The 69,400-nt window shown below is 50.1% G+C and overlaps 3 protein-coding genes across 15 annotated transcripts; all 3 read left to right on the forward strand.

Moving 5' to 3' along the window:
* Window positions 1–7,218: 7,218 nt before the first annotated feature.
* Window positions 7,219–25,331, forward strand: MLXIPL (MLX interacting protein like). 10 transcript variants are annotated; one of them, XM_050981919.1, is made up of 17 exons: window positions 7,220–7,582; window positions 7,753–7,863; window positions 13,917–14,023; window positions 14,161–14,243; window positions 14,451–14,540; window positions 14,748–14,792; window positions 15,089–15,287; window positions 15,964–16,041; window positions 19,534–19,757; window positions 19,840–20,434; window positions 21,013–21,086; window positions 21,426–21,600; window positions 22,247–22,359; window positions 22,437–22,972; window positions 23,272–23,395; window positions 24,560–24,689; window positions 25,088–25,331. In XM_050981919.1, the coding sequence occupies exons 2-17, from the start codon at window positions 7,847–7,849 to the stop codon at window positions 25,219–25,221; spliced, it is 2,724 nt and encodes a 907-aa protein (XP_050837876.1). In that variant the 5' UTR covers window positions 7,220–7,582; window positions 7,753–7,846; the 3' UTR covers window positions 25,222–25,331. The 10 variants fall into 10 exon arrangements, 9 of the variants coding, with proteins under 9 accessions (XP_018774780.1, XP_050837876.1, XP_050837872.1 ...); XM_050981918.1 differs by having other exon boundaries at window positions 7,222–7,863; window positions 22,437–22,640; window positions 22,845–22,972; XM_050981920.1 differs by having other exon boundaries at window positions 7,223–7,863; window positions 22,521–22,640; window positions 22,845–22,972.
* A 594-nt stretch (window positions 25,332–25,925) lies between these two features.
* On the forward strand, window positions 25,926–31,555 carry TBL2 (transducin beta like 2). Of its 2 annotated transcripts, XM_030233237.2 has the most exons (7): window positions 25,926–26,094; window positions 26,181–26,305; window positions 26,568–26,752; window positions 27,361–27,512; window positions 28,596–28,722; window positions 29,345–29,497; window positions 31,003–31,555. In XM_030233237.2, the coding sequence occupies exons 1-7, from the start codon at window positions 25,965–25,967 to the stop codon at window positions 31,457–31,459; spliced, it is 1,329 nt and encodes a 442-aa protein (XP_030089097.2). In that variant the 5' UTR covers window positions 25,926–25,964; the 3' UTR covers window positions 31,460–31,555. The 2 variants fall into 2 exon arrangements, with proteins under 2 accessions (XP_030089097.2, XP_030089098.1); XM_030233238.2 differs by lacking the exon at window positions 26,181–26,305 and having other exon boundaries at window positions 25,954–26,094.
* Window positions 31,556–32,044: 489 nt separating this feature from the next.
* On the forward strand, window positions 32,045–36,308 carry BCL7B (BAF chromatin remodeling complex subunit BCL7B). Of its 3 annotated transcripts, none has more exons than XM_018919234.2 (6): window positions 32,045–32,210; window positions 32,526–32,601; window positions 33,337–33,433; window positions 34,423–34,608; window positions 34,814–34,893; window positions 35,286–36,308. In XM_018919234.2, the coding sequence occupies exons 1-6, from the start codon at window positions 32,119–32,121 to the stop codon at window positions 35,376–35,378; spliced, it is 624 nt and encodes a 207-aa protein (XP_018774779.2). In that variant the 5' UTR covers window positions 32,045–32,118; the 3' UTR covers window positions 35,379–36,308. The 3 variants fall into 3 exon arrangements, with proteins under 3 accessions (XP_018774779.2, XP_050837848.1, XP_050837849.1); XM_050981891.1 differs by having other exon boundaries at window positions 34,438–34,608; XM_050981892.1 differs by having other exon boundaries at window positions 32,063–32,178.
* The last annotated feature ends 33,092 nt before the right edge of the window (window positions 36,309–69,400 follow it).

A 69,400-nucleotide genomic window follows, 5' to 3' on the forward strand; every position in this document is an offset into this window, starting at 1 on the left:
TTCTCAGATGACGTAACAACTAGGAACCCAGACTTGGTACCATGCACGTCTGTGATGTGGCGGAAACTTGTACGACTCGGGCCACACGAATATGCTTCTGCCTTAGCCATAATGAAGCGGGATGAGAGGGATGAGACTGTGCTGGATATGGCGAAGAAGCTCCGAGCATATGCAGACGCTGTGCATGGCCCAACACATGCCAGGATCGCAGCAGTGGAAACACGTCTGCAGAAGTTAGAGGATAAGATAGAGGAGAATCACAAGAAGCTCAGGGAGGAAATTAAGGAAGACCTTCTCCAAATCTCAGCAGTACAGATCAGACGTCCTAGTGCCCAATACAGACGTTCCCCAGATGGAGAGAGAAGGTACACCCCACGAGCTGAGCTGTGGTTCTTCCTGCGTGATAGTGGAGAGAACATGAGGAGATGGGATGGGAAATCTACTGCTGCTCTGGCACGACGGGTACGTGAATTGAAGGAGGCAGGACTCAGAGAGGGAGTTCCACCAAGAGGGAAGCAGCTCCAGTTGCCCATAGCCGAACTGCCAGATATGATGATGATATGTCTGATCCCCTTGAAGGAACATCCAAGACATATGCCCAGGGAAAGAAGGATGACCAGGCTTAGAGGGGCCCTGCCTCTAGCCAGGTAGAGGCTAGGGAAAACCGTGTTTTTTGGACTGTGTGGATTCGTTGGCCTGGCACATCTGAACCACAAGAATACAAAGCTTTGGTTGACACTGGTGCGCAGTGCACATTAATCCCATCGAGACATGTGGGGACGGAGTCTGTGTCTATTGCCGGTGTGACAGGGGGATCCCAGGATTTCACCTTGGTGGAAGCGGATGTGAGCCTGACGGGAAATGAGTGGAAGAAACACCCCATTGTGACTGGCCCGGAGGCCCCATGTATTTTGGGCATAGATTACCTTCGAAGTGGGTATTTCAAGGACCCAAAAGGACTCAGGTGGGCATTTGGGATAGCAGCTGTAGTGACTGAGGGCATCCAGCAATTGAACACTTTGCCTGGGCTGTCCGAAAACCCATCTGCAGTAGGACTTCTGAAGGGAGAAGAGCAACAGGTGCCAATTGCCACTTCCACAGTGCATCGCCGGCAGTATAGAACCACTCGAGATGCTGTGATCCCCATCCATAAGATGATCCGAGAGCTGGAGAGCCAAGGGGTGGTCAGCAAGACCCACTCACCCTTCAACAGCCCCATTTGGCCTGTGCGTAAATCGGAGGGGAATGGAGATTGACGGTGGACTACCGTGCATTGAACGAAGTGACTCCGCCGCTGAGCGCTGCTGTGCCGGACATATTAGAGCTCCAGTACGAGCTAGAGTCCAAGGCAGCAAAGTGGTATGCCACTATTGACATTGCCAATGCATTTTTCTCCATTCCTCTGGCAGCAGAATGCAGGCCTCAGTTTGCTTTCACCTGGAGGGGAGTGCAGTACACCTGGAACCGACTGCCCCAGGGGTGGAAGCACAGTCCCACCATCTGCCATGGACTGATCCAGACTGCACTGGAAAAGGGTGAGGCTCCAGAACACCTCCAGTATATTGATGACATCATTGTGTGGGGGAACACAGCTGCGGAAGTGTTTGAGAAAGGGAAGAAAATCATCCAAATCCTCCTGGGAGCTGGTTTCGCCATTAAAAAGAGCAAAGTAAAGGGACCAGCTCGTGAGATTCAATTCCTAGGAGTGAAGTGGCAGGATGGACGGCGTCAGATCCCTACAGATGTCATTAACAAGATCACAGCTATGTCCCCACCAACCAATAAGAAGGAAACACAAGCTTTCCTAGGTGCCATAGGCTTTTGGAGAATGCACATTCCTGAGTACAGTCAGATCGTGAGCCCTCTTTACCTGGTCACCCGCAAGAAGAACAATTTCTACTGGGGCCCTGAGCAACAACAAGCTTTTGCCCAGATCAAGCAGGAGATTGCTCATGCAGTAGCCCTTGGTCCGGTCAGGACAGGACCAGATGTGAAGAACATGCTCTACTCTGCAGCCGGGAACCATGGCTTGTCCTGGAGCCTTTGGCAGAAGGTGCCTGGGGAGACTCGGGGTCGGCCACTAGGATTTTGGAGTCGAAGCTACAGAGGCTCTGAAGCCAACTATACTCCAACGGAGAAAGAAATCTTGGCTGCCTATGAAGGAGTCCAAGCTGCCTCAGAGGTGATTGGCACAGAAGCACAACTCCTCCTGGCACCCCGACTGCCGGTGCTGGGGTGGATGTTCAAAGGCAAGGTTCCTTCCACTCATCATGCCACTGACACTACATGGAGCAAGTGGATTGCCCTTATCACTCAGCGCGCCCGTATAGGTAAACTGAATCGCCCTGGGATTTTGGAGGTGATTACAACTTGGCCCGAAGGTGAAAATTTTGGTGTCACAGATGAAGAACCAGACCCAGTGACACGGGCTGAAGAGGCCCCTCCATATAACCAGCTGCCACCAGAGGAAACACGCTACGCTCTTTTCACAGACGGTTCCTGTCGCATTGTAGGGATGAACCGGAAGTGGAAAGCAGCCGTATGGAGCCCCACACGACAGGTCGCTCAAGCTACCGAAGGAGAAGGTGGATCAAGTCAACTTGCTGAACTCAAAGCTGTTCAGCTGGCCCTGGACATTGCTGAGAGAGAGAAATGGCCAAGGCTCTACCTTTACACTGATTCATGGATGGTAGCTAATGCTCTGTGGGGATGGCTGGAGAGGTGGAGAGAGGCCAATTGGCAGCGTAGGGGAAAACCAATTTGGGCTGCTGATGAGTGGAAAGACATCGCTGCTAGGGTAGGGAAGCTACCTGTCAAGGTCCGCCATGTAGATGCCCATGTCCCCAAGAGTAGAGCCAATGAGGAGCATCAACACAATGAGCAAGTAGACCGAGCTGCAAAGATAGGGGTGTCAAAGATAGACCTAGATTGGGAACACAAGGGAGAGTTATTCCTAGCTCGGTGGGCCCATGATGCCTCAGGTCACCAGGGTAGAGATGCCACCTATAAGTGGGCACGAGACCGAGGGGTGGATCTAACCATGGACAGTATTTCTCAGGTTATCCATGACTGTGAGACGTGTGCTGCCATCAAACAGGCCAAGCGAGTGAAGCCCCTGTGGTACGGTGGGCGGTGGTCCAAGTACAAGTATGGGTAGGCCTGGCAGATCGACTACATCACACTGCCCCAGTCACGCCAAGGCAAGCGCTACGTGCTGACCATGGTAGAAGCCACCACGGGATGGTTGGAAACCTACCCTGTGTCTCATGCCACTGCCCGTAACACCATCCTAGGCCTTGAAAAGCAGGTCCTTTGGAGGCATGGTACCCCTGAGAGGATTGAGTCAGACAATGGGACTCATTTCAAGAACAGCCTCATCAACACCTGGGCTAGGGAACATGGTATTGAGTGGGTGTACCATATCCCCTACCATGCACCTGCTGCAGGGAAGGTAGAGAGGTACAATGGGCTACTAAAAACCCAACTGAAAGCCTTGGGTGGGGGATCCTTCAAAAATTGGGAGCAGCACTTAGCAAAGGCTACCTGGTTAGTTAACACTCGAGGTTCCACTAACCGAGCAGGTCCTGCCCAGTCTGAGTCCCTGAATATAATAGATGGAGGTAAAGTCCCAGTGGTACATGTCAAAGGTTTGTTAGGGAGGACAGTGTGGATCAATTCTGCCTCAAGTACGGACAAACCCATCCGTGGGGTTGTTTTTGCTCAGGGACCAGGATGCACATGGTGGGTGATGCAGAGAGATGGAACAACACGATGTGTACCTCAGGGAGACCTGATTGTGGGGTGAGAATGAAATTGTTTGACGATATGGGGATAAGGGGTGGAATGTCCTAGGGTGACTGTTATCCCCATTCGTGTGTATGTAATTTATGCTGGATATTATGTTCTGTGCCTTTAAGACTGGCAGAGTGAGAGTTTTGTTTTGGGCCTCCTATCAGCTACTCGGCGGGACATACAGATAGCACCAGAGCATGTTGCGGCTTCTCTGCTTTTTGCCCTGCTTTTTGCTCTCGCTCTTGCTTCTGCTTCGCTTCTGCTTTGCTTGCTCTTGCTTCTTTCCCCCCTTCTCATTAGTTACCTTAGCTAAACAGTCCAAATTCCTTTCTGGACTGTTCTCCCCCCCCCCCCCCCCCCCCCCCCCGTTGGACCTGCTGACTGCTCCGGACTGGGATTCAGAACACCGAGAGAGAGAGGTTACACCTTGTGGCTGCAGCAGCTGCCTCAGCACCGGAGGGACTGACAACAGCAAACCCCCAGGAGAGACTTTTCTGAATTTGTCATCTTTCTCAGAGCAGTGGAAGAGTGGTGTCATCCGGTATTGTTCATTGTGTGTGCTGGGGGGTGCTGTGCTTGTCAAATAAACAGGTTCTTTCCACCTCTCTCCGAGGAATTCTTCCTGAACCAATTGGGGAAGGGGCCTGTGGGTTTGCTTGTGGAGAAGCCCTTTTTGGGGATTCTCTCCAAATTTGCCCTAAACCAGGACAGTTCCTTACTCTGTCTTGCTGCTGCATGGAGTGTTAAGATCCTGTCAGCACCAGCTGTTCACACAGGGAATGGAAGAGAGGCCATCCAAGGAAAAAATCACCAAGAACCTCATTGCATAGATATCGAATCATGGACTCACAGAATGGTTTGGGATCTTAAAGCTCATCTGGTTCTGTCCCTCTGCCATGGGCAGGGGCGTCTTCCTCTAGACTAGGTTGCTACAAGCTCTGAGTTCCCATCAGTCAGCTTTGCTTTGGACACACAAAGAATTTTAATGGTTCCAGTCCTCCATCAGTTTATCCAATTCCTGATTAGACTTTTAGTTTCACAACATCCTGAGATGAACATGCGAGCCCTTCCTTTGCCTGGTGCCCCCAGAAACACAGAATCACAGAGTATTCAGGGTTCAAAGCGACCTCTGGAGATCATCCACTCCAACCTCCACTCTGAAAAGTGCTGAATAACCACCTCTAACCATTCCCTGTTCCTACTGCATCCATGTCTACACTGTCAGTGCCTGTCACCTCATTCACTTCTTTCCTAACAGTTCTGATCCCTTGTCTTGCAAGGATGCCATTCCCACTTCTGACCACCCATTTTCTTCATCTCTGTGACCTTTTCCGGTGTTTCTCCATCTTTTCTGAGCCAGGCACCAAAGCCACACACACTTGGGAGCTTGCTTTATAGGGGGGCAAGCAATATTTTCCTTGCAATATCTGGAGCCTTTTTTACTTTTTAATTTCTCATGAACCTTCAGCTGATGTTTTCAGGGAACTGCTTACAGTTACCTTTAGCTCTTGACTAGCATTAATCTAGAGTCCCCCAGTGTACTGTGAGGGATGTGCTTCACTTTACCCTCATCAACATTGACTCTCATCTCCAATGGCATCACACATTTTAGGATCCAAACAGCCTTCTACAAAATTCCTCAGCTCTGCAGCCTACCTGTCCCTGTGTAGGACTCCTGCTCTGCTCCCTGGTTGACTAAGGATCTGTCACCCCCTCCCCCAGGCTGGATGCCCTTTGCCTGTGGGATTTCCCTTCTCTGCAGCATGAGATCTGCTGGACCAGGAATGAGGGAGTTGTGATGTTCATGAAAGCCTCACTGATGTACTTCTCTGTTTTCCACAAACAGATGTTATCCCAGAGGACTGAAGTCTGCCTGGGACTGGTGAACAGATGGCAAATGGTTTTGGTGAAAATCCTGGGAAGTCTCTTTTGCACAGCATGAGTGGAATGTGCCCAGAAAGCCTCTGTATCTCTGACATGTTTGTTTCTTTGTGCCTTGCCTAATTCTTAGTTTCCCAGGTCACTCACATGCCCATTGCTACTTTAAAGTATATACAGACAGTACTTTTAAAATTACTTCTCTCTTCAACATCTTGACAGGCAACTTGGGACAGGCTGAGGTGGTTGTAATGGATCACAGAGGGGGAAACAAAGCTGCAGACCCACAGAAATCAGGCTAGAAAATGAAGACATGGTTCTTAAGTAAAGAAATGGTCTGAAAGGGAGGTTTGCACCACCCAGTGTAGAAGCTGTCCAACCCAGCTTTTTGTGCATATTCTTCTTCCAGCTCTGGAAAATACCCTGGATATCTGCCGACCCTTCTTGGACTCACCTGGGTGATGTGGAAAGTATTCAGCTCCATCTGCAAACTGGATTAGGGTTCCAATGTTTGCAGCCATCTAGTCTGAATTTATCCCACCTATTTATACTGTATCTCCATTGGAGGCACCTAAAATCTCTGCCTGAGTGCTTTCCAGGCATGTGTGCTCCTTCCAGACTGTGGGACTGGGAAAGAAGTTGCCAGATACTAGAGAGAAAAGAAGTGTTTTAAATCTGAAATTATATGTGCTGTGTCCTTCTGTGGCTCAGGTCAGTGGGCAGATGCTTGCGATGCAGGTCTGGCTGGGATGGCACATTCCACATCCTGCATTTATCCAAGATCCATTGCATGGAGCAGGGGTTGTCAAGCCCTGCCTGCCCACCGCTCTCAGGAAACCTCAGAGGTGAAGGCAATCCAGGGTGGATTTAGAGTGGATATTAGGAAAAAATTATTTCCTGTGATAGTGCTGAGGTCCAAGCACAAGCTGCCCAGAAAAGCTGTGGCTGCCTCATCCCTGGAAGTACTCTGAGCCAGGTTGGACAGGGCTTTGAGCAACTTGTTCTTGCGGAAGATGTCCTTGGTCTAGTGGAAAGGGAGTGGATTGAGGTGAGTTTTAAGGTCCCTTCCAGCACAAATTATTCTAGGATTTGATGATTCTTTGATTTTAAGGACTATATGACAACAAGGTGTGTAAATCCCACCATACTCAAACTCATATCTGCTCTCTCTCACGTTTGTTGTTTGTATCCCCTCTCCTGCTGGATCACAGCTTGGAGCAGGCTTTCCTGGGGCTGTTTCTCAGCTTGGCACATGGCTCAGTGCCTTGGCTTGCACTGTGCTGAGCTGAGTGCCTGTTGCTATAATTTTACCTGTTTGTGTCCCTTAATCTGTATTTGTTCCCTTGAAAGTGCAAGGAGATCCATTAAAGCAGAGGCACTGGGTAAATACCGCCTGCACTTCACTCCACCGGCACCCGGGATCAGTGATTAACTCCAGGTAAACAGAGCCGACTGCCAGCCAACCCTTGGCCACAGCAAGGGGGGACAGGGGACCCACAGTGCTCCTCCCCAGGTGTGTGAGGGATGTAAAAGCTAGGGTTGTCAGGACACTGCAAGAGCAAGACGGTGGCATGGAGCTGAAGCTCTGGTGCTTGGTGGCCATTGGACATGTCCTGTTCATGGTCTGCCATAGGTGGGATCAGCCACCAGCATTATAAAAAGGGCTGGCAGTGAATCCGCCCTGGGGAACCAACCGCTGAACCCTGGAGCAAGGAACAGATGGTGACGTGGGCTGGCTGGAGGAGGTGCCTAGGAGGAGGCGTGGTGCCAGTATTCTGTAGTGGGGAGTCCAGCATGTGCTCGATGCCAATTCAGTGTCTGTAGGGCTTCAGCTCAACTGGGACACAGATCACAGTGCTGGTTCAGATCCATAAGGGTTCCCCGGTAGGCAGCAGGAATGGCAGGAACTCAGGTGGGACAGCCGGGACCTTTCCTGGAGCCTCTGGTTGGGCCTTGCCCCGTCTCCGACTCTGACTCTGACTCAGAGGACGCAGCTGTGGGTGGCACAGGACCCAGTGCTGCGACACAGAACTACTCCCAGGTCATCCACAGTGGCCACTTCATGGTCTCGTGCCCACACAGCGACTCAGTGCCCCGGCGACGGCACCACCGCGCAGAGCCTGAGCTGACTGATACCCGGAGTATTGACCCGACCCTCACCCGGCTCTTTGAGTGCATGAGCCTGGAGTACAGGTGAGTCCTAGAGCCCTTGTGTGTGTCTTATGGACCCCCAGCTAGCTGAAGGCAGGAGGCTAGCTGAGCCCCGTTCCCCAGCTAGGAATTTGTTTCCATCTGACCTCCTCCTCCTCTACTCCATGGGCTGTGATGTGTCATATCCTCAGAAACTGCCATCCTGGGAAGTTTCAGGGATAAAGAGCTGACGCTGGGTTGTTGGCTGGGGAACCAGGTTAGAAGCTTCTCTGTTCCACGTGTAGCTTGACTCTCCTCCATTTTCCCATGAGATCTGATGTCACTGTGCCCAGCTGTATTTCCTCCATGGCCAGACCTAGCACACTCTTTAGAGCAGCAGTGACCCTGTGGACAGCTAACATTCAGTTCTTTGGCAATCCAGCCCAGAGCAGGAGTCCTGCCTTCCGTCCTTGACTCTGTCCCCATGTCCTGAGGCTATTCCATGACATGCAGTAGCACTTGGGACTGGATGGATGCACGGGTATTGTCCAAGGTCTCCTGAAAGCTTTTCTCCTTCTCTCCTGAAAAATCAGATAGGTGTCTGCATTGTTCCCCTGCCACACAAATTGCCAAAGGCCAGTGACAGCTCTTTGGTGACTACATGACAGACTGCCTCCTATGGCCATGGTCCACATTCTTGGCAGCAACTCCCTTCCTTTGCCAAGCCCCAAGGTTTTGAGTTCTCTCCAGCATGGCATCAGCATGACTTGCTCTGCTGGAGTCAGTGCCAAACTGCTTGTATAGCTCTCCCAAAATGTCCAAATGTGAAAACCTAGATGATGATGTTCTACCATGTGAAAGCAAAACCTCCGCAAAGCAGCCTTGAAGAGGTGTCCATTACCTCATCCAGGATCTCATCTAGTGGCTGAGCTCTCAGGTTTGCCTTGGAGTCCTTGAATGCTTGATGCAATAAGGAATGTGGTCACTGCTAGAACATCCTTGGGGATGCTGGGCACAGAGACAGTGCAACAAGGGTACCAGTTCCCACATAGCTGTGTACCTCTGACCCATCACCATATCCCAGGTTGTGGATGGGATCATCCCAGTGTGCCAGCAGCCAGCACAGCACAGCTCTGCTCCAAGGGGTTGGGAAGGCAGTGCTCTCTGGGAGCACAGGGAGCCTCAGCATGGGGTGACCCAGGTGAGGATCATGCTTCCTGGTTGGGCAGGTCACCCCTGAGTGCCACAAACAGGGGTCATAGAGACACTGATGGGCTTGATGTCTTTTCTTCTCCCAGCCCCATTCTTTCCATACCTGAGCCCTGCAGCTTTGAGGCTGGAGAAACAGACACTCTCACATCAGGGTGCTCAAACTGTAGACTCGTGAGGTGCAAGGCAGCTTTAGTGTGCCCCTGGGCTCTGGAGCTCCCAGGCAAGTGTCCTGGAAATGGACAGGTAAAAGGGCTTTGACAGTTGGGCTACTGTGTGTGACTGAGGGCTGGCCATGGCAGCCAGTTCTCCTTACTACCTGGACTCTCAGTGGGTCATTTCCTTCCGGCACTGAGCAAGGCAGTGCAGATACTGGCTCCTATGTAATGGGACACTCACCTAAGCCTTGTCTAGCCTGGCCTTGGACACTTCCAGGGATGGGACAGCCACAGCTTCTCTAGGCACCCTGTGCTGGGACCTCACCACTCTCAGAGCAAAGAATTTCTTCCCAATATCCCATCTATCCTTGCCCTCTGACACTGTGAAATCATTCCCCCTTGTCCTGACACTCTAGGCCCTTGACCAAAATCCCTCTCCAGCTCTCTCGGATCCTCTTTAAGCACTAGTGGGGGGCTCTAAGGTCTCTCCGGAGACTTCACCAGCCTGGACAACCCCAGCTCACTTTGCCTTTCTTTTGCTAGTACATTTTTGACACACTTGTAGGCAGCAGCTGGGGAAAGGTATCAGGGTGGGAAAATGTAGCTAAGTGTTTTTGGTGTGTTTCTACATTTAGTGTTGTCTAATTTGATACTTCTCTGCATCACCTGCCATTTCACACCTCCCCTCCCAAGCCAGGTTCCCAGAGGCAGCACAGCTTCAGTTGGGGTCACCAGCCCAATATCCTCCAGCCCTCAGGAGAGCACCCACAATTAAGCTCAGACTAACTTCCTAACCAAGGAGAAACTACTGTAAGCTGTCATCTGGGAGGCACCTGTGAAGTTCCTCATATAACCCTCATGCAGGGCAGGGCTAGATCCAAAGCCGGGTCAGGTTGCTCAGGGTCACTTCCATCACTTTGACAGATGGAGCCCTAGGATGTGACCCCACCACTTGTCCAGCCTGCTCAGGGCTGCCCCTCTCCCACAGGGAATTGCTGTCCATGGCTCTAGTTTGGAGTTTACCTGTTCCAATTCTTACGTCTGTTTCCTCTTGGCCTTTCTCAGTGTCTCCTCCTTAGGGCAGCTGATGGCAGTAATTTTCTCTTCACCTTCTTTAGGGTGAACAAACCCATCCCTGACAGTCCTCTTCTGTCACATGTATTAGTCCCCAACGACCTTGATATCCTCCTTCAGGATCATTCCAGTTTGTAAACCTCCTTTTCTGTCCATTGGACACAATGGCCAGACTTGGCCATAGCAGTGTGGAGCAGAGGGGAAAACTATCCTGTCCCCTCGTGAGCTGTGACTGCTGCAGCCACCCATCCTTCGCTGTCTGGGCTCACACCATTTCAAAGGTAACTCACTAAACTTTCCCTAAATATTTTTCAATGGTTATGGCTGGGATTTTTCCCCTCTCCAGCATTCCTCCTCTGCATTTCACAGACATTACAGCAGTCCTGTCTCAGCCTAAGCAATCATTCTGGGGATATGACTTATCTTCTTTCCATGGGCAGGACTGTGCATCACCCCTCACTGGTAAAGAAATGCTCTCTCCACATCAAGGTTTGCTTCCCACAGTAATTTGTTTCTTCAGATCCCCCAAAGAGAGGCAACTCCCCTCTCTGAGGAGTCTTCCTCCCAAGGCTAGGATGAAGGAGTTCCTTTTTACCTGTATTCCAGGACATTTAGAGCAACTTCCTGCTTAATGATCCTTTCCCACTCCTTCTCCTGCAACATCCTTCATTCCTAGAATGTTGTTTCTCCCTACAGCCCACCTGGCTGCATCTCATTACCCAAAAAGCTGAAGGTGAAGCTGAGCTCCTTCAGGAACTGCTGACATTTTGGCCTTAGCATGAAAAGGCTCATCCTCTCCATCACCACAGTGTGGCCTGCACAATGTCATGGCTGGTCTCACACCCCTTCTTGTGACTTTCTGTTGGGAATCACTGACCTGGGGAACATCCTCCTGAAGGAAGGAAAACTGGGGGCAGATTGGGAGATGTGAACTGCAGTCACTCATGGTCTTACCTGACAACATCTCTCTTGTGCTCCAGAGAGGAGATTTGACAAGCAGGGACATCAGGCTGGGAAGTTTCTTGGAGTATACACTCAGCCTCTCTTGTGATTTAAAACAAGGTCTCTTGTGTGCCAATTCCCTACTAATTCATCCTCTTGTCAGCCTGTGTCTCCCCTCGGAGAAGTGGAACTGCTGCTATTGATTCTCTGATTCACAGTGCCTTAAATGCTCACACAGGGCTAGTGAAAACCAGGCAGAGACTCCAGGAATGCACTCACTGGAGTTCATCATTCAACCCTATTTTTTCTTGCAGAAGACCTCCATTCTAGGGGGTCTGATGAGTGGGAAAGGCTCGTGCTTGGACTAAACACACCCACAGTGCACTGTGGCTCTACTGTCATTCGTGGCAGAGAGTTGCACTTCTTTCTTCTGTCATTCCCCAAGGTTTGGAGGTTGATCCTGTTCAAGGATTGTGCAGAGGGGCTGGGCTGGTGTGCTGGTGCAGCCCTGCATCTCTCCAGATCACTCCTCTCTTCATACAGCAGCTCCTCTTGCTGCTGATGAAAAGTACCCATGTTGCCATGAAATCAGTGACTGCAACACCTGAAACTGCTGGATGGGTAAATGAATCACAGACCAAACAGGACACTGCTGGACCCATGCCAGTGTTGGACCCAGGCTGAGCCCTGTTGCCGCCTCACCCTATCCCACAAACACCCTGTAGCCAGTGGCAGGATCTATGTCCCGTTCCTTCTGATAGCGTTGGGCAGCAGGACCTCCAGCCTGTTTGGGGCACCCTATAACCTTCCCATGGTTCAATGAGAAGTTTGCATCCATCTCCCCAGGGGAGATAATTGCAGGGAAGGGTGGGGCCCTTTTCAAGGCATAACAGGGAGCAAAGAGCAGCCTGTTAAGCCCCAAAATTGAAAGGATCATGAAGAGGGAAAAAAAGGCATTCAATGGTAAAGCTGAAAGGCATCTTCTGCCTCCAGGCCCCACAGCAACTCCTAACCATGGCCCACTGGCCTTGCACGAGGCCAAGGTGTGTCCCACAGCCTCAGGCTGCTCTTTTCAGCTGGCTGTGAGTGAGGAACATGGCCTTGACCAGCATGATCTGGCCATGTGCCCAGGAATCCTGTCCCTTCCATTGGCTCCTCCACTTGGCACCGTCTTGCTGTTTGCCATGCATACCTGGGGAAAGTTCAAAATCCTGGTGATAGCAGAGTGGTCAGTGTCAGCCTTAACTCTCTGTAGGCTCTGTAGGAGTTGCAGGTCCTTCTCCAGCCCTCAGACCATGTGTCAGGCTAGGTCTCCCTTGGGAGACCAACTCCATCAATTCCTGCACCAGCTCCTAGACACATCCCTGCAGCAGGCTCTGGAATTGTAGGGGTCCCCAGCCTTCTCCCTCTGCCAGAGACAGATTTCAAGGCAGGTCAAAACAGAACCTACTAAAATCATTATTTGAGAACACTTAGAGGTTTCACCAGCTTTGATGAACAAGTCAGAGACTTCATGCACCACTCTCATTCCCAGCACCTCCCTTGGACACGGCCGTGTGGCACCTGGAGGGGCTGGGACCAGGGGATACAGCACCCTGACACCAACTCAGCTTCCACCTTTCCTTTTCCACTCATGTTCCAAGGAAAAGTGGGAGTCAAAGCAGCACCAAGATATTTAGGGTACAAACTGTCTGCTGGAGAGGGACATGGCTTCCCATGCAGGAATGCCATGCAGCCTGCAGCTAGCTCTCAGAGGGACCCCTGGAGTACCTGGCATTGCCCCAAACCACTCCATGTTGTTGGGAGAGCTGGAGATGTGAAATCTATTCCAAAGTAAGGCAGAGGGACCCTGGCCTCCCCCAGAGAGCTCCTGGGGCAGCAGGACTCTCAGGACCTCCTCGGTTGCTGCACATGAGGGCCTGTGTTCCTTGGCTAGATGGAAACAAGATGAGGAGTAAAACGAGACTTCCTGCACTTCAGGTCCCATCAGAGACACCACCACCACCACCACCACCACCACCACTACAATGAGCTGCAGAACAAACACAGCTGCCTCTGGGAACCAGGAAATGGGAAGCAGGGAGCTCAGCTCAGACTGGGGGTGCAAATTTGCAGGGATCAATGTGGAGAAGAGGCCAGGGCAGCTCTGACTGAGGGGGCAGGGCTGGTATCACTATGTGTCTGTCTTGGAGCACAGGCAAGTGTCCCTTAACATCCTGAACATCTTTCAGTATTGTCCTGCCTTCCCAGACCCTCCACAAGGACTGCCCTTGACTGCCCCAGCTGAAGGCAGCATTTTCAAACCTTGCCTGATGTTAAAGGAAGGGTCAGAATTATCTGCCCAAACACTGTGATGAGACAAGAGGCATTACCGTACATGTCACCACACACCTCAGCAGGAAACTCACCTTCCTGTCCCCCAGGGCCAGGACACAGTTGACTTGGTCAGGGGCAGCAGGATCCCACGTCGAAGCTGGGGTTCAAATATTAAGGAATCAATGCCTCAATGGGCTGTACTTTAAACCAGGGGTTTGAGAAGCCTCCTGTGGGTGTGTGAAGCTCAGGATTTACGTCAGTGCTGCTCCCAGAGTGTGCAGGAGCTTGGAATACTCCAGTGGGTGCTCCCACAGGTGCCTGGCAAGCACTGGCAGCAGAGTCACGTGGCTGTACCCGGTCCTGACCTGCCACCAGGCTGGTGGTGCCCCTCAGCCTTCCCTTTGCTTGGTGTTTCAGTGGGAAGCTAGTATCTCCAAAGTGGAAGAATTTCAAGGGGCTGCGGCTGCTTTGCTGGGATAAAATTCGACTCAACAATGTGATCTGGAGAGCATGGTACATCCAATGTGAGTATGGGTGCCAGACCCCACTACCAGGTGCCAGGCTGTGCCAGTGGGATGGGGCTGGCCCTGGAATGACTGTGTACAGGTGCAGAGATAGGGATGGGGCATGGATACAGCCAGCTGTATTCTCCCCTGTGCAGATGTGGAACGGAGGAAAAACCCTGTGTGCGGCTTCATCACCCCTCTGGAGGGCATGGAGGCTGATGAGCACCGAAAACCAGAGGTAGGGCAGGGTCCCTTGCAGCTCTCTGGGGCAGTACCATGGTCTTTGTGGCACAGTGGGGATCTGGGGACACGTTGAATTTCATAGATTGCATTTCATAGAAACACCTGGAAAAGGTGTTTCTGATATGGCACAGGGAAAGCAGCCCTGGCTGTGGGGTGCTGGGGCCAGAGAGCTCAGCCATAACCCCTTGTCCTGCCCCCCCAGGCTGTCGTGCTGGAGGGCAACTACTGGAAACGCCGCATTGAGGTGGTGATGAGGGAGTACCACAAATGGAGGATCTACTATAAGAAGCGGGTGAGTGTCTCTGCCCGTGTTGCTCCCCATCCTGTGGCAGTGTCAGCAGTGGGATAGAACAGTGTGATGGATGGAACATGGCTCCCTGGAGCCATGGCTGACAGGGCAGGACATGACAGGCTTTTGCCAGCATGGGAGGGGGATGCTGGCTGGCCCCCTGAGCTCTCCCTTGCCTGGGGGATGACCTAGGCTGTCTTTTCCTTCCAGCTCCGAAAATCCGCACGGGAGGGAGGGATCTCCAGTCCAAAGCAGGTGAGTCTGCTGAGAAAGGGTGGGAAGAGGGAGAAAGGGGAGCACAGTTTGGACCCCTGCACTGGGCAGAAAGGCAAAGAAAAGCCTCAGGGCATGATAAGCCCATTGGAATGAGATGCTAAGCATCTGGGATGCTGGATTCACCCTCTGGAAGTAGCAATGTGCCAGGCGTTAAGGTTTGGAAGGAGCAAACACTGCAGGGAGCATGGGAGCTGCCAGGGGAGCAGCCAGGGAGCCAGACATGGACCCCACTCATGAAAGGTGTCCACTCAGCTCCTTTGCTCTACCTCATGTAGGATGAGGATGTCTGGAGGCCAACAGAGAAATGGTGCAACCAGCTGTTCTGCAACGTAGTGCCCATGCTGCTTGGGGATGAGGAGGAGGAGCATGGGAGCAGGCAGCATTTCGATATGGACACCTTCCTCTCGGACATATCTGACACCCTCTTCACCATGACACAGATGCCCAGCACCCACCAGGCGCTCCCTGAAGATGGTAGGTACTGCAGACCATGCTTCAGCAGGATGTGGAGGAGGAATCCAGATGTTGTGTCTTGGCTTAGCCCCTGAGAGCTGCCAGCCATGTCCTTTTGGGCAGGCAGGGTCCCCTGGCATCTGCCCTAATGGGGTAGGGGGAAGGGATGTTCCCGTTCTGCTCAAACAGGAGCCACCAGGGGAGAGGATGCTTGAGAAGTGTTTGGGCAGGGTGGGATCATCCCCTTCTCCTGTTGTTCCCTATGCACCAGCATGCTGAGGGCTGAGCTCCCCAGGGACCACCAGCACCATGAAGGACTTTGCCCCAGCCCCCAGGGCAGGTCCTGCTTCCATGGCCACTCTTTGCTGTCCCTACCTGGCCATGTCCCTCGGGCATCTGCAGCTCCAGACAGGTCCTGTGCCAAGAATCAGCCTTTCACTGGGGTTCCTGGGAACTGGATGAGGCCCTAGAGGTGCTGATGGACAGTGGTGAGATGGGATGGGATGGCCCTGGCTCTCCTCAGGGTAGGCATTTATCTCCCTGCCCAGGGCAGGGTGCAGTGATACAGGGTGACTCTGGGGTGACACAGAGGTGTGAAAGCCAGGTAGGTGTCAGGGCAGTGGTGGGAGCAGCCCTCAAGGTGGATCTCGGGGATGCAGTATCTGGGCTTTGATGTTCCAGCTGTGCCCTCTTCCAGTGTATGTTGGGAATGCTGACATGATACAGCCGGATTTGGCACCCCTGCAGCCTAGCCTGGATGACATGGACATATCAGGTAAGAGGCAGCCTGGATGCGTTACCACATCCCACCCAGCCCTGCACACTGTGACTGCCTAAAATGGGGGGGTCACAGGTTTGGCCTGGCAGTAGTGGGAATTGCTGAGACAGGCAGAAAGCACTGGACATCTAATGGCATGGGAAAAGCAGTATGGATGGGCAGGGGCTGAAGGCAGAGCCTTGTTGTGCCTGCCTGCCTCTGGAAAGAGCCACAGAAGGAGGTGTGGGAGGGGATTTCTACAAAAAGAGGTGATTTCCAGGAGTGCAAAAGGCCTTCATTTTGGCTGCAGATAGAGGAAGGACAATTGTCCTCCAGAGGAAGAGGAAACCTCTAGAGAGTAGGTTCTGCTGAGTTCCCTCCTCACCCCACTGCCTAGCCAGCCTGGGTGGTTGGCTTGGAGCTGCGACACTGCGCAGGGCTGTGCTACATCTCCTGGGGACAAGTCACTGTCCCTGCTAGGCTGCCCAAAGACAAATCTGCCTCTGGTTTCCAGCTGTGGGAACACCACCAAGTGGGCAGTGGCAAACTGCCCCATATTGCCATGCAGGCTCTGAGCTGTGAATGTCCATGCAGCCAGCTGGGACATGTCCTGGTCACAGCAGTGTCCTCAAATGCCAGGGCAAGGCACTGTTGGGGACCACCTTTGCCCTCTAACATGTCAGAGCTGGTAACCTGTTCATATTGTGCAGGGTGGGAGCCTGCTGGCTACCCAGCTATAGCTACTCGCCCTGGGCAGCACCAGCATCTCCGGACCCCTGTGTGAGCAGTCTGGAGCTCCATGGCCTATCTCAACTTCCTCTAGGAGGAGAAAAAAAGGGTACTTGCATCACATGGCTGTGGAGTGTTGCAAGACCAGATGCTGGCAGGGAGCAGGCTGGGCACTCTATGTGCCAGGGCAGGTGGTGGCATGGGTGCCCTTGGGATGGATACTCTTGGGATGGATGAGGTGGGAAGACTCCTGCCAGCACCCTCTCAACTCATTTCAACCAGAGATCCCATCAGAGTGAGGCAGGCTGGGAAGAGGGTCTGTTGCCATGACTGGTGCTTCATCTTCTGTCCCCTGGTGCCCCAAGCAGGCATCTGTTCCTAGAAGGTGTGACAGCTCCAAGTGGGCTAAATTGACACTTGGAAGTGTTCCTCATCTTTAGAAGTCCTGTTTGGTGTCACAGCAGCAGCTCCAGCACCTCTCTTGAGCCCAGCATGGTCTCAAGCTCAGCAGGAGATGGCAGGATCATGGTGGCTCCTTTCTGAATCAATATATCAGTTAGGTTGGCTTTTTTCCTGGGAAAAGACCTTTTGTTTCAGGGTGCTTCTTGGCAATGGGATGGGTCTTACTGTAGACCACAACATTACAAGGAATTACAATCCCTTCCTGCTCTGACCATGTCCAGTGCCTCAGACCAGGGACACTGCTGGGGCTGGGGAGAGTCCCCAGTCTAGCTGTGGCTCCTGGTCCGCCAGGCTTACTGTGTCCAGGGACAGAGCAGCATCCCTTGGGGAGCTTGGAGACCTGTTGATGGGAGTTTTGTCCTGGATGGAGTAGCTCCCTGGGTGATAAGGTGTTAATTCAGAGCACTGTGTGTGCCATGCACCCTGTCGGGAGAGTAGGGAGAAGAGATTAGGGTGCTGGGTGCCAGGCAACCCAATTACGTCCCAAAAGGTCACTTTTTCAGCAGGGCAGGCAGCTTTGGAGCAAGGATCACCCAGCAGCCTCGTGCAGAGCTACACAGGGCAGGCATGTGGGGTAGGCACCATGGGGTCACAGGGCTGTCATTGTGTGGGGTGGTGTGGCAGAGCTCAGTGCCTGTCAGTCAGTGCCTGCAAACCAATCCCCGAATGAGGAAGCATCTCATGTCTGCGGCGGGTGCTGGAGTGTGGTGTGAGGCAGATGGACAAGTCCTGATGGCAGAGGCGAGGGAGCAGTCCAGCCCTGCGCCCTGCTGGCACTGTGCTCCAGGTAGGATTGGTGCTGGGAACTGGGGCTGGGCTGTCTGTCCCATAGGGTGGCAGGGCTCTCCCCAAAGCCTGGGACAAGTGCTGAAGGGTCTTTGGGTTGGAAAGGCCCAATCACATTGGAGAGCATCCCCAGGTTTGAGCAGGATACCAAAGGTGTGGTTTGCTGACCATGCAGGCTCTTCTCCCCGGAGCAGGCTGTGCCCTGGCCATGCTGCACTGCCTCGTGTGTAATACGGTGATACAACAGTGAGGAGGAGCATGGGCAAGAGCTATGGGGTGAGGAAGGGGTGGGAGAAAGGGAGGGCAAGGCTGCCAGGGTCTGCCAGGCACCTTCCATCCCTGTAGCACAGTTAGAGGTACAAGAGGGTCTGACAGGCATGGTGAGAGACACAAGAGGATCTGGCAGGCTGGGCACCACAAATTCCTATAAATACCTGCAGAGCTTCAGCGCCGGTGGCAGGGACATCCTGGTGTGAGCATGGCTGAGGTGGGGGCAATGTGGGGCTGGACTGCATCCCAGGAAGGCCAAGTTCCTGCCTGGCAGCACTGCGGCACACACAAAGTGCTGGCCTTTGGAGGGGCAGGGATGGCCCTGACATGCTGTCAGGGATTCACCATGGCTGTGGCAGGGGTAAGGGGCACTCTGAGAGCTGACTGGAACATCTTAGCAGTGGCTCTGTCCTGTTTCACATCAGTGTTCCCCTCAGATGGCAGCACATGGCGTGCTGGAATCATCACCATGCCTGGTCTCCTGGCATCCCACAGTGCTGGCATGTTTGCTCCTCTGGTGTAGATTTAGCAGAGTCTTAGGCCTTTGTGGGTCCCAGCGAGGGCACCCCAGCTGCTGGAGCCTGGACCACAGATGGTGCTCTGAGCATGGCTGTGTACACCAGAACCAGCAGCAGAGCCTGGAGCTGGCATTGCCGGTGCCAGCCAAGGGCTAGAGGGCACAGCTGAGTGCTTCCCAGAGAAGGTGCAAGTGCTTGTTCCCAGTGGCTGCTCAGGCACTGCACCTGTGCCAGGGGCAGCAAACCTAGTGAACCCTCCTAGTCCATCCTACAGGGAAGCATCCAGCAGTGCCATCCATGTCCCACAGTTATCCTCTCCATGAAAAACCCTCCCTGTGGCGATGCCAGAACACAGGCACTGAGCCAAGGCATTCATGGGGCTGATGTGCCTAGGGAGACAGCTGCCGAAAGTGTGGGGCCCACCCTTTGTGGTGTCTGGGCATGCGGAAGGACCAGGGTTGTGGAAGGAGAGAGGAAGGGAGCGGGAGTCGTGACAGGGTCACGCGGCTCGGCTTCAGGAAGGCCATGGGATGTGGTTAGCCACAGGCTGCACGCACAGCAGCACTGGAGTGGACAGCACAGAACTTGTTTGCCATGGGTGAAAATGTGCGGGAGCTGCCATGGCCCCAAAAAGTGCACAGTGCCAGTAGCAGGGTATGGTTCCACCCTCATGCCCCAGGGCATCCCCCTCCTCTCCAGGCAGGTCCACTTATGCTGGTCACTGTGTCTCTACTTGACTCTGCAGAAATCTTCACCAGCCACCGGCCACCCCCATCTCAGACACTTGACTCTGCAGAAATCTTCACCAGCCACCGGCCACCCCCATCTCAGACACAACCAGGCTACCAGGATCCATCCTGCTTCTCGCCCATGGCTGAGCCCCTCTTCAGCAGTAGGGGGTCCCTGATGGGTGCTCGGGGTCTGCCTGTGAGCCCCGAGGCCCCACTCCTACCTGGCACCCTCCTCCAGGTGAGTGGAATCCCAGCCTGCAGCCTTTGGCTTACTGGTGGTGTACCAGTCACCCACCCTGACCCTGCCATGTCTTCTGCAGCCCAGTGGTGCCTCCCAGCTCAGCCTCCACAGCTCCTTCCTGGGCTCTGAGCTGCCCCTGGCCCCCCTGCCCCCTGAACCCCCCGACGTGGCACCCAGCAGCCTCAGCCCCCAGCTCCGACACAAGCCCACACTGCAGTACGACTTCCCTGGCAAGTGCCTCAGCCTGGAGCCACCAGCACCCCACTATGTCCCCCCCATCCCATCCCCCCGGGCACCACTGCTGAGCCTGGAACCCCCATTCTCCCCCACCTCTGCCCCCCGCTCTAAGTTTCCCTACAGCAGTTCACCTGATCCCTTGCTTGCCACCCACCCTGCCTCCCCTCTCTCAAGCCCTTGCTTTGCCCCCTATGTCCCAGGCCTGGGCTATGCCACAGGCATGGGGCCCCAGGAGTACTCCAGCCCTGCTGTCTCCCAGCTCCTGCCCCCTGCCCTGCTGGGCAACCCCAGGTTTACTCCTGCCAAGGGGCCACCCCAGGGTGAGGGTGGGGGGCCCAAGGTGAAGCCCAGTGGCACCAAGGCAAGGAGGCTGCCAGGACACCCCCTGTCCCACCTGCCTGAGCCCAACCCCTGCCCGAGCCAGCTCCTGACCACAGGTAACAAGGTTGGGGGGCTGTGGAGGGACACAGGAGTGTGGTGGGGGGCATGCTGTTGTGGGGATCAGAGTGGGGACCCCATTTGTCCCTGGGGCTGGGACACTGCACATGGCAGTCCCCATAGTGGGGTAGTTCCAAACCCAGGGGTAAAGCCATGCCTGAGGGATCAGCCCTGGCTTCAGTGGCCTCAGACAGAGATGCGACCCAGGCCCAGGAGTGGGCAACGGGCACTGCTGGGAAGTTCCTAGCAGTTCCCAGTGTCCCTAGTCTGGTGTCTATGGCCCTGTTGGCACAACAGGATGGGGGGGGGTTCACTGGAGTCCTGCCTGTGGGTGTGATGAGACGGTCCCTTGGGCACAGTTATGGCCCTCTGCTTGCTTGAGGAGGGGCTGGGGCTCCCTGCCTGCCCAAAGCTCCTGAGAACTCCCCTGTGAGGAAAACAGACTCCTCCAGAGGTGGATCCCTGTTCTCTGGGGCAATCCAGCAGGGAAGGGAATGCAGCAGTTCTGGTGCAGGGAAGATCACCCCAGCCCTAAGAGCCCCAGACAGCAGTGCCCATCTGCTTTATGCCCCCTCAGCCAAGCAGGACCTGGTGCTGGATACCCCTTGCCCGATAGGTGCAGGACTCATGCCCACGACCCCTTTCTCCGAGGTAAGCACTCAACAACCCCACAGGTTGGGAATTGCCTTCTCCTGGCTGCTGGGGAAAGGGTGGAGATGGGCTCTGGGAATCACATTTTGGTGTGGGTTGGACAGAAATGGAGGGAAAGATGGGACACGTTTCTGGGTGGCTGGGGATGACAGGAGTTGCCCGAGTTCCTTCTCCTGTAAAACAACCAAGGCAGAGGTAAGAGACATCCCATTTGCAGGGCCCCTTTTCTGGGGCACTGTGGCTACCCCTGCAGATGGTGGCAGGGGCTGCACATCCTGGTGCAACTTGGTGTGGGTGGGGTGCTGATCCCCTATCTCCCCTTCCTCTGTCTTCTCCCAGCAGCAGAGCACTGTCCCCAAAGTCCCTGCCACCTTCCTCGCCAGAATGGCTCAGATAAGCCCAGGACTGGCTCCTGGCTCCAGCCCTTCCCAAGTGTTGCTGCACACAGTGGGCACACAGCTGGGCCCCCGGCAAGTCCCCAAGGCAGAGCAGCTGTCCCCCACCTCAGCTTGTGGTGAGTCTGGAGCACCCCAAGGAGCTCCACAGGGCACTGGGGCTCCTGCAGAGAGCTCGGACCAAGCACTATGGGAATTTTAATTTTGGCTACAATCCTGGCTATTTCTATTTATCCTGCTGAGCATGGAGGGTTCCTCCTGTGCCCCTTCACCTGCTTCTTTCTCCAGCAGCAAAAGCAGAAATAGGGAAAGACAAAAATGGAGCAAAATGTCGGACTGTGGTTTTGAAACCCCGGAGCTTGGTTTTGGAGCAAGAAGCATCCGCTTTCACCCACAGTAACCAGCACGGCTGCTGGAAACCAGGCTCTGGTGTTGTTCTCAGTTCAGTTTGGTGCTGCACACCATAGCCTCGCTGCCCTCGCAACTCTTTCCCTGCAATTTCAACCCCAAGAAGTGCTGGGAATTTAAAATCTCAAATCCCAGATGTTTCCATTTCTGAACAGCTGTAAAATGAGAGTGACTTGGAATAATGTGTGCTTGGAGGTTGAAGTGGAGCATGCCCATCAGCTGAGTAGGGTGGCTTGTCCTGGGGTGGGGGCAGCACTGTGGGATGCCCCTCTCTGCCCATCCCAGGTGCTGAGATGTCACCTTGTCATGAGTGCTGTTGCTATCTCTCTCTTCATAGCAGCATCTTCCCTTTATCAGGCAGTGACTGGCCCAAGCCCAGCCAGGCTTCCCCAGGACCTACTGCAAGGCAGGGCACTAGCATCTCCCTGCACCAGCCCACGTCCCGTCCAGGAAGGGCCGGGTCCACCAAGGTATGGCAGGAGCAGCCAACTTCGTATGCACCACCCTTTCCTCCTCCCCCCAAGACACCATCCACCCTCACTTCAAGCTTTGGGCCAGACTCTTCCCCGTGGGGCTGGTGGCCCATGGCTGTCCCCACTGCTGGGAGGTGCCTGATGGTGCTGACCTGCAGCTGGAGAGCCGCCGCATCACACACATCTCCGCTGAGCAGAAGAGACGCTTCAACATCAAGCTTGGCTTCACCACACTGCACAGCTTGGTGAGCACACTGAGTGCTCAGCCCAGCATCAAGGTGAGCACCCAGGACCAGCCCTGTGCATGGAGGGACACGGCACATCACCTAGAGACACTGCATCCCTGCTGTGACCCACAGCACAGAGCTCCTCTCCTGCACCCCAGCTTGTGGTGCAGGAGGCTGGAGCACGCAGCAGGCACACAGTTCAGCTGTGCAAGGGTGGTCTGGGCCCCCTTCCCCTCTCACCCCATGGCCTCCCAGGTCAGCAAGGCTACCACCCTGCAGAAGACAGCCGAGTATATTTGCAAGCTGCAGCAGGAGCGGGCAGCTCTGCAGGATGAGGCACAGCGTCTGCGGGAGCAGATCGAGGAGCTCAATGGCTCCATCAAGTAAGGGGGGTGTGGCCGGGGGAGATGGGGGAGCACTGCCTGCTTTGGGGTAGCCAGGCAGGGCAAGCAGCAGTGTCAGGATAGCAGCAGGACATGGCAGGTCTCCCTGGAGCACCTCCCAGCTCACTGTCCCTCCTCAAACTCTCTCTGTGAGAGGGCTGATGCTCAAGAGGCAGGACAGAGTAGAGCCAGGTCCCACACCTGACCTGGGAGGGGGATATTGGCTGGCAACTCCTGCTGAGCTTCCATAGCTCCCAGCCTCCTAAATATGGCCCCAAAATACTGGTTGTGCCCCACAGCTTGTGCCAGGAGCAGCTGCCGGCCACAGGAGTTCCCATCACACGGCAGCGCTTTGACCACATGCGCAGAATGTTTGAAGAGTATGTTCGCTCCTCCACACTGCAGAACTGGAAGTTCTGGATTGTATCCTTCGGGGCCAGTGCCTGCTGCTCCATCTCACCCTCCACCAGGCACTAGGTGCTCTGGTTTATCTGCTGCTACTGGGTCTTTGGGGTCCCTCAAGCTCGGGAGGCTTTGGGGACCACAAGGAGATGTTTCCCAGCCAAAGTCACATGGTGGGAACATGCTGATATTCTGTGGTTAGGAGGGATATTCTGCTCCAAGGGATCAAAAACAGTTGGATAAAGGGTCCTCAGGGAGAAGGGAAGTGGAGCTAAGCTTATGGAGGCAATTGCTCCTGATGACACGGGAACTGGCTCTGAGAGGTAGCAGCCATGGATTAGGAAAGGTCCAGACACATAGCTGTGGACCTGATGGCTTGGTCTTCATGGTTGCATGCCATACCCTGGAAGCACAGGGATGGAGAGGATCAAGGGTCAAGGAATCTATGGGCAGAGGCTGGATCTGTTCATTTCTGAGCACGGATTAGAAACCCACACTGGCAGAGCCTGTGAGGTGTGTGAAATCTCAAGTGGCAGAGTGATGAAAGGCACTGCTGCCCATGGTCCCATCCGGCACAGGGCATCTGGACAAGGCAAACATGACTTCTGATGCAGGGCTGGGGAGCTCCTTCCTCAGGTCATGGGGTATTGTAAAGCCAACATGGGCTCTAGGACATGCTTGTGGCGGAGTTATCTCTGTAGATTACTGCCTGCACAAAATCTGCAGGCTGGTCCCTGCAGGGTGGAAGCAATAGGGGAGCTTATGGGACACACTAGAGTCCTGCCTTTCCCCTGAGCATTTTGCTAGCTGGTTCCCTGACCTGCTCTGGAGGACATGTCTTGTATCTCAGCAACCTCTTCTAGTAGCCCCAGCTATGACAGGGGTTTTGCATCTCTCCCACTGCCTACCCAAGTGACATTTATGCCATCACCCCAGCAGTTTGGGCTAGTGCCAGGTGTGGTGCTGTGCTGGGAAGGCAGTCAGCAGGTCTGTTCCATGGCCTGTCCTGCTGTCCCAGCAGTTCTGCTCCAGGTCCAGACAAGAAAGGCTGTCCTGCTACCATTAGAGGGTGATGTCCACACCTGATAGGAGTGAGACCATTATCATAGCAAAGCTGGTCCTTAACTCCTCTGATCCCACCAGTTCAATATCAAAGCTGGTCCTTAACTCCTCTTATCCCACCAGTTCAGTATCATCATCCGGCCCCTCTTCGAGTCTTTCAATGGCATGGTGTCCACAGCCAGTGTGGAGAGCCTCACCCAAACATCCCTCGCTTGGCTGGACCAGCACTGCTCCCTCCCAGCGCTTCGCCCAAGTAGGTGGCCCTGTGCCTGGCAGTGGTACTCGGAGCAAGCTGGGTTGGCATAGACTCCTCAGTCCATGAAAGGCATCCTCGAAAGGCAGAGGGGAAAAGGAGTGTCCTGGGGGTTGGCAGGGTTGATCTGTGGGATGTCCTGGGGCTCCTGCTCAGTGATTTCCCGTGCTCTTGTCACACCCACGTCCCAGCTGAGCCGCAAGTGCCCCAACCCCGCGTCCTGGCAGGGCAGGCTCAGCCCTCCCCAAAGCCCCTCAGGGTGGGTTTCCTTCCACCGCGTCTGCTGGGGCTGTGGAAGCGACCAGTCCCACCCTTCCGGGGGCTGGAGCAGGGCCGGGCAGCGCCGTCTCCCCCAGGATGAGTCACGCCTTCCAGCCCCCTGTCCCCTATCCCCGCAGCCGTCTTGAGCTCCCTGCGGCAGCTGAGCATCTCCACCTCCATCCTCAACGACCCGGCCCATGTCCCCGAGCAGGCGGCGCGGGCAGTGGCAGCGCTGGGACGCCCCGGCGGTGCTGGGACGCCCTCCATCTGACTGCTCCAGGGGCTCCGAGGTGTCCCACGGGCGCCGGCGTGGGGAGCCGGTACTGCACGAGGGCTGTCCTGCCCTGTCCCCCTGCAATAAAGGACTTGCTGTGCCACGGACTCCGCGTGGTTCTTCAGTCCCGTCGCCACTTTGGGCACGGCCGGGAAGGGCCAGGACCTGAGGAGGGTGACACCGGAAGGCGTGAAAGCCGGGACTGGGACGGGGGCCAGGGACTGAGAGAATGAGAGAAACCGAGGTTGGGGGCAAATGAAGGAAGAGAGTGGGGGGGGGGGGTGGTCCGGGGCTGGGGGGATGAAGGGAGGTGCGGGCAGGGGCTGGCGGGGACAGGTGACGGGGTTAAGATAAGAGCTGGCGGGGGCTTGGGGGAACAGGGACTGGAGCGGGGCCGGGATTGGGGAGCATAAGGGCAGGGCAGGGACTAGGGTGGGGGGACGTAGGACCTTGGATGAGAGGAGCCCGGGCTCCGTGGAAGGAATGGGCTGGGGTGTTCAGGTGCTGAGGGAATGTGTTAGAATTGGGTCGGGGGGGGGGGTTGCGGGGCTTTGTGAGAAGCAAGGGCTGAGAACAGGGGCTAGGAAGGGGTCGGGTTGTCCATTGCTGAATGGAGGACGGCCGGGGGGGGGGGGGCAGTACTACCGCCAGGGGCCGCTCTGCGCGTATTACCGGGGCCGCGTATGCGCACACGGAAATTCCCTCCTCCTGGTAGCGGCCGCCGACGCGGCGGCGGGAAGATGGAGGCGGCGGCAGCGCTGGGCGGGTCGGTGCTGCCGGGTGCCCTCATCGTCCTCATCCTTGTCCTGCTGCTGGCGGTCGCACTGCACCGCTCTGCTCCGCGGGAGACCCCCACCGCCCCGCAGAACGGTAAGTACCGTGCGGACGGTGGGGCATCGGGCAGCGCGGAGCGGAGCGGAGCTGAATTGTACCCACCGATCCCTCCGCTCCCGCAGAACCCAGGGCGAACGGGCACGCCAGGCCGGAGGAGCCGCGGAAGGCGAAGCCGGCGGCGAGGGCTCGCAGGGAGAAGCCGCACCAACACGGCTTCGCACACCGGCTGCTGGTGGCTGCCCTCAAGGTACCGCGTGTGCACGGGGCCGGTGCCTTCCCAGTGCTGATGCCATTGTGCTCCTCGGTATCAGTGTCCCTCTCGATACTGGTGTCCCGCCGGTGCCCCGTCCCCCCCCGTTGCCGTTGTCTTGCCGGGGTCGGTGCAGGTTCCCTCTCGATGCTGGTGTCCTGCCTGTGCCGGTGTCCCTCTTCCCCGCCCCCCGGCGCTAGTGTCTTACTGCTCTTCCCCATCCTCTCCTGCATCCTCCGTGACCACTCTCTGTCTGCAGGGCCACAGCAGCCCGGTCACGTGCCTGGACTTCAGCAGCAACGGCAAGTACCTGGCATCCTGCTCTGAGGACCGCACGGTGCGGCTGTGGAGCACCCGGGACCTGTCAGGGCGGGAGCACCGCTGCCTGCGTGCCAGCATGGGGCTGGACCACGCCGAGCTCGTCCGCCTCAGCCCCGACTCACGGTACGGCCGGACCTTGTACTGGCACCGGGATGTCCTGCAGAGCCACCAGTCTCACGGCCAAGCTGTGGTGGGATCAGTGATGTTGCTCTGGGATGGGTGGAGTATCTCTCACTGGGTCATCATGATATCACTGATCCATGGCCTTTCCTGAGAGCAGCTGGCACTCAATCACAGAATCACAGTAGTTTGAGTTGGAGGGGACCTCTGGAGATCATGTAGTCCAGCTCCTGGTGGGTTAATGTGGTTTTCAGGGCAAATATCCCTGTGCCCAGCTTGCTGCCCCCATGGAAGGTACCTGTTGAGGTCACTGCCAGCTGACTCTGCAGCTAGAATGTGCTGCTGAGTCTCTCCAGTGGTCAGAGGAGCTCTTCCTGGGTGAGAAATTTGGCAGAAGAATGTCTTTTGGCTTTTTGGTCTCTTTTAGAAAGAGAGGAAGGGACCTTGTTTCCTGGTGTGGATAATAAATTTCTTTTAGTGTTGCAGTTTAGCCAACACAGGGAGAGAACTTGGTGCCCGTCTAAATATTTTTACCTGGCAGCATATCCCTCTTCCCAGGTGCCCCTGAGTGACCTGGGTTGAGCTGGGGCTCAGAGTCTGTCCCTCCACAGGGCTTTTATTGTCTGGCTGGCCAATGCTGAGACTATTCGTGTCTACAAGATGACCAAGAAGGATGATGGCAGCTTCACCTTCACTGCGACTTCTGGGGACTTCCCAAAGAAGCACAAGGCTCCTGTCATTAACATAGGGATTGCAGAGACAGGTATGGAAATGAGCTGCTCAGCTCTCCAGATCAGCTTTGATTTCCTTGTGAAGCTGCTGGATTCAAAGTGTTGGAGTTTTCGGCATTCTCAGGGCTGTGTACAGCACCGGTACTGAACTTTGTAGTCTATTAGGGTTTTTTTACTTAATTTGCTACTGACTGAACCAAAAGGTGTTGTTTTTCACACCAATAATATCCCTATAACCAGCTTCCTGATATGCACAGTTTCTTAATTTACATTTTCAGGGATGCTGTTGCAAAGAGGTCTGGTCTCAATATTGAGAGGATCACTGTTCTCTGGGCTGCCGGTCTCTCTTTAACCAGTCAGAAATCTCTCTAGTGAGTTAATATGGTATATCTTGAACTTCTGGGATCATGTAGAAGTGGGGGTAGGTGGGTGGAAATTACATTTTAGTGGTGAGGGCTTGATGGATTAATGTGTCAGGTATGTGCCAGTAGCAGATGGAAGCAGGTGGTTGTGAGTTCACCTCTGTAATCAGAGAGCGGAGAAAACGTTAACTGAGACTGGAGCTGTGAAAGCGAAAACTTTAACCTGCAACAAGTAGCTGGAAGGTAAACAGGCAACTCCCTGCCTGGGCTGAGGTGGCAAAGGGGAAGTGGGAACAAGCAGGAGTCCAGTATGGGCACAACCAGCAATCATGGACAGTGGTGTTGTGACTGGGATTCAGTTGCCTGCCTGCAATCCACAGCTTGAAAGGTGCTTATTCTCAAGCTGATTTTGGGCATGCAGGTCAGGTGGAGTGTTTGTTCCTGTTTGTGGCACAGCCCAGTGGGGCTGCATGTGGGGGTCCCAGCTCTGCTTGTGAGGCTCAGGGTCCTGAGTACAGGGCACACATGGGCTCAGTGCCTCCTGCCTGCTCAGGAGCCAGCGGGGTACTGAGGCAAAACCAGGAACTGAGTTTTCTGATACTGATCTTTACTCTGTCCTAGGAGACTGATACTCCTTGGATTTTGGTGCTGCTGCTGGTTTTCTCCAGCTGCAGGGAGAGGTTATCCTGGGTCTTCATGGAGTCTGTGGTAGTGGTCTGGGGGCTCTCCTGATCTTTGCCTTTTTTTCCCCAGGGAAGTTTTTCATGACAGCTTCCAGTGACACCACCATCCTGATCTGGAGCCCAAAGGGCGAAGTCCTGGCCAGCATTAACACTAACCAGATGAACAATGCCTATGCCACAGTGTCACCCTGTGGGAGGTGAGTGACAGGCAGGATTCCAGGCTGCTCCTTCGCACAGGGATAGCATCAGTTCAGACCACTGGCTGTTGGTTGCAATTGTAATGCAACTTTCTGGGGGTTCCACAGTTTAAAAAGGTATTTTGGCCTCCCAGGAGGTGGAGCTGATATGGGGTCAGGCACTCTTGTTTTGCCATCCTGCCTTAGCACTGCTGTTCTGGTAACCTGAGAACAGCTTTGGCTTCAGGTAGCAGGGGTGGGACAGAGCAAAGAAAACAGCATTTTGAACTTGTCTGTGACCTCTTAAAGGGTAATTATAAAAATAAAGGTTTTATTTCTGAGAGATCTGTTTTTCGGGAAAATCACTTGCTGCTGTAGGTTGATTTGCCTTGCTCCTGGCATGAGAAGGTTGGGGATAAAAAGCATTTAGCTCTTCTGCTTGGACTGCAGAGTTTCTCATTCCTGAACTGTTCTGGTGCCCTTCCTTAGTGTTCCCTTTACCAGCCAGGTTTCAGGGAAAAGTGGAAATTCAGTTGACCAGACTTGAGTGCAGGAGTCAGGACAGGTTTGCAGAGCTCTGGCTCTGCCTCGCTGAGGTTCTCTGTAAGAGGCAATCTGTGTCTCTCCTTATTCCTTCACATAGGTTTGTGGCATCCTGTGGCTTTACCCCCGATGTGAAGGTGTGGGAGGTGTGTTTTAGCAAGAACGGAAACTTCAGGGAGGTGACCAGGGCTTTTGAGTTGAAAGGCCACACTGCTGGTGTACAATCCTTTTCCTTCTCCAATGACTCAAGGAGGTATGTATGTCTTACCTGCTCTGAGTTATCCTAAGGACATGTAAGCTCATCTCTTCCAGGGTTCACCAGCTGCACCACTGAGCTGCAGGGGGTAAAACACTGTTCTGGGGAGCCAAATTTGGCTTGTGCCACCTTGTATTCCCTGCTCATAGGAATCTCATGTGGTCTAACAAGACCAAGTGCTCATGCTGCACCTGGATCAGTGTGGAGACAGATAGGCATGCCAACTCTCTCTCTCTTGGAGAGGTATCCCTTGAATGGGTTATGATAAGATCTTCTCAAACCCTCTTGGATTGAGAAGTCCTCCTTGGTCATGTGAGTTCCCAGCATGCTTTAGAAGCCCATGTGGATTTGTTGGGACCCCGACTGGTTTTTCCCCTTTTTACCACCCCCACTTTTCCCCCTAAAAACCCCTGCTTCTGCCCTGTTCAGGGGGGAGCTGTTGTCCCTGGCCTCCTTGGCAGATATTCCTTAGCTGGAATAAAGGCTACCTCTGCGGAATAACTACACGGTGCTCCTGTCTCTTTGTCCCTGTGTTGGCCAGGGTACATCTCACAAGGCAGAGCTGAAATCACTAAGAGCTGAAATCACTGCTCAGAGCTGAATTGCCTGCCCCTTGCTGAGGTTACCCTGCGGCTGAAGGACTGCCTGAGACCCCTAGAAAGTTGTCTCTTGCGGGACCTCTCTCTGGGAAGGTTGTGGTGTCCAGGTCGAGCCATCAGACTCCCAACTGGCCGCCCCAACAGAGCAGGGCAACTCCCGGTATCCAAACTGGGGATGAAGAGACTGAGAATAGCCTGGGAGTTCTGGTGAGTGAGAGGTGGACGTGACCCAGCCCAGAACCTCCTCTGGGTTGATCCCACAGTGCATGGGTAACAAGGAGAGTGGAATTCTGTCCCTCTCCCCCACTCAGTTGAAACCCCACTTGCAGAGCTGCCTCCAGCTCCCCAGCACAGGAAGGACTTGGGGCTGCTGGAGTGAGTCTAGTGGAGACACCAACATGATCAGAGGGATGGAGCAGTTTTGGTATGAGGAAAGACTGAGAGAATTGGAATTGCTCAGCCTGGAAAATAGAAGGCTTCAGGTTATGTAATTGTGGCTTTCAAGGACCTGAAGGGAGCTGACAAGAAAGATGGGAAAGAGATTATTTACAGGGGCCTGGAGTGACAAGAGGGAATGGTTTCAGACTGATAGAGAGTGGGTTAGGTGGGATATTAGGAAGAAAGGCTTGGTTGTGAGGGTGGTGAGGCCCTGCCACAGGTTGCCCAGAGAAGATGTGGCTGCCCCGTCCCTGGAAGTGTTCAAGGTTGTGTTGGAAGGGGCTTGGAGCAGCCTGGTCTAGTGGTAGGCTTTTTTGTTTTAGAAAAAGAACACAGACTATATCTGTGTATAGACTCACCCTTTCCAAGAGATCTTTCTCCACAGAGGATTCCTGGTTCATGGGCAGAGCAGGGTAAGAGGTGCCACCCTTTTTCCACCCACTCACTGTGCTCTCTTGGCTCCAGGATGGCGACTGTGTCAAAGGATGGCACATGGAAGTTCTGGGACACAGATGTGGAGTACAAGAAGCAGCAGGACCCATACCTGCTTCTGACAGGGCAGTGTGCAGTGCTGGAGCCATGCCGCATTGCCCTGTCCCCTGACGGCCGCACGGTTGCTGTGGCAGGTGGCACAGACATTGTGATGTACAACACACGGCGTGGTGAGGAGGAGGAGCGTTTTCTTGGTGTGCACAGCCACTGTATCACAGACCTTGCGTTTGACACCACCGGCCACTATGTCGTGTCCTGTGGGGACCGTGCTATCCGTGTCTTCCACAACACTGCTGGGCACCGTGCTATGGTGGAGGAGATGGAGGCCATGCTGAAAAAAACTGTGAACAAAGCCACGCAGGAGAGGCTGGAGCAGCAGATCTCCAGCGCTCGCAAAGCATTGGCTGCCATCTATGGCAAGAAGCACTAAGCTACCTGTACAGCAGGAGGCAACTGTGCTCTGCCTTGGGGGTGGGTTTTTTTTTTTAATAACTGTGAACAGCAGTAATAAAAGAGTGCCCGGGTCCTTCCTTGCGTGCTCTGTGATGGGCGGGACAGGGCTGGGGACAGTGGCGTCTCCCAGTGTCACACTCTTGTGTTGTTTTCCACGCGGACGATCATCAGTATCACATGAAATTGATTGCTAAGCCAATGCCTACGAATTCTCTTGAGCTTAGAAAGGGGAGTTTTGTGGATTTGGGGTAGGTTTTTTGGGTTTTTTTGTTTTCTTTTTTCCAAGAGAGCTGCCAAAGCTCAATATTGATGCTAAACGGTGGGGATTCTGCTGCAGGGAACGGGGCAGTGCTGTAACGGTGCAGCATTCCCCCGGCCCGGAATCTCAGGGTGATCTCACGGTGGTGCGCAGCGAAACCTACCCTAAAGGAAGATGGCGATGCACCGTCGCCTCGCCTGCGCGTCGTTTCCGTGACCACTGTTGGGCGTGTACGCCTGCGCAGGCGCAGCAGCCGGGGCGTGTCGGGCGTGGTGACGCAGGAAGCGCAGCGCGCGGGCGGGCCACGCAGGGCGCGTGCGCGGGGCCGGGTGTGCCGGCGGGTGCGGCGGGGCCGGTGCTGCGGGGTTGCGCGCGCCATGTCGGGGCGCTCGGTGCGGGCCGAGACCCGCAGCCGCGCCAAGGATGACATCAAGAAGGTGATGGCAGCCATCGAGCGCGTCCGCAGATGGTGAGGGCGGGCCCGCGGGGGGGGAGGGCCCTGCCGCCTACGCGCAGCCAATCACCGCACCGTGGGATGCGACTCGGGAGTGCGCGCCCAACCAGCGGGTGCGGGCGGGGGGGCGGCGGCCAATGGGAGCGGGGCGGGGAGAGAAGCGATTGTGATGGGCGGTTGGTCCAGCCAATCATAGTGCGGGGGGCGGGGGGAGTTCTGCGCGGTGCTGAACTGACGCTCCTCTGGGCCAACCGGAGTGTGGCGGGATGGCGGGATTTGTTGCCATGGTGTCCCATGCCCGGTCCGGTCCGTCAGCGTTGTGTCCCGCAGGGAGAAGAAGTGGGTGACGGTGGGCGACACGTCCCTGCGGATATTCAAGTGGGTGCCAGTGGCGGACAGTAAGGAGGTGGGTACCGCGCGTGGAAATGAGCCAGGAACCACCGCCCACAGGCAGCCTAGCTCCCTTAACAAAGCCCTTTAAGCCAAGCTCTGAGCCTCCCTCAGCCCTACCGACCACCGAAGTCCCCGAGCCACCTCCGAGCCCCCCAGTTCTGCCGAAGGCCACCAAACCCCCCTGTGTCCCCTCCAAGTCGACTCCTGAGCCCTCCCCAAGCCAGTACCCGAGTCCTGCTGAGCCCTTCCCGCCCTGCTGAGCACCTTTGAGGCCCCACCGAGACCCTCCTGCCCTGTCGAGATCCCCTGAGCACCCCCAAGACCCTGATCCCTCCCCAAGCCGACTCCCGAACCCCACCCTTCTGAAGCCGTATGAGCCCCTGTCAAGCCTTCTTGGACACCCCCCAGCCCCAAAGAGGCCCTTTAGCTAAGATGAGCCTCCCCTGAACTGTCAAGCCCCCTGACTTCCTTGAGCCAGCCCCCTTCTGCTTCTGCCTGACTCCTCCAAGGATTTGCTTTACTCGGTGTCATTCCTAGATGGATGTCAGCTCCTCCTCTCTTTCCTGATTGCCAGTTCCTTCATAGACACAGTTTTGCCTCTCACTTAGGAATGTGCCCCCAAAGCCAAGGGAAAAGGCCATCTTGAGCACATCCCTCTGGGCTTCTGGAGACAGAAAGGGGAATGGCTCCTCTGGAGCGGCATGTGTTTCTCTGACATTGTGTTTGTGCTTTTCTTTCTCTTCTGAAGAAAGAGAAATCAAAATCGAGTAGCAGCACAGCCCGAGAACCCAATGGCTTCCCAGCTGACACCTCTGCCAACTCCTCCCTCCTTCTGGAGTTCCAAGGTGGGTCTGGGCTGAGGTCCCTTCAACGTGGGGGAAGACTCCAAGGCTGTACAGCAGCTGGGACGTTGCTGGTTCTGTGTGCTGCCAGTGTGGGGAAAAGCAGTGCTTGCCCCTGAGCGCTGGTGTGGAATGGAGAGCTATAAAGTTGAGCTGTGGAGTTGGGCTGATCCACTTCTGGATTGTCCCTGTCCAAACTATTCATTTTTGTTGTTAGAGTCTTAAAGGGCTGTTTCTGGTATCTTCTGTGGGAAGTTTCACAGCCAACTGGAGGAGTGGGGTTTCCTGATCCCCCCTTTCCATGCTCTGCTGGGAAGAGGCCAATAGCCACCTGTAGCCAAGCTTGCTTTTCCAACAGTTACTTCCATGGACCTTAGGGTAAAGGGGAAAAGGCTGTCCCTGGCCTTGCTCTTGCTCTAGGCAGTGCTGAAGCCAGGAGAGGCTTCAGCAGTGCCAGACTCACTACTGAGGTAGTGTACACATCTGCCCAGCCCCGACTCTGTGTGTGGCTAAACAAAATAAGGAATTTCCCAGAGATGTGCTGGGGTTATGTTGCAGGTCTGCACTTTGGCAAGGTGTTTGCCAGGCCTGCTTCCTCACTGGGAGATAGATGCTGAGCATTATTCCTTGTGTTGCTTCACAGAGGAGGAACAAAACCATGGTACACAGAGGAGGATCAAAGCCATGGTACACAGCAGGAGATTCCTGCTCTTGGATGCCCAGGGCCCTCCCGAGCTGCTGATGTGGGATTTGGCAGTGCTCATTCTCATTCCCAGGGCAGGAACATTCCCTCTCCCATGGCCAGTTGTGTATGTGATTCCCACTGTATCCTGGAGGACTCAATCCTGTGCCTGACAGCCCTTAGGTTGATGTGGAACAGTGAATCCACTGTTTAACTCTCTGACCATACTCTGCCTTCTCAGCAAGACCCCAGCTTGCAGTGCTGCCCTGGACTGCTTGTGACCCTGCGTCAAGGTGCTCTTTTTCACCAGGTGCTGTTTCTGCAGATGAGAACAGCAACCAGAGCTCCCTGTCTGATGTATACCAGCTCAAGGTGGACAGCAGTCCCAACTCCAGCCCCAGTCCTCAGCAGAGTGAGTCCATGAGTCCTGCCCACACGTCTGACTTCCGCACAGACGACTCGCAGCCTCCTACCCTGGGGCAGGAGACCCTGGAAGGTGGGTGCTGGGCCGAGAAGGGAGGAGGCAGGTGGGTGGGCTCAAGGAAGGCCCCTCCAGGGCTGTTGGTGGTCTGGTGGGTGGTCTTGGCACTACTGGAAGCAGACAGGGCATTGGGGACTTCTTTTGCTAGGTATTCAGTCCCGGGTCAGCACTGACCTGGGTGCTGGGTCTGCATTTTTGTTGACCTACCTGTTCTCTCCAGAGCCCTCCCTGCCTTCCTCAGAAGTGGCAGATGAGCCTCCCACTCTCACAAAGGAAGAGCCAGTCCCCCTTGAGACTCAGGTAAGGGAAGGGAGATTCAAACCGTCTCTAAATGTCCATGGACCCAGACTGGCCCTTTGACCACTGTTGCTACTTCTTGTAGCAGAAGCATCTTGGTGGATGGACCTGCTGTGCAGTCTCGAAGTGCCCCCTGGGAGCTCCCAAAACCTCCTGGTTTCCTGATCTTTAGTCTTTATCCCCTGGTTCAGATCAAGTGTTGAAGTGTGAGGGAAGGATATGGGGGTGTGGGAAAATGACAGTTCTGGAAGTTTCCAGGGCTGGAGTGCGCTCCCATTCCTGGTGTCCTGGTGCCCTGTGCATAAGTGACAGCCTGGGCTGTCCCCCATGGTGTGACACAGCCTTGTCTAGATGTGTAGCTCGGTGTCACTGCCTGTGACCTCTGGCTCTTGCAGGTAACTGAAGAGGATGAGGACTCTGGTGCGCCACCTCTGAAGAGATTTTGTGCTGACCAGAACTCTGTGTGCCACACAGCCTCGGAGAGCTAACCTGCCTGGCCTGGCACTTTCGCCAACCCCTTGCAGAGCCGCCTGGCCACCCCCAGGACCAGCGCTTCCCTCCAGCCTGCCCCTTCCCCAGTGTCGGGGCTCCCACCACTTGCAGCAAGTGCGCCCTGCCCTGTCCTGCCCTGCCCTACCCGATGGATGGAGCTGCTGCCAGTACCTGCAAATTTGCCTCTATTTATTGACTCCCTCTCTCCCTGCTCCCTGCCCTAGAGCTGGGGCTCTTCGGTGGGTGGGCTGCATGTTTGGGGGGGTTCTCCATGGGGCTCCCTGCTCTCTATGGTCCCCAGGACACTGGCAGATGCTGTTTGCCTGCTTGTGGCTCCCCTGCCTGCCCTTCCCCTGGGTGCTGGGTACAGGAGAGCCACCTTCCACCTGCTCCAGGTGGTGTGTTCACTTGGTTGTGGGAGCAGGTGGTGGTGGGTGCGGGGGGCAGTGAGGGGGTGGCTGGCAGGGACCCACTGGGACGCTGTGCAATAAGCTGCTAGTTTAAGCCATTCATGCTGGGAGAGAGGGGAGCGCTTTCCCCTCCCAGGGGGCAGGTACTGACCGGCCTCGGCTCTGCCTCGAGGCACATCTCCAGCCGAGTGGAATTTCCAGTCCCCCGGGAGCCGGCAGAGCACGGGGAGCCGCTGCCCTGTGCTGGAGGGCCTTGCCCCGGTCTAGGTACCCGCTGTCCCCGAGGTGGGAAAGGATAGCAGGGTGCTAGAGCTCCCGGGAAGCGCTCCCGCCCTGGGGCTTCTGCCGCCCCCCAATACCCGCTGCCCGCCCAGCCCCACTCCCCCCGCTGCCACTGCATGTCCCGCCGAGTCCGTGATCGAGCCTGGTGAAGCTGGAGGCGCGGCCGCGCGTGGAAGTGGAAAGTTATTTTAGCACTGAATAGAATATTTTTAAAATTAAACTGTTTGAAATACAGATGCATAGCACGATGTTGGCCGGGTGGGGAGGGGCCGTGCGGGAAGAGAAGGGAACTTTCTGCTAAACGGGGACCTGTGCCGGCACTCGCCGCCTGCGGCGCCCACGGAGCTGGCCCGGAGTCCGATTCCCCGGGAAGTTCGGTCAGCGCCCGGTCCCCGTTCTCCGCACTTTCCTCCCTGCCTGTCGCTGGCGCTGTCTCAAGCGGCGGGGGACGGCCCCGAGCCCAAGACGAGGCGGCAGCAGCGCCCGGCGAGGCTGGCTCGGGGCGGGTGGGAGGGAAGAGGAGCCCGGGACGGCCCCTCCGCCCTGTGAAGCGGCTCCGACTACGGCCCCGGCCTCTGCTCGCTCCGCAGCCGCCCCCGCCCGCCCAAGGGACTCTGCATGTGGGGCGGAGCTCTTCGCCCTCCGGGACGTCGGGGGCCGGGAAAAGTCGGCTGCGGCTGCGGCAGTTGGGGATGTGCTTTCGACGTGGCTTCAGGGCAGTGCCAGAGTGACCAAGCAATTCCCATCGTTAGCCCGCTCAGACCTGACTGCCCTTGTTATAAATTATTTTAATTTTTATTTTCCAGTGTTTCCTTTTTCCCAAGTTAATTGGTCCTGAGACCGTGTGTACGCCCTTCTTTGCATGTCCAGTGAAGGGTAGCACAGCTGGGGAATGGTCTGGAGCATGTTTGATAAGGAGCAGCTGAAGAACCTAGGGGATTCAGTCTTGAGAAAAGGAGCCTCAAGGTGGACCTTCTTGCTCTGCACAACTCCCTGACAGGAGGGTGCGAGCAACGTGAGGGATGGGCTCTGCTCCCACAGAACAAGGAGTGGCATGAAGGGAAACAGTCTCGAGTTTTCTCAGGTGAGATTTAGGTTGAACAGCGGGGAAAAGTTTCTTCAGTGAAAGGGTTCTCCAGCTCTGGCACAGGCTGCCCAGGCCAGTGGTAGAATCACCACCTGGGGAGGGATTTAACAGGTGCGTAGATGAAATAAACAGGGCAGGAGATATTTCTTACTTTGATGCCTTTATTAAAAGTGATCAGCTCAAGGCTGGGAGGCCTGACAGATCCTCGGGTTCGCCGTCGCGGCTCCCTGGAGTGACTCAGAGGAGGAGGCAAATGCGGCTTTGTCCACCAGGGGACAGAGCTGGGGGTCCAGCCTCACGAGAGCAGGCAGGGGTATACACCCCCAGGATCCTGATTTTCAGTTGGCAGTCTCGGGTCCTGGCTCTAACTAACATTTTCTTAAGTTGTGGTGAGGGGCCATTAAGGTTTTCAGAGTCTCTGCTGGCTTCCCACCTCACCCCTGATGTCTAGAGACCACTTAGATCTCTGAATTCCATATTGGCTCACTGGTTTAGGGGTTTATCAGTTGCGTGTGGAATAGGGGCTTGCCCCATTGCATTTTAGCTTTAAACTTATCTGCATATCAACTCCTGGTTCCTTCCCCTCTACTATCTGGGGGGGGGGGGATGCCATCCTCCCACCTGGCCCCAAGCAGGGTGATACTGATACAATAGAGTGAATTCTCAGCCATAGATGGCTAACGACCCGATACTTAACAGGTGATTCGACAAGCAGTTAACAAAAGCACTCCTCCCAGAACTGGTTAAACTTGTAATTATACTTTTAGAAAAAAAAATGGGTTACCCTTTTCTTGCTCGTAACAGTTCCCCCCTCTTTTTCTTTGATCGAGCTTTAACTTAAGCTCGCATCAACTTGCAATTTTTAAATTATGAGCATAGAATTTACCAGGCTTACCTCAGTAGCATCACCTTCCAAGCGCAACCAGGCTTCTCCTACAGGGTATCCTCCCAGGAGTGTCTGCTTAAAGTGGTGGTATTCTGGGCCAATACATTTTCTTATCCTTTTGACAAAAAGACCAGTTGGGAGAGGTTAACACAATCAGGGTTAAAGTTGGTGTGGACTCTCAACAAGGAACTTATTTCTTCCTCCTAGAGGAGCTGGTAGCATTTACTGCTTGGCTCTCCTGGGCTCCCCTGAGCACCACCAGGAATGAAAGCCATCATTACTACCTTTCCCAAGAGTCCAGTATGGGTCATCTTACACAGCCTGCCCACCCGGCCTTGCCTCTTGGGGTTTTTCCAGCCCTTTAGAGTCCCTTTTACCCATTCCTCTGGTTAAACCTCTCTTGGTCTGTCCTCACTAATTTGGTCTGTCCCGGGGAGGGTACTCTGTAGAGGACTGACCTGGTGTCTTTGGTCCTAATTTGGGGGAACTTAACTGAAATTACTCATTAACAGCCCTAACTTTTTGCAACTTTTTTCAAGCACAGAACTTTTAAAAACACTTTAAGATTTGTTATGATTCTGATACCAATCTATTTCCTCATACAGTTCAGTCCTTTTGACTCTTCCTTCTGAGAGTCAATTTTAAGTCTTTTGGTCCTTTTATAACAGTATACCTTGGTGAATTAACTTGTGATGTGGTTGACTCTTGTCCTGAATTAGGGGGTGAGTCATCTGGAATCTAGTCCAATGCTAGAAGGTGAGAGGGAGAAGGTGAATCCCGGTCCAATACCAGAGGAAGACAGTGTTGTTGAATCCTGGTCCAATACCAGAGGTTGAAGAATCGGTCCAATGCCAGAGGAAGACAGTGGTGCAGATTCTGGCCCAATACCAGAGGATGCGAGTGGTGTGGTTTCTGGCCCAATGCCAGAGGGAGAAGCTGATGTTGAATCCTGGTCCAATACCAGAAGTTGAAGAATCGGTTCAATGCCAGAGGAAGAAAGCGGTGTTGAATCCTGGTCCAATGCCAGAAGAAGACAGTGGTGCAGATTCTGGCCCAATGCCAGAAGATGCAAGTGGTGTGGTTTCTGGCCCAATGCCAGAAGGTGAACCAATGCCAGGAAGGGAGAGTGGTGCGGGATCTGGTGTAGTGGGTCCAACTCTTTCTTCTGGTCTGCACAGTTGAATTAGCCATGAGGAGTACCTGAAATGGGCTTGCAAGTATAGGCATTAATGATTTCTTTAAAACTCAAATCTCTTGGGTTAATGTTATGTATAATTGGTTAATTTCTCTTTTTTCTATATCTTGCATGTTTCTCTCAACTTTTTCATACCCTGTAATTTGCAAGGAGCCATATTTATTTCTGTTAGCTATCATAACTCCAAGATAGTGTTTTGGGAGTTCTCTTCTGGTATGCCTTTTTCTTTTTTTTTTCTCTCTTTTTTTTTTTTCATCTTTACTTACTAGTTTTCTGTTCTATTTTCAAGATCTTATCTACTCATCTTTTGCCTCTGTTTCTCAGTTTCACTAACAGCTTAATAATTACCTTTTTAATCACTCACACTCATAATAAACTTTTTCACACACTACTTTTCAACACAATACACTTCCCTCTAAGGAGATGTGCACAATCCACATTACCCATACTTTCGTTCATCTACATTCACTCAATTTCTCATTCACCTTCCCACATTCCTTCACACTCTCAGGACACATAGTGCATCTCTGCAGGCCATACACACCCCTTCATCTAAAGCCCCCACCTGCCTGGGGACTAAAACCTGGTTTGCGGGTCATGCACTCTTTCCACTGCCCCTCACTTCCCACCCTCCCAGGAAGTTGAGGCTGACTTTGTGTGACTTCACTCTCACACACACTCTCTCACACACTCTCACAAGAAAACAATAAGGTACCTTTTTGATCTCACATCACTTATTACAAATTTAGGTGTTACTGCCCAATCCTGGTGCTATTGGATATCTCTTCACTCAGCTATTTTATCTAACCCTAGATGTCTTCGTGCATTGCACTATATCTTCTGCTACATTGTTAAGACAGGCTTTATGTGCTCTTGTGTCTACCACAAATTCAAATCCTTCATTTAGGGGTCTCCTAAAGTATACCAAGGGCTCCTCTAGATGTTGCATGGGGTCCCCTAAAATATAGAGCCCTTGACACCCTTAATAATCACCCCTAAGTCATCTTGTTCCCTGGCTATTGCCTCATCTGTACTGAGCTTTCTACAAAACCTCCTTATATGACCTATCCCTCCACAATAATAGCAGCACTTGATTTGTGGTCTCTCTATTCCACTTGCACCTGACAGTACTGCCCAATCCTTGCCTCCTCCTGGTGGTGGACCCTCGGATCGTGGGATAGAGTAGTTTGCCCCTACTCTTTCTCTAGCTACCGCAACCATGATCCTGGCTTTGGCCTTTGCTCTTTCTTCATCCCTCCTTAAATACACTTTTAATGCTTCTCTCAGTAACTCATTAATGTCCTTCTCTTGCCAATCTTCAATCTTCTCCAGCTTTTTCCGTATATCAGGCCAAGATTTGGTAACAAATTGGACCTTTAGTAACACTTGGCCTTCCATGGTGTCTGGGTCTATTTTGGAATACAGCTGGAAATTCCGCTTTAGGCGATTAAGCCAAGTAGCAGGAGTTTCATCCTTCTCTTGAGCACCCTCAAATGCCAATTTGGTATTAGTTCCTTTGGGACCGAGCCTTTGATCCCTCGAATTATCAAAGACCTATATTCCATCATGGCCTTCCTCCCCTCCTCCTGATTAGGGTTCCAGTTGGGATCCGTTAGTGGCAATTTCTGTTCCCCTGATGGCACTGGGGGTCCTGGACGGTTATCTTTCTCCCAAATTCTTATGCCAGCCACCCTAATCATCTGGACCTCTTCTAGGGAGAATAATATATTCAGAATGGAATTCATCTCCCCCCAAGTGTAGATATTTGGACCTAAGAATTGATCTACTTGGTTAGCTATGCCTACTGGGTCCTCAACTAAATGCCCCAACTCCTTCTTGAATCCTCTCACCTCAGAAGTGGTTAGAGGAGCGTTCACAAAACCAACACCTCCTGCTACCCCTGCCATGGGAACTTCTCTGAGGGGAAAAATCTCTCTACCTTGGAAATCTTAGATCGCGTATTGCAGTATGGCCCATCCTCAGACACCGAACTACCAATCTGAGAGACATCAGGATTCCCCTGAACTCTCTGCAAGTCACCAGGTGTATACGGTGACAACAGTTTACCAGACAAGGAGGCATTTGTGTCCCAGCTAGGAGGAGGTAAAGTGACAGCATTCGCAGCGGGAGCAGAGCCTGAGTGCATATTAATCAGAGCTTGAGAAGAGGTGGAGAATGCAGCAGATGGAGTAGGCACTTGTGGTTGTGCAGAAGGAACTGGAGGAGCCGAAGGGGATGCCGAGGGAGTGGTTACCATGGGAGATACTGGGTCTGTGGTAGGAGAAGCCAAAGGGGTAGAAGAAGGAATTACAGGAGGTGGTAATGAGATATCAGCCGGGGAAAAAGCCGGATCTGCCCTTTGAGGTGCCAGAGGAAGAGGATTATAAGGTGGAGGGGCATCAGAAAGCAAATAATCTAGGGGGTCCCATCTTTTACTAATTCCAGCATCCCCTTCTTCATTCCCCTCTTTCTTCCTCTACGCTTTACAAATCTGCACACCCTCATCCCCAATAGCATTCTTTAACCAACAAGATGCATGCAATAATTGCTTGGGATCGGTATCCCCTTGAGCTGTCTAATATTGACTCAGTTGCTGACAAATCCACTTGTCCCTTGTCCCACACCAAGGCCATCCTCCCTGCATCTCTAGTTCTGGCTAGACTTCTACACAGTAATGGATCATCTTAACCTTATCTAATCCCTTCGTGGCCTCTATAGAATCCCATCTCTCCAACAGTTCCCCTGAGGGACTATGGGGAGGTATATTCCTCAGCCTCTTGCCTGTCTTCTTGCTATTCCATCCTCCCATTTTTTTCAGGTCTCAACACAAAAACTCACAAAGGTGCTTCTCTTTGAAGAGAAATCCACCAGAAGGTACCTATTTGAGGAGTTCCAGCCTCTACTGAACTCCAAATTTGCCTGAAGCTCAGGACTTTACCTGACTTCCTTCATCAGGAAAAACAACTGCCTGATTTCTCTACATATCAGGACTTAAAACCCGACCTCCTTCGCCGAGGCCTGACTTCCTTCGTCAGGACTTAAGTTTGCCTGTAGGGCTTTGAGCTTGCTCGAATCCTTCTCGAGACTTACAATCTGCCTGACTTCCTTTGTCAGGACTTAAAACAAACCCCGGCCTCCTTCGCTGAGATCTGTGCGTGCCACTCACCCAAAATTCCTCTGCATGCCCGGAGTGGGGGGCCCTCACTCCCCCTTTGGAGGCTCTCACTCACACGAATTCCAAACGCTTCCCTCTGTTCCCGGCCGGCCCCCTTGCGGGAGTCCGAAACCGTGATACAAGGAGGCCCCACTCACTTCGAAGCTCTGGAAATAGCCAGTCTTCGTCTTATTCACACACCACTCACTCGCCCCCACTCCCGCCGCCGGTATTTTCTCACCAATCTGGCGCTCCTCGGCGCCACTGATCCTGACCTGATCTTCTCTGGTCCTGATAGCCAGCTGTCCCGGAGGTCGCAGGGTGGGTGGCCGTCCCAGTTCTGGTGTCCTCTTCAGGCGTGGCACTCCCAGATGAGCCTCAGCTGAAATAAACAGGGCAGGAGATATTTCTCCCTTTTTGGTGCCTTTATTAAAAGTGATCAGCTCAAGGCTGGGAGGCCTGACAGATCTGCGGGTTTGCCGTCGCAGCTCCCTGGAGTGACTCAGAGGAGGAGGCAAATGCAGCTTTTTCCACCAGGGGACAGAGCTGGGGGTCCAGCCTCACGAGAGCAGGCAGGGGTATACCCCCAGGATCCTGATTTTCAGTTGGCAGTCTCGGGTCCTGGTTCTAATTAACATTTTCTTAAGTTGTGGTGAGGGGCCATTAAAGTTTTCAGAGTCTCTGCTGGCTTCCCACCTCACCCCTGATGTCTAGAGACCACTTAGATCTCTGAATTCCATATTGGCTCACTGGTTTAGGGGTTTATTAATTGCGTGTGGAATAGGGGCTTGCCCCATAGCATTTTAGCTTTAAACTTATCTGCATATCAACTCCTGGTTCCCTCCCCTCTACTATCTGGGGGGGGGGGATGCCATCCTCCCACCTGGCCCCAAGCAGGGTGATACTGATACAATAGAGTGAATTCTCAGCCATAGATGGCTAACGACCCGATACTTAACAGGTGATTCGACAAGCAGTTAACAAAAGCACTCCTCGCCAGAACTGGTTAAACTTGTAATTCTACTTTTGGAAAAAAAAAATGGGTTACCCTTTTCTTGTTCATAACAGTAGATGTGGCACATGAGGAGGGACATGGGTTAGTGGTGGCCTTGGCAGTGCTATGGGACCAATTGGATGCCATGGTCTCAGAGAGGTTTCCTAACCCTAAAAATTCTGTGATAATCATGAAGTGTTTTTAATAATATATCATTTCAGGATCAGGATGGCCAGTCAGGACAGGCAGCTGCTGATTGATTTGAACACAAACTATCCTGATGTGTTGGTAGTTATTGGAAAAACACTTTTAGGAAAGAGTTCCAGAAAGAAGAAGTCTAGCAATCAGAAAAGGTCTTTGCCATAGCAGTGTGTGCATTGCTGAATTCAGGAGGAGCAAAATTGAGAATGGAGAGTGAGGACAGGAATTACTTCTCCTGGGAGCATGGCATTTGTGGAGACAGAGAGATGAGCCTCAGGGATTGCTGGCAGAAGCAAGCCTCATCCATACTTTGCATGGATGCAGCAGGGGAGTAACCTGCTGCTTTTTGTTAAAACGTGGAGCTCTGGAGGCCCGGAGCTGGGAGTTGCAGCCACAAAGTTGTGCCTCTGCAGCTTAACGACTGGGTTATTTTATAGGTCCAGCACATTGGTTTATCCTGTGACTTCCAGAGTAAGCTCCTGAATTCCTGAAGAAGAAAAACTGTGCCAAGAGCCACATTGAGAATGTACTGACTCCCGAGAAAGCCCAGCTGAATTTTGAAGGGGGAGCAAAACAGACTCCTCTGAACATCCAAGAGCACAACATTCAAGATACTATCGCCAGGTTAAAGAACGGTGAAGTGCTGGCTGGGGAGATCCTGGTGGAGAGGCAATATTGAATTTAAGGAATGCAGTGCTAAGAGTAGCTTGTAATACATCAGAAAAAAACCTTCCTAAATATGTCTCTACCTTTGCAAACACTGAGGGTGGATAATTATTTTTTTGTATGGATGACAACGGTGAAGTCACCGGGACCCACAGTAACGTGGAGAAAGTAGTCTTAGAACAAACAGTAGCTGATGCCATCAGTTCAATGTGTGCCCATCATTTCTGTGGATCTGGGGCTGGCGTGCAGATCCAGATGGACATCCTGGATGTTTATGATCAAGCAGGATGTTCACAGGGCTATGCCTGTGCCATGCACATTGAGCTGTCCTGCTGCCCTGTGTTTGATGGTGACCCTCAATCCTGGATGGTTCTGGGCACTATCAGGGAGGAGAGTGTGGGGAACTGGGCACTGACCAAGACTGAGCAGCTGGAAATGGATGGAGCTCATGAAAGCTGCAGACCCAGATAAATAAAACCTGAATTTATGTTAGCGTCAAGTTCATTTCCATGTTCTGTTGCAAACATTCAGGAGGAAAGATCACCTTGTTTTCAGGGTGTTCTCACCACACCTAGAAAGGGTCATTTGATCTATGCCCAGCCACAGGCACTGGGATGATGGTGTAGTAACTGGCCTACAGTGGCACTCCTATCCCTAAACTCATTCAGCAGGACTTCTTGAAGCACTACCAATCATAGAATCATGGAGTGGTTTGGATTGGAGCACAACTGCCCACAAAACACTGGGTTGCCAGGCTTTCCTTCATATGGAAATGGGCCATCAATTTATGGTCATGCGCTGTAATCCGAAAATGGGATTCTGCCTCCTAAACTTGTGAATATCAGAGGATTCCTTCTAGATGAAATCTGCCAGGCTCTGGCTGGCCTTGGACTCCTGAGGGCTGTGTCTCAACTGTCCCTGAGACAGTGTGTTGCTAGGCTTTTCTTCCTATGGAAAAGCGCTAACATTCACAGTCACACTCCTGGAGCTAAAAGTGGGATTCTGTCTCCTAAAATTGTAAACGTTGGAGGATTGTTACAAGATGAAAGCTGCCGGGAGTTATGGCTCTGGCTGGCTTTGGGCTCCAGGGAGCTGCCTCTAAACTGCTTCTGAGACATTGAGTTGCTGGGTTAGGTGCAGTTGTAAGGGGTAATGGTTAAGGTAGTTTAAAATGGTAACTTTTCCTATGTTTTCTAAATACATACAAACATTACAAACATGTATATATATATATATATATATATGTATGTATGTATGTATGTATGTATAATTTTTATAAAAATTGATTTCCAAATACAAGCCTTTATCTACTCTTTTATATGCTGGATCTTAAGAGTATAAGAAATTCTAAATACAGATATATATGGTTTGAAAATACAAATGTACCTTTTGTGTATATAATTTAAACAAGAAAGGTCTTGAAAATGGGAGAAAATATGATCTCTATTAAGGCAATAGAAATAGCTCTGTGTGTTCAAACAAAAAGCATTTTGTGTGTCATGCCAAGACAAAGTCTGAGATCTTGGTTGGGACTTAAATCGCTGCTGCCACCTGGTGATAAGTACAAAGTACTGCGCATATATGCTATTTAATGACTCAGTAGTGTCACCTGCAGACTAAAAGTGGTAATGCAACTAAGAAATGGGTACATGTGCCTTGACTTAAAATGACTCGCTACCGCCACCTGCAGCTAAAAAGCGGTACTGCAACTAAGAAATCCTCACACTAGACAGTGAGAGACTTGTCAAAGTGTCACTGAGGCACTTTCCATGTCTGCTGCTGCCTCCTGCTGGCCCTGGCGCACACGTGGTGCCTGGGAGCACCAGGCAAAAGACCCAGCTGCAGCAGCGGCTGAGGAGGGTTGTAGTGAGCCAAATGAGGAGGGAGGACTCTTGCCATGTGCTCTTGGGCTTTGGCTGCAGGAAGTCACATGGCTTGAAGGGCTTGGAGCACAAGCGCTGTGAGGAACCACTGAAGGAGCTGGGGTTGTTTAGGCTGGAGGAAAGGAGATTCAGAGGTGACTTCATCACTCTCTACAGCTACCTGAAAGGTGGTTGTAGTCAGGTGTGGGGGGGTAGTCTGTTTTTCCAGGCAACAACTGACAGAACAAGAGGACACATTCTTAAGCTGTGCCAAGGGAAACTTAGGTGGGATGTTAGGAAAAAGTTTTTTACTGAAAGAGTGATAAAGAACTTAAATTGTCTGCCCAGGGAGGTGGTGGAGTCACTATCCCTGGATGTGTTTAAAAAAAGATTGGATGTGGCACTCAGTGCCATGGTTTAGTTGAGGTGGTGTTAGGGCATGGGTTGGACTAGATGATCTTAAAGGTCTCTTCCAACCTAGTGATTCTGTGATTCTGTGATGATAATGTGCTCAAACTGGTAGAGGAGTCAGAAATTGGCATCAATCCACTCTCAAGATGGTGAGCATGACAGGAAGTCATTTGCCATAACATTCAAGATGGTGGATCCAGAACAAACTCGTAGTGCTACTCTCAAGATGGTGAGGATTTACCAGAAATTGCCTCACACCACACTCAAGATGGCAGGAATGGCCAGAAGTCACTATAGGTACACCCAAGATGGTGGCACAGGCATGCGAGTCAAGATATCCTTCCCAAGATAGGTGGCAGGCTAAAAACGAACTTTGGGAAAGAATGCAAAATTGCATTTTGGGGAGATGTCTCTTCTCAGAAAGGTGTTTTCCAGCATGCTTGAGCACAACCTAGACCTTGACTTCCAGCTTGCAGTGCAGTATGTCTTGCAGTGCTTCCTGGTGTGAGGATAAGGGTGGTGGGGTGTAAGAATCTGTGTCTGGACAGGCTGTACAGGTCCAATCTGGCTAGCTGTGGACCCCAGCCTACACGATCTTACATGGACAAAGGCCAAAGACAAGAAGTGCTCTTCTCCATGTGGGAACAAATGTCCTCTCTTTATTACCAGGAGAACGACCAGATGAAAAAACCCACATGGAAAAAAGAGGCTGGCCAGCTGCCCCTAGGGGGTTTTTATACCTGGAAGAATGAGGGGCAGAGGAAGAGGACCACAGCCAATGGGATACCAGTGAGGAGGGGTGAGGGGAGGGGTAACCCAGGAAGAGACCACCAATGCTGACACTTGGGGGAAGGGGGAAGGAGAAGACCATGTGGTCGTAGGACACAAATAATGTGAACAGTGCAAATTACTAAACACCCAGTGCAAACAACTCAGTAACTATTTAGTGCAATACTACAGAGGGGCAGTGGTGATGGAGAAGGGCAGAGGGTTAGGGTAAGGGGTTAGGGTTGGGGGTTAGAATTTGCAGTTGCCACTTGCTTCCCAGAGATTATATTGAGTCTCTTTGGTCTTCCGGGTGCCATGAGGTGTTCCTGCGGTCCAATGGACACTTGCTTCCATCATACTCCTTTACAACAAAATGGCCTTCTAGATGCCCTGAGGGCATGCTTTGAAAAATGGAGCCTTGTTCCTACTAGGCCTGGCAATGTCCCAAAGACAATTCTTGCCCATGATGTCCCACTTAATCAAAGTAGATCCTTGAGATTTCATTGCATCACAATGGTATTCTGACTTCCAAGAGTCTCTGCTGTGTTACAATGGATGCCTAGTTCCACCTTCCCTGGCAGTACACAAGTAGAACCTGTGTTCCATGAATCCCTGTGTTGTTCAAAATTGCAATTTTTTTTCCCCAAGACTCGATTGCATCACAGTGATCTCCTGGGTTCCATGAGGCCCTGCTGTGAAAGAGTTGGCACTTGCTTCTATGAGATTTCATGGTCAAACAATGTTCTTCTGTGTTCCATTAGGCCCAGCTGTGTCACAATGGACACTTGCTTGCACAAGCCTTGGAAATGTCCCATTGGCACCAGGGATTCATGAGGCCCTGCTGTGTTGACAACTTACTCTTTGATCCATAAGACTCTATTGCCTCACAGTTGTTATCTTGGTTCCATGATGGCCCTCTGTGCCACAATGGAATCTTAGTGTCTTGAGATTTTCTTGTGTCACAGTGGTCTCCTATGTTTCATTAGGCCTGTCTGTGCCATAATGGACCCTTGCTTCCATGAGCAATGGGGATATCCCAGTGGCACCTGTGTTCCATGAGGCCCCACCATGTTTGCAGTTTACACTGTATTCCCCAAGATCACATGGCATCACAGTGGTCTCCTGGGTGCCATAAGGTCCTTTAATGTCTCCATGAAAACTTACTTCTATCAGATGCCATTGTGACACAGTAGCTACCCAGAGGCCATGAAGCCTTTTTGTGCAATAATGGAGGCTTGTTTCTACTAGGCCTTGCAATGTCACAGTGGCACCCATGTGCCATGAGGGCCATCTTGCTCAAAGTAGAGCCTTGGTTACTTTAGATTCCATTGCATCACAGTGGTCTCCTGGCTTCCGTAAGTCCTGACTATGTTTACAATTAATACTTGCCTCCCCAAGATTCCATGGTGTCACTGTACTGCTGTTCATGAGGCTGTGCTGTGTCACAATGGACACTGAGTTCTCCCTGCCCTGGCAATATCCAAGAAGCACCTGGCTTCAAGGAGGTGCTACTTGTGTTTGCAGTTGCCACTTGGTTCCCAGAGCTTGCATTGCGTCACAGTTTTCTCCTGGTGTCACATGTCCTGGCTAGATGGTGACGGGGTGGGGGGGTGTGGGGTGTGTGACAGTCCCCCTCTTTCCAACTCCGTGGAATCCGAGCTACCAATGGAGGCACAGCGTGGAACAAAAGAACAACAGCATGGACCTGTGGTGACACTGGGGTTGCTTTATTTGATGGTAAAACTCCCTGAGTCCAGGGTCCCAGGCCCCGAACTGGGGGCAAACAACAGCTTATAAACTGGGGGGAGGTCATAGGGGAGGATGCAATCTCTAGCTAATCAAAAGAGCTAGGGGTGAAATACAAGGCAGGGCATACAACATATAAACCAATTAAGGATTTCAGGGGAGGGGAACAGCTTGGGATAGGAGGGGTTAACAACTGGATAGGAGGAGGGAAGGGGGCTTGAAATTTGACAAGGAAGTAGCTAAGTAACAAACAGATAAACCACACCTGGCTCAATTAAATAACAAAGGCTGGTCTATGTCACTCTAAAAGCAAGGGGAGAAAAAGAAAGACTACAAAACCACAAATCAAACAATAAACATGCCAAATAAAAAACACACTACAACATCCTGTGTTGCATGAGGTCTTGCTGTGCAATAAAGTCTTGTTTTTACTAGGCCGGCAATGTCCCAGTGGCACCTATGTTCCATGAGGCTCATCTTGCTCAAAGTAGAGCCTTGAATGCATGAGATTCCACTGCATCATAATGTTCCCTTTAGTTTCATGAGAGCCAGATGTGTTTATAACTGACCCCTGTTTCCTTGGGATTTTATTTCATCACAGTGGTCTCCTTGGTTCTATGGGGCCTGACTGTGTTTACAAGTGACCCATGGTTCCCCAAGATTCCATGGTGTCACTGTACTCTGCAATTATTAATGAGCCTGTGCTGTGTCACAAGGGACACTGAGTTCCACCTGCCCTAACGATATCCAACTTGCAGCTGTGTCCCATGAAGCTCTGCTCTGTTTGCAGTTGGCACTCAGTTCCCAGAGATTGCATTGTGTCACAGTTTTCTCCTGGGTGCCGTGAGGCCCTGCTCTGTCACAATTGACACTTGCTTCCATCAGATTCCTTTGAATCACAGTGGCTTCCCAGGTACCATGAGGCCTTGCTGTGCAATAATGGAGCCTTGTTTCTACTAAGGCTGCCAATGTCCCAGTGGCTCCTGTGGCCCATGAGGCACATCTTAGTCAAAGTAGAGACTTGGATCCATGAGATTCTATTGCGTCACAATAGAATAGATCTTCTGAGTTCCTTGAGGCTGTGTTGTAGTGTATTTTTATACTTTGTAATACTCTGAAGTAGTTTTGGTTTTGTATCCCTGTATTTTTCCCAAATAGTTTATCCCAGATTGCACCCCCTTTCCCTTTAGCTGTGTAATCCTTCTCCCTTGATGAGATCATCCCCAAATCCCCACCCTGGCTCTCTGTCAATCACTCAGCACACCATCTCCTCCATCTAGACACTGTGGTCCAGGACGTCGAGTGATTAGCCGGAGGCTAGAGGTCAGCCCCCCGAGACTTGCCCTATATGCTGTCCTAAATGTCTATCCCCCATCCCTTAGGGTAATTTATTGGTTAATAAAATGTTATCTACTTTTGGTTTCCACCTCCTTTTAAATGTAACCTTGGCACATCTCCTGGGGCTCTGCGCAGGAGGCCACCTGAGGTGCAGGAGCTCCCCAGAGCTCCTGAATAAAACCTTGGATTAACCCCTGTTAAGAGTCGGCCCCTTTCTTCCACTGATATCTTTAGTGTCTCTTCTGCTGCAAAGCCCCTTGGCTTTGGCCCGAGAAAGTGTCCCCCTGCATTCAGCCATATCGGGATTGCTTCCCCGGTGTCTGCCAACTCGGGCCTGGCCAGGGGTTCCTGAGAAGGCTCCCAGAAGGACGGAGACAAGGCTATGCTTTGTCACAGTGGACACTGACCTCCACATGCCTTGGCATTATCCAGGTGGCCTGGCTGTGTTCCATGAGACCCCACATTTTTCAAAATTGAAACTTTTTTCCCCATGATTCCTTTGCATCACAGTGGTCTCCTGGGTTCTATGAGGGCCTGCTGTAAAATAGTTGACGCTTGCTTCCATGAGAGTCCATTTTGTAACAATGTTCTCCTGTGTTCCTTTAGTCTCAGCTGCTTCGCAATGGACACATTCATCCATGAGCAGTGGCAATGTTCCAGAGGCACCTGTGTTCCATGAGGCTGTGCTGTGTTACAAGTGACAGTTTGTTCCATGAGAATCCATGGAGCCACAATGGTCACTTAGGTTCCATGAGGCCCTTCTGTTCTGACAATTGACATTTGGTTCCTTGGGACTCCATTGCCCATTGCCTCTCATGGATCCAAGGCTCTACTTTGATCAAGTGGGGCCTCATGGAAATGCAGTGGCATTGGGACATATCTAGGCTTCAAGGAAGTGATTGTCCATTGTGACACAGCACAGGCTCATAAATCACCTATGTAAATGAAAGGTGACTCCAACTAAGGGGAGAGAGAATGGTGCATTTGACTCCATGGATATGAGAAGGCTAAGTAATTACTTTGTTATACTAAACTATGTACATTTCATCTACACTGAATCTGCCAAGCACTCACTCTTGCTCACAACTGCACAGAGCTGCACTCACCTCCGATTCTCTTGTGACTGTCCTGTGACAGTCCCACACACACACATTTGGCCCTGATAGGCCAAGGGAACAAAAATCCTCACTTTGGGCAAACAATCTCCATATTGCATTCTACTTTGGCACAACACAGGCACAGCAAGAGATAAGTATTGTGTTTTCCCTTTCTCTGAGGTTCAGAGAATGTGAATCACAGAAATCCTTTGGAAGAATTGTGCCTTGCTTTTCTCTGTGAAGACAAATGTGGCAACAAATTGCAGGAGAACACAGTGATGCCCTGAAATCTTGGGGAACCAAGAGTCAATTTTAAAAACAGCAGTACCACATGGAAGTCAGGAGACAATTGTGACAACATGGAATCTCGTAGAACTAACTGTCCACTGTTTCATGGTGTGGCCTCATAGAGCACTAGAAACATTTGTGATGCAATGGAATCTCATGGATCCAACTGTCTATTGTGAACATAACATGATCACGTGGAAGCCAGGTGAAACAGGGACAAACTGGCTGGTGGAAGCAAGGAGCCATTATGACGCAGCTGGACATTATAAATAACAGGAGAGCACAGTGACACCATAGAATCTTGAAGAACCAAGTGTCAGTTGTAAACACATCAGTGCCTCATGGCACCCAAGAGAACTCTGTGATGCCCTGGAATCTTGGGGAAACCAGTGTCAGCTGCAAACATGCCGAGGACCCATGGAACACAGATGGCACTTAGATATTGCCAGGGCATGTGTAACTCAGCGTCTGTTGGACTGAGCCTGATGGAACTCAGCAGACCATTGTGACACAATGGAATCTTGTTGCAAGCTCCGGGCTTGCTAGGGCCCTGTGGAGGGAAGAGGCTTAAAATGCCAAGTCATGATGAAATAGCAAAAGAAGGCCCACTCTTCCACCTTTCAGACCCCAGCTTATCTCTCTGTAACCCCATAGGTCACTTCTCCCAAACCCCTGTTTTTGGACAATTTCTGATCCCTCCAACCCTATATAATGGGCTGTTTTAGCCCATTCTGGTTAGAAGAGCCATCGCTGGAACCTTTCACAGACCTCAATAAAGCCATTGCTGTGGAACATCAAGATTGCCTTCTCCTCTCTTGCCTCTCCCTATCAGCCGGCCTGCAGGGGCTCCTTAGCAAGCAAAAGAGCTGAAATCATAAAAGAGCTGATAATCACTAAAAAGACCTGATCATTTTTAGGTTTGCTAAAGGTAGCCAGTGGCTGAGAGAAGCTTGGGTTTCGGTCAGTCTGTCCTCAAAAACTGAGGATCCGGCCTATGCTGCCTGCTAGGGGGCAGACTTGCTCTCAGCAGGAGGCCGGAACAGAATCTCATGGATCCAAGGCTATACTTTGACCAGGTGGAGCCTCATGAGACACAGGTGCCACTGGGACATTGCCAATTTTGTGGAATTCAGTGTCCACTGTGACATAGCATGGCCTCTTTGAAGCATGTGCACCATTGTTACCTAATGGAATTTCATGGAGCCAAGTGTCAATTGTGAACACAAATGGCCTAATGGAAGCCAGGTGCAACTGGGACTGTGCCATGGCTGGTGGAAGCAAAGGGCCATTGTAAAAGCAGGGCCTCTCGGAATCCAAGAGAAAATGGTGGGGCAGTGGAATACAAGGAACCAAGTGTCATTTGTGAAAACAGTGGGGCCTCATGGACCCCAAATGACTATTGTGACTCTGGATTCTCTTTGAAAAAACTGTCACTTGTTAGACGGCTGGACATCACGGAACACTGGTGCCCTTGAGACATTGCCACTGCTCATGGAAGCAAGTGTCCATTATGACATCCCTGGGCCTAATGGAAAACAGGAGACCATTGTTAAGCAATAGAATCTCATGGAAGAAAGTGTAAATTTTCAGCACAGAGGGGCCTCATGGTAATCAGGGTCTAATGGAATATTTCCAAAGCTTGTGCAAGCAAGTGTTCATTGCCACATAGCTGAGCCTAAAGAAACATAGGAGAACATTGTTACACAATGGAATCTCTTGGAACCTAGAGATTTTGCCATCATGGAATGTAGAAGACAGTGACACAATGGAATCTTGGGGAAAGTATTTCAATTTTGAACAGCATGGGTCTTCATGGAACACAGGTCCTACTTGGATTAATGTGGAAGTCAGTTTTCATTGTGACCCAGGGCAGCCTCATGGATCTCCAGAAGACATTGTTACACAATGGAATCTCATGGATCCAAGGCTCTGCTTTGACCAAGTGGGGCATCATTTGCCACAGACACCTCTGGTACATTTCCGGGCCTTGTAGAAACCAGGCTACATTATGGCGCAGCAAGGCCTCATGACACCTGAGAGGCCGCTGTCTCACAGTGGATCTGATGGAAACAAGTGTCCCTCCTGACACAGCAGGGCCCAATGGCACCCAGGAGTTTGCTGTAACTCAATGTAATCTTGGGGAGCCAAGTGTCAACAGTAAACACAGTGGGGCCTCGTGGAACACAAGTGGTGCTTGGATATTGTCAGGGCAGGTGGAACTCAGTGTCCTTTGTGGCAAAGCTCAGAATCATGGAACTCAGCATACCATTTTGATAAGATAGTATCTCATGGATCCAAGGCTCTACTTTAAACAAGTGGGGCCTCGAAGGCCACAGGTGCTACTGGTACATTGCCAGGACTAGTAGAAACAAGGCTCCATTATTGCACAGCAAGGCCTCATGGCACCTAAGAGGCCACTGATTCGCAGTGGAATCTGATGGACACAGGTGTCCATTGTGACTGGGGAAGGCACGATGGCTCCCAGAAGACGACTGTGAGACAATGGAATCTTTGGGAACCAAGTGTCAACTACATACATACAAATGTGGCTTCCTCATGGAAACCCGGAGCTATTTGGATATTGTCAAGGCAGGTGGAACTCATTGTCCCTTGCGACACAGCACAGGCTCATTAATAAGAGTAAAGCACAGTGTCACTATGGAAACTTGGGGAATCAAGTGTCAATTGTAAACACAGCCTGGCCGCATGGAAACCAGGAGACCATTGAGATGCAAAGCAATCTCCCTGATCCAAGCCTCCATTGTGACACAGCTGGGCCTCATGAAATCAAGGAGACCACTGGGATGCAATGGAATCCCAAAGAACCAAGGGTCAAGTGTAAACATATCAGGTTGTCATGAAACTAAGGGAACATTGTGATGCAATGGGATCTCATGGATCCAAGCTCTACTTTGACCAAGATGAGCCTCATGGAACACAGGTGCCACTGGGACATTGCCAGGCCTAGTAGAAACAAGGCTCCGTTATTGTACAGCAAGGTCTCATGGGACCTGGGAGGCCACTGTGTCACAATACAATCTGATTGAAGCAAATGTCCCTTATGACAGAGCAGGGCCTCATGGCACTCAGGAGAAAACTGTGATGCAATGCACTCTTGGGGAGCCACGTGCCAACTGTAAAAATAGGGGGGGTCTCCTGGAATACAAGTGCAAGGTGGAAATTGTCAGGGCAGGTGTAACTCAGTGTTCCTTGTGACACACCACAGCTTGATGGAACAAAAACCCACAAAAACCCCCACTGTCTTGGTTTGGAAAGACAGGTGCCTGCTAAAGAAGGCAGGAAAATCCCATAAAATGGAGAATGCAAACCATCCCCACCCCTCCAAATTGCTATGAATTCTAAATTAAGGGGCTCTCAGGCAAAAAAAATATGGGAGCAGGAAATAACAGTTCTTTAATAGGGGGGAAAAAAAGATAAGATAAAACAATACAATACACTAGAACAACACTGACAGAGTCAGAACTCAACCTGACAACCTGTTGGTCAGGGTGTTGGAAGCAGTCCAGCTGGAAAAGTGGCTGCAGTCCTCCTGAAGTATCAGATGTGGTTTTGTTGGAGCAGGGGCATCCTGTAGAAAAAAAGATGTATTCTTTCTCCCCAGGTGGTGGAAGTAGAAGCAGCTGCTGTTCCTTTGGGGAATTCAGTGGGAACTTGTGCTGGTGTTCCAGAACCTCCAGATGATATCTGGGTAGCAATGCTTGGCTCCTCCCTCTGGGTGGAGCATCTCACAATGGGATGTTATAGTTCTTATCAGTCAAGCAGTGACAGTCAATAGCTTGTTATCAGCAGATGTCCCCTTCGTAGGGAGGAGTGATTGTAATCACTCAGAGAGAGAGATAAGGAGAATTGCCCACTTGACACAAGACAGCTGCCATACAGATGGTAATAGAATATATCTTGCCTTGCAATTTGGAACACCCACAACCAACCAACCAAACAATCAAATATGCCCAAGTCCTAAAGTAGTATTCTGGGTCATATGCATGAAGAAAACACTTCTTCAAGGTTTCTCTAATTGGAACGTATTTAAAACAATATATCAGTCCAAGGATCTAAATCCTGCAGAGGAAAAATTGCTTTGATTTTTTCCCCCTTTCATGCATATGTTCTGACATGCTTGTCTCACACTTTTTTCTGCCTATTTTATCTTCTTATGTTTCTCCCAGTCTTCAACTTTGTCTTTTTTCCTTACATCGATGGAATTTCCCCCACTCATTACAAAGGAAACTAGTGTCAAAACTATGAATTTACTGTCAAGCAGAATTCTTAGTTTCTCACCAGCCCTTAAGAAAGCTAGACTCATTTCCAGCTCTGTTGGAAGACATCATTGTGACCCTTAGTTAATAATTTTGTAACTGCTTAGTTGTTTGACTGTCCAGCATCCCAACTTATTAAGTATAGCCAAAGCTTGAGCAGCAGCAACACCTGGGGTAAAGAAATGATGCTATTATTCATGCTGGAGTGCCCCAAAACTCTACACAATTGTCACAAATAGGTCTTAAGCTTGTGATTGTTCTTTTAGTTTTCTTGCTATGTCCCACTCTCCAAACAGTCTGGTTCAACATTTCGTGTATGTTAGGGGCAAAAGTAGTTAGCTTTCCTAAGTAACAAGTTCCACCAAAAGGATTACTCAGAATTACATGCCATGCCCTATCCCTACAGATTAAAAAGACACCTGGTTGAAGCTTTCTTACAGTCACATTTTCACCAGCACTTCCAGGATAAGTCTAATTGTGGCAATATTTGGTCACTTTCTATGCCATGGAGAATTGAGATTAAGGATGACACTATTATTTTTGGGACAAGGGACTGACTCATTGCTCATATGAGTTGATTTAAGGTTTAAAAAGTAGTTATAAAGCAGGCAATAATTTCCAGGTAATCTCACCAAGCCTAGTTCTCGGGGCTCTATTCCACTTTCATTCTGTGATTGTGTTATCATACCTGCTTATTAGCCCTCAGCATTTTACTTAATCCCCAACCTTTTGCATATGTCCAGTTTGGTACCACCTCTAGTTATCTTACACCAGCGATTCTCCACGCTTGATCTATTCACCCCCACATATGGTTTCCCTCTAACTCCTACTCATTTTGCAAAACCAATGAAGTTACTTATAGGGATGCCAATTAAACATGTATGGAAAGGATCTCCTGGCATGGCTAAGGATAAACAAAAAGAATCCACCTCAGCAGCATTGACCCAAGTAAGCCACACATTCTGTCAATGCCATCTGGGTCGGTTAATTTCTTCTGCACTACAGATGTTGCCACATATCACGAATAAGAAAGGGAGAGTCCCAAAACCCTGCACATTTAATTTAAGACCATTCTTAATCATTATCGCCGGCAAAGAACCCTTCCCCTATGAGATTAGGGATAAAATCCAAACTGATTATGCCTCTTGCCCTTTGAACCCTCCTCCTATTCTGTCTTCTCTGTTTCCTCTCTTCTCACCTCCTCTTCATTTTTTTTTCTGTGGGAATCCTTAAAATCAGAGGGTTTTGGGAAAGCTACAAAAGGCAGGCCTCAGAGACAGCAGAACTGGGATTAGAGCTAAGCAGTAGCCATGAGATAGGTCAGCAGAAAAATTATTTAAAAAGTAGAAAAAGAAGGACAAATAGAACAATGGTCCATGTATTAACGCTTGTCTAGGATAACTTCCTAAGCTGCAGAAAAGTTTATCTAGCAAGATATTGGGGAGTTTGAAGCTTAATAATGGAGCTCTGTGCCTTGTGTTTTAAGGCTTACAAGCAGGCATTGTATTTAAAATAAGCAAGCATTGTTTTAAGTAAAAGTACGTGTGCTTATAGTGGTCAGATGGAACCACTGTCAATATGCTTTTGCTTTGTGTGATTGGTCAAAAAAGTTATAAAGTAAGTTGTAACATTAAGTTCTTGGTCTGTTGCTTGGGATGTGAGCTGCTGGCATTTTCCCATTGTCATAGCCATGTAATGATATTGATGCTGAAAAATAAAACAACTCAAGGCACATTCCACAGCAGTCCTGTCCCGTTAGTGATTTGTACATAGCCCTCGGCTGGTGGCAAATGGTGCCCCTCTGTGAGGACTTTAGTTAGAATAGAAAATTAAAAAAAGAAAATTGTGAATAGAGGATTAAAAAAGAAAATCATGACTAGAGGATTAAAAAGGAGAAAATAGTAGATAACTCAGTCGCCGGTGGCCTGGGTCGCTAACAAGAGGAATAGATCGTCCCCTTCGTCGTCTGCACTTGATGTCCTTGTAAGTAATAAATAGTAATCTTAGAAGCTTATGGGCAACTTGATGGGAAATCATCTATCTAAGACAGAATGGGATGTTTTTTACCGGCTTGAGAAAATTTTACAGGATAAAGGACGTTCAAAGATCTCAAAACATGAACTAAAAGACATACTAATCTGGGTAAAAGCGAATACTCAAAATATAGACTTGCAGTCTGCTTTTACCTTTGATTTTCGGGACCATATAAACTGGAAACTGGTCATGCGGGTCCGGGAAATGAGAGTCTGGGGAGGCTTTGCAAATTAGGAGCTGCAGTTTCTGTGCCCTGTTCCTGTCCTAGACAAACTGCGGCTGGATCTTGTGCTGAGGTTGTGCCGGCAGGGTCTGCCAAGGTGAGCTCTGGGTCCGCTCTGAGTGGCGGAGGGGTGAAAGGAATTAGCTATAAATAGAAATTCAAAGGTTTGAAAAGGTTTTGAATAAAGTAAGTCTAAGGTGATAGAAGAAGAAGAAAACAGCAGTTTTCTTCTTCTGGTGAAAAAACAACACGGAGGACATTGTACTATACAGGTGTATTATATCACTTTCTGAAAAACTGAGTAGATTTGCTATTGCCAATGGTTTTCATTAGGAAGGAAGAGATTCCTTTGGAAAAAAAACCTTCAAATTGACTTGACATTAATGTTATGACACATAACTTCACAATCATGAACAAAAATTCTCATCACTTGATATGGAAATCATGATGGTAATGGAGACAAGGATGTCTAAGCTGTGCCATCAGGAACATAAAAAAGCATTAGAATGCAGGAAAGACTGAGCTCCTGAACTAGTCAGAAGAGAACAAAACCAAGACATTTTCCTTTCAGAGTCTTCAGGATGAACAGCAGATCAAATTTTTTCCTGTGAATAGAATGAACCTTTAAAATAACAACGTTTTCAAAAACCTGTTTCCAGTATCTCTTGGAATGATACATAGTTCTTATTAATAGAAAAAAGAAAAGCACTTTTTCCCAAACTGTTGTGCACTTTTAAACCATTTACATTAAAAATAGTACTTTTTCATGCTGGGAATGATGTAAATTACAAAAAAGCCCTGTAGCACACTTGTTACACTAGTGTCTTGATTAGCACAGTTTTTTATTCATCAAACAAGTTTCACACACGTTGACTATTTTCCACCTTGAAAGAAGGGCGTCTTTGTACTTATGCAACATCCATGAAGAATTTCTTGGGTGTCATTTTGTACTTGATCCTAAACGGCAGGTTCTGCATGCTGCCATCTGTCTAGCTTTTCCGTTTGATGCAGCTTCTAAGAGGTCTTTTCAGAATTGAGGACTACCTGCAAGAATGATGCTAAATGCATGCATTTTACTCCTTGGTTCATGCAAAACTGTTTTTCCTTTACAGCACAATAATAATAGGAAAAGAATGATGGTGGATTCAATTCTTAGAGTAATACAAAGAGGACTATTCTCATCATTAGAAACCAAGCAAGTCATATTTATTGCACATGCAGTACAACGACTCATGTTAAGTTCAAAATGAATCTGTATCACAGGAGTGGATTGAATGTTTCTATTGCTATTTTGCTTAAAGCAGAAAATGAATTCTTTTGACAGCCAGCTCATAATTGCAACCTAACTTTCAACTACAGCTTTCAAACAGTGGAAAGATGTCTGTTTATAAAACAATACAGTACAGTACACAAGACCAAAACAGGTCATAGACATTCAAAAGAAAGAAAAGATCAAAGGACAGATTCATTCACATCTGCAAGCCCTCAAGAGCGTACTGGTCAAAAGTCCCCAGAAAACTAGACCAGCGGCACAAATTCTCGATGTTGGCACCAGTAGAAGCAGCTGCTATCTTTATAGGATGCAATCTTGCTTACATCAGCCTTCAGAGCAATCTTCTGTCCCCCTGCCCAATACACCTTCTACTCTATTCCTTGGACTTCACGTTTGCATTTCTACAGAGTCCTGCAAACTGACTCAAAGTTCAGGTAATAGATTTCCAAGATTTAGAAATGTTAAGTCTAGTTCTTTTGTATTTCATCCCGTCTAAGCATACTGTAACTTTCTGAAGTGAAATATGTCGAGTATGTCACGTGTAGTTTGCATGTTAGCTCTGCTTCACATTAAAACTTCTCACAGACCCCTGTGATGCTTTCCTGCAAAAATATATAGCTGCAAAGAGTGGTTGTGCAAAGTTAGAAAGGCCAGAAAACCATGTAAACAACAGTAGAGCCTACTACTAAACCCTACTGTAAACCCTAACAGTAGAGCCTTGAATTTCTGAATATAATATTGCAGCATGTAAAGTCAAAATAGAATATTTAAATGATTTTCAGCTAATAATGAGTGTGGGTAAGAGAGAATCCAGGAAGGCTTTTTAAAAAAAAAACAAAACAACAGTCCCAGGAAGTACATGGCCTTAACTTGGAAGCATAGCATTAAATATTTTTATATAGCATGAGTTCTCATTACCTAATCATATGATTTGTAGAACTGAATTGGAAAGCAGGAAATCAACAAAGAAAAATATTCAAGCTATAAAAAATATGAGTTTAAAATTTTCTTTGTATTTCTGATTAAAAGTATGAGGTAGCTAAATGGTCACCCATGATTTTAAAAAGCATCTGGAGATGAAAAATGGATCCATTTCTGCAGGACTTGAATGTCAAGTATTCCTGAAAAGCTTTATTCCACTGCTTCCCAACGCTGATTCAATCCACTTAAATGCAGCTGTATTTCAGATGCTCAGTGAAACTGTTCATGTCATGCATATAGTTCACAAATAATCTGCAGAAAAAGCTAGCTAGATTTGAAGATCTTTTTCTGGAAATGGCATTCAAATGATTTCTACAAACACACAGCTGGGATTTCTGCTGTCTTCTTCAGACCACTTCCTGCAGACACCTCTCCATTAAATCTGTCTCGTTCTACTCTTCTGGTGATACAAAGTCAGCACTGGGATTGTCCAGCTGCTTGGAATTACTGTCTGCTAGAGCTGCACACTGAGGGCTTCTGTGTGCAGCATCATGTCAGCCCTGCTAATGTCACCCCGTTGGTATTATCTCAGCTAACTGGACCTTAAGGGACAAGATTGTGCACTGATTTTGTAATAGAAATTAGCTACTAAGAAGGAGGCATGAAGATTTCAATGTTTCTGCCTCCAGCTGAAGCAACACTAAATTTTGGTCTTTATCTGAAAAACTAGGTGAATTAACTCCTTTGGCATTCATATGCCTAAAAGGTCAGTAATGCACTCAGAACTGTCTAAAGAGTAACAATTCCAATCATTACCTCTCACCTTTTTTCCTGACTTCATTTGAAGAAGTCAGGAAAAAAGGTGAGACATGCAAATATCCTACCCTGAGAATCATTCTGTTGATCTGCACAGGTTTCTTCTTATATTCCCATGTAATGCATTGGACATGTGTGCTTGGGATGACACAAATACTTACAAAGCTTACCAGATAAACCACGTTCTCTTCAAACAGCAAAGCATTTCTTGATGTTTGCATGTGCTAATTCCATTTCGACTCAATGTTCTTAAAAGTCTTTTCCAACCAAAGTTCCAACCATCATTCTCTAAATGGCAACTCCCGATTGTCCTGGTTTAGGGCAAATTTGGCAGAAAACCTCAAAAAGCGCCCCCCCCGAGAAAGCCCACCCACACGGCCCCTCCCCTCAACTGGTTTGGGGAAAATTTCCTTGGAGAGAAGTGGGAAAAAGCTGTTTATTTAAGAGGCAACGCATTCCCCAGCACAAAAAATGAACAATACCAGATGACAAAACTCATTTGCTACTCTGAAGAGACGACAAATCAGAAAGTCTCTCCTGTGGGTGCTCGCTCTGTTATCAATCTCTCCGGCACCGGGGAAGGCTGCTGCCCAGAGTAGGCCCCCATAGGCCACAAAGTGCAAGCTGCCATTGTCTCCCCAGGTCCCAGTCTGGAGCAGATACAAAACTTTCCAAGAAAAGGGCAAGGAAAAAGAAAAAACAGTCCAGGGAAAACTCTGCCTCAGCCAACTAAACCAACTCAAAAGCAAAGGAGCTCTCTGTTCTGCTCTGTCAGAGCCCAGACAACGCAGTGCACGCAGAATATGGAGGAGTGTTGCTTTTTAAGGGGTGCAGCCTCTGGGAACAAACTGCGCGCTTCTTCTGCTCCCCACTTTTGCTCTCAGAACCAGTCTTGAAGGCAGAGAATATCATATCCAGCATTAACACAACAGATGACTGGTGATACAAGCATCATAAAGTCACCCTAGGACACTGCTCTATTGAGATATGTCACGCCAAGACTATGACTCTAAGAAAAGTTTTGGAACTGCTCATTAAAATTCTGCTACCACAGTGAAGCTGAGGAGGAAACACAGCTCACTACAGTTACCTTGTGGCATGTCAGTACTTCCTTTCAATCCCAACGTTCTTCGTTTTTAAGTCCCTGACATCACAGGCATAATGAAACATCCTTTGGGCAGGAAGGAAGAGAATATTCTTCTCATTTATACTGATGGATAAGCTGACATGCAAAGCAGTTAATTCAAAGTGAAAGAGCAATCAAGTTAAGAGTAAAACCACAGTTTTGTTTAATCCCCTAAATCCTTACTATCCCTAAATACAAGAACAGCTGTAAAAGCCTTGTGGCTCCCTAATTTTTAACTATACCTACATGGTGGGGTAAAGGAGAAACGATCCCAAACAATGGTAATCCACAACAGAGCATTCTTGACATCATATTCAGGTTTTGCATAGTGAGCCCTTCACCTGATCAAGTTATTCCATCACAATACTTCGGGGAGTATCTTAGAGGGCTGGCTGTTGTTTAGTTTGAAACCATCTTGATCATTCAGGAACCCAGTAGCAAGGACAAAGTTTAAAAGAAGATAGTGCTATGCATTGATTTTCATCTATGACAGACATATTTCTACAAGACAGAAGGCTGACCTAATGCTTCATTCACTACAACGTGGCTGAAATGGCATCCTGGTCCCCATAGGTTTTTCTGTTTACTTTTAGCTGCTTTCTTCCCAGATTATCGAGCTGAACTAGCTCAAAAAGGAATCAGATAAGTGCCAGAGCTTTAAAAAAAAAAAAAAAAAAAACCAAAAAAACAAAACAAAACAAAAACCCCAAAAACAAACAAACAAAAAAAAAACCCAAAAAAAACCAAAAAACAACAACAACAAAAAAAACCAACCAAACCCAGATGTAAAGTGGTGATTTGTAAGTGCATTTGAAAATAGAAGGTTTTTGTACTTCTCATAGATACATGGCATTCTCTAGAATGATATTGGCTAAACGCTTTGGGTTTGGTTTTGGTTTTTATTTTTCCTCAATTCTAATTGTTACGCATTCTTCTTGGCCATTTTAGTAAACAGATTTTCTGATCCATGTGAAAGACTGTCCGAAGTTCCCCACATTTGCCTCACGACCGTCCCTAGGACAGACATCAGGAGGCTGAGGACCCTGATCGGAATGCTGGCCTGCCGGTGGTGGAGGAATGCCAGAAATCCTGAGGCCCCAGAGCAGAATTCTGGCCTGCCAAGTGATTGTTGGCAGCTGTGTCTACAGTGACTGCTTCTAGCAGGGCCTGCCAAGGGGTGACGCAACCCATATGCTTGCACCTGCTTGGCCACACCAGCCCAGGAATTTTCCCACCTCTTGGCCAGATGAACTTGCTGGGGCAACTGTGGTAGCCACCCCATGGAAAATCCTTCATCTGCTCCACTACCACCGTGAGGGACAGAGATTGAAGCCCCCCTCCTAAGGACTGAGTCTGAGACTCCCGTAATTCTGATCCAGGGGTGCTGGCCTGACTGAAGTAGGATGCCTGCTAAGTGTTGCCTGCAGATGTGTTCACTGGACCTAGACTAGTTTCCCATGGAAACCAGTCCTGAAACAAAGGGTCCCACTCACTGCTGATATTGCTATTGACTTATCCTGCTGAGAACATGGACTGTCAGTAGCCATCTTCAATACCTTTGTTCCCCTCAGCAATTTCAATAGACTTGCTCTTTATTGTATCTGCTCCCCCTCAGCCATTTCTAGATCTGTTTCCCCCCCTCAGCAATGGACTATAAGAGAACCTTGAGTTAACCAGGACTTGGAGATCTCCGCTAGGAGAACTCCATCAGCTGGACTGCGAGGACTTTGTCTCTCTCCATTTGGTAGTTATACTCCCTCTCTTTCTCCCCCTCTTTTCTATTCTTTTCCTCTCCCTAATTCCTTTAAGGTATTTGCTGTGGTCATTCTAGAAAGGTGCATTTGTTTGGAGTGATACTGCAATCCTCTTTCCATCTTGTCTTTTGCACTCCGAGATCAGTTAAGAAAACATCACCACCCCCTTCGTATGAGCAGATCATGACAATATGTTCTTTCCAGCTGAAATTGGTTCCAGTCAATAGAAGCACTCTGCTAGGTAAAAGTAGACTACAAAAGATAACATTCAGAATGTATTTCCCTTGTCTTCCCATTAAAGCAAGTGAAGAAAGCAGACAGATCTTCAGATAACATGCTATGCCAATTGAAAGGAATCTTCTTGGAGGCAACTGTGAAACTCACGCAACGAAATAGAGTTCCGACAGATGAAAGGGTCACATATGATGTTAAATCTATACTTTTCATGTTTGAATGAAAGAAGATGTCTTGAAGTACAATGGTATCAAATGAAGGTAAATTTGCAGAAGCAATTGAACTGGGTCTCCTTTAGAAACACAATGTTTTCCAATTAAACTGAGGATTCAGGAAGGCAACTTTGAAATCAACAGGATGTAGAAACAGACAAATACCAAGACTGGCAGTTCATTATCTTTCACAGTCTCTTGAAGATATGATTTATTTTTAACTTCCACTTGTAGTAGGTCTGAAGACATTAGGAATGGTGCAATATAAAAAAAACCAAAGCAAAACTACTTTCTCAAAAAACTTTGAGAAACAAGAGAAATGATGATTTTTAGGGGTTAGGTAGTCCTTTAAAATTTGTCTCGGGGGAAAGAGATAAAAAACTGTCTGAGTTCAAATGACTGTGGAGTATATTCCAAAACTGTAATGAAGAATGTAAGGGGAAAGAGCCTGTAATAAAAATACTATGCTGGGTTCATCTGTTGAAAGCATTCCAGAATGGTTGAAATTATGAATCACATCTTGTGGGATTAAAAAAAAAAATAATAGGAAGAAGATATAAACATAAGGAAAAAATATTTTGAACGTATTTTCCCATTCCAAGATGGTATAATGGCTTTATTTCATTTTCTTCCTATGACGGGTTAATAGCTTAGGAAGTGTTTTGCAATAGAGAGTGAGAGTGTTCACACTAACCATACAATTTGGATGGAGCTCTTTTACTTGATATAGCAGCAGATATGGTTTAGCACTCCACAATTCAGTCCCCAAAAGTGAGTAAGTCTGGCAGATTTAACCTAACTGCCCAGTCCACCAGAATGTCAAATTATCTTGAGAAATGCTTTGCTAGATCTTATTATCTGGATGTGTCTCTCTAGCTCCACTTTGAGCTTCTTGATCTTTCATCTACAGGATGAAATCCAATGGAGCTTAGCAAGGATATAAACCATATATTATATGGTTATAAACCATATAATATATGGTTTATGTTATATAAAAGATATGGTTTGGAAATGGATAAAAGGATAAGGATACAATATATGGTGGATAAATGGATAAATGGATAAGGATATAATATGTGGTTTATATCCTTATCCATTTATATGGATAAGGATATAAACCATATATTATATCCTTATCCATTTCCAAACGATATCTTTTACCTTCTGTATTCTTACAAGTAGATTTCTACTGCGGGGACCAGTTTGGAAGATCCCAGTTGTTTTATTTCTCAGATATGTTGCTGCATGAAATAGCTAGCTCTTCTTTGAAGTTTTTTCCCTGCTCAAGTCTAGGGTCAGTGCTGAAATGCTTGTGATGCTAACTCCTTATTATATATTCGGCTGGCTATACAGAGTATGCAACAAAGTTTTCTCTTCTTCTGAGGACATTCTACTCTTTTGATGAGAAATGCTGAAGGTCTGACTTCAGTTGCAAAGGTCACTGATTGACAGATTGCAAAATTGTTAAGTCGTGGAAGAGCAGGAAAAGCATGCTCTTGCTGAGTATGTAAATGTGTCAGCTGCTGTTGGGATAAAAAGCATGAGCATAAGCAAAGATATCTGCATGGATAGAAAAGAAACAAAGAAGACATTTGTTGTGATTTCTTCACTAAGGAGCAAGAAGAAGCATGAGGCGCTAATTTCAGTGGCTAAGACAGTATCCTCTTGGGCCAGCTCTCTTCAACATCTTTTGAACAACCTGGACTTGGCACTTGAAGGAATATTAAGTATGTTTGCCAGAGACACTACATTGGGAGGAGCTGTCAACCAACTCCCTTGAGGGCAGAGAGACCCTGCAGAGACATCTTGACAAATAAGAGAGATGGGCAATTATGGCTGGCCGGGAGTCGATGCACAAATCATGAAAGGGGACTGGTGGGGAAGGTGTCCCAAGCTGTTGTATTTTCCAGCATCAGTCTCATGACATGGTTATGACAGTGGGAAGATGCCAGCAGCTCACGTCCCCAGCAGCAGACTAAGAACTTCATGTTACAACTTACTTGAAAAGTTTTTTGACCAATCCCACAAAGCAAAAACATAGTGACAGTAGTTCTCTCCAATCCTTATAAGCAAACATACCTTTGGTTAAAAGAATGCTTACTTCTTTTGAATAAAAGACCTGCTTGTAAGCCTTAAGATACAATGCCCAGAGCCCCATTCTTAAGCTGAGAACTTCCTAACATCTGGCTAGATATACTTTGCTGTAGCTTAGGGAGTTCTTCTAATCAAGCATTAATACACAGGCCATTGTTCTATTTGTCCTTACTTCCCTACTTCTTCAATCATTTTTCTGTTGACAAAGAGGGGGTGGGGGGGGGATATATTTCACTTATTACATGGGGCGATATATTTCACTTATTACATGCGGCGATATATTTCAATTATTACATGGGGCAATATATTGCACTTATTACATGGGGCGATATATTTCAATTATTACATGGGGTGCAATGAACTGCATTTAACACAAGGGGGCACTATAGATACTGTGTCTATCACATAACGGTGCAATTTACTGCATTTTCCACAAGGGGGCACTAAAGATACTGTGTCTATCACATAAGGGTGCTATGTACTACATTGATCTCATGGGGGGGCTATAGATACTGTGTCTATCACATAAGGGTGCTAGGTAATGCATTGATCACATGGGGGCGCTATGGATGCTGAATTTATCACATTGGGGTGCAATGTACTGCATTTAGCACATAGGAGCGCTATAGATACGGTGTTTATCAGATAAGGGTGCTAGGTAATGCATTTATCACATAGGGGCGCTATGGATGATGAATTTATCACATGGGGATGTAATGTACTGCATTGACCAAATGGGGGCGCTATAGACACTGCGTGTAGCATAATGGGCTGCTATGTAGTACATTGATCAATTGGGGTTGCTATAGATACTGCATTTATCTCATGGGCATATATTTAATGCATTTATTACATGGGTGGGCGATATATTGAACTTATTACATGGGGCGATATATTGCACTTATTACATGGGGCAATATATTGCACTTATTACGTGGGGCGAAATATTTCAATTGTTACATGGGTGGGCGATATATTGCAATTATTACATGGAGTGTAATGTACTGCATTTACCACAAGGGGGAACTATTGATACTGTGTCTATCACATAACTGTGCAATGTACTTCATTGATCTCATGGGGGCACTATAGATACCGTGTTTATCACATAAAGGTGCTATGTACTGCATTTACGACATGGGTTGCTATGGATGATGAATTTAGCGCATGGGGGTGCAATGTACTGCACTGACCACATGGGGGCGGTATAGATACTGTCTTTATCATATAATGTGTCCATGTACTGCATTGACCACATGGTGGCGCTATGGCTGCCCTATTTATACTATGGTGGTGCAATGTATTGCATTGACCAGATGGGAGCACTGTAGATACTGCGTGTAGCATAATGGGCTGCTATGTCCTGCATTGATCTCTTGGGGGCGCTATAGATACTGCATTTAGCATAATGGGCATATTTTAAAAGGATTTATTACATGGGTGGGCGATATATTGAACTTATTACATGGGGCGATATACGTCAATTTTTACATGGGTTGCAATGTACTGCATTTACCACCAGGGGGCACTATAGATACTGTGCTTATTATATAAGAGTTCTAGGTAATGCATTTATCACATGGGTGCGGTATTTATGCTGAATTTATCGCATGGGGGTTCAATGTACTGCACTGACCACATGGGGGCGCTATATGTACTGCATGTAGCATAATGGGCTGCTATGTCCTGCATTGATCACTTAGGGGCGCTATTGATAGTGCATTTAGCATAATAGGCTGCTGCCGCGCTGCTGTGTCAAGTGCACTTCACTCCCCTGAGAGCGGGGGGGAGGCGGCTGCAGCTAGCTCAGAGCACAGCAGCAGCCAGCAGCCGGGGGCACTACCCGGATGCGTCAGGGACTTCTGGGCAGCGCCTTCGACAGGGCAGCAATATCGAGAGGAGCGGCAAAAGCGGAGAAGCTTGAGAGACAAGAGGGTCTTAACTCGCCTGGTGCAGTCCAGAGGTTTATTGTCTCATTGTCTCCAGGGGATCCAGGCGGGAAAAGGCGGGGAACAAAGAGCAACAGCAGTATATGAAGGGGGTGTAACATAGGTACAAGAACCAATGGGGGAAACTGAGGAGGGGAATTGAATATAACTGACATGGACAAGAACTAATGATATAAAAGCTAGGGAGGGGCTCGGAGCACCTGCCAAATCACTTTCTGAGGAAGGGAGAAGTTTCTGGAGAAATGGGCAGGGCCCCGGGAGATGGACAGGGCTCTGGAGGAGGGGAAAATGTAACAAGTGGGGTGGTTGCTAAGGGAACGGGGGTGGAGACAAGGGCTTGGCAGCTTTCTCAGAATGGGAGGGAACCAACTCAGGGAGAGGGGGAAACCAGGGCTGAACCATCAACATAGGCTTAGGGATGCAAAATGGGGAGAACATTATAAGATGGGAAGAACAACACCAACGGGGAAAACAATACAAATGGAAACTGAACCCACACCACAACAGGCTGCTATGTACTGCATTGATCACTTGGGGGCGCTATAGCTACTGCATTTATCACAGGGGAAAAATATAATGCATTTATTACATGGGGAGGGGTGATATACTTCACTTATTACATGGGGCGATAAATTGAATTTACTACATGGGGTACAATGCACTGCATTTACCACAAGGGGGCACTATAGATACTGTGTCTATCACATAAGGGTGCCATGT

The sequence above is a fragment of the Serinus canaria genome, chromosome 19, assembly GCF_022539315.1.
Source record: "Serinus canaria isolate serCan28SL12 chromosome 19, serCan2020, whole genome shotgun sequence".
Lineage (NCBI taxonomy): Eukaryota > Metazoa > Chordata > Aves > Passeriformes > Fringillidae > Serinus > Serinus canaria.

What these genes read in the sequence shown, in the direction of transcription:
- MLXIPL (XM_050981915.1), top strand. Translation starts at nt 7,568, where the DNA reads ATGGCAGGAACTCAGGTGGGACAGCCGGGACCTTTCCTGGAGCCTCTG. An exon ending in GGATCTCCAGTCCAAAGCAG is followed by an intron (nt 14,793 to 15,088) that starts GTGAGTCTGCTG and finishes TACCTCATGTAG; the next exon opens with GATGAGGATGTCTGGAGGCC. An exon ending in CCTCCCAGCGCTTCGCCCAA is followed by an intron (nt 24,690 to 25,087) that starts GTAGGTGGCCCT and finishes CTATCCCCGCAG; the next exon opens with CCGTCTTGAGCTCCCTGCGG.
- TBL2 (XM_030233237.2), top strand. Translation starts at nt 25,965, where the DNA reads ATGGAGGCGGCGGCAGCGCTGGGCGGGTCGGTGCTGCCGGGTGCCCTC. An exon ending in CCCCACCGCCCCGCAGAACG is followed by an intron (nt 26,095 to 26,180) that starts GTAAGTACCGTG and finishes CCGCTCCCGCAG; the next exon opens with AACCCAGGGCGAACGGGCAC. An exon ending in TTCTCCAATGACTCAAGGAG is followed by an intron (nt 29,498 to 31,002) that starts GTATGTATGTCT and finishes TCTTGGCTCCAG; the next exon opens with GATGGCGACTGTGTCAAAGG.
- BCL7B (XM_018919234.2), top strand. Translation starts at nt 32,119, where the DNA reads ATGTCGGGGCGCTCGGTGCGGGCCGAGACCCGCAGCCGCGCCAAGGAT. An exon ending in CAGTGGCGGACAGTAAGGAG is followed by an intron (nt 32,602 to 33,336) that starts GTGGGTACCGCG and finishes TCTCTTCTGAAG; the next exon opens with AAAGAGAAATCAAAATCGAG. An exon ending in GGGGCAGGAGACCCTGGAAG is followed by an intron (nt 34,609 to 34,813) that starts GTGGGTGCTGGG and finishes TGTTCTCTCCAG; the next exon opens with AGCCCTCCCTGCCTTCCTCA.